The sequence below is a fragment of the Salvelinus sp. IW2-2015 genome, linkage group LG3 (genome assembly GCF_002910315.2).
Source record: "Salvelinus sp. IW2-2015 linkage group LG3, ASM291031v2, whole genome shotgun sequence".
Lineage (NCBI taxonomy): Eukaryota > Metazoa > Chordata > Actinopteri > Salmoniformes > Salmonidae > Salvelinus > Salvelinus sp. IW2-2015.
Window position 1 is genome coordinate 5,815,536 of NC_036840.1, and position 72,089 is coordinate 5,887,624.

The 72,089-nt window shown below is 43.1% G+C and overlaps 3 protein-coding genes and 1 pseudogene across 3 annotated transcripts; 2 read left to right on the forward strand and 2 right to left on the reverse strand.

Annotated features, from left to right (window-relative positions):
* Positions 1-11,620: 11,620 nt before the first annotated feature.
* adm2a (adrenomedullin 2a) lies at positions 11,621-28,965 on the forward strand. The gene is made up of 2 exons (XM_023966829.2): positions 11,621-11,718; positions 24,866-28,965. The coding sequence occupies exons 1-2, from the start codon at positions 11,621-11,623 to the stop codon at positions 25,284-25,286; spliced, it is 519 nt and encodes a 172-aa protein (XP_023822597.1). The 3' UTR covers positions 25,287-28,965.
* A 19,903-nt stretch (positions 28,966-48,868) lies between these two features.
* Positions 48,869-60,345, forward strand: LOC111949557 (transcription termination factor 1). The gene is given in 12 exon segments (XM_070434163.1): positions 48,869-48,927; positions 54,692-55,839; positions 56,416-56,543; positions 56,708-56,893; positions 57,055-57,133; positions 57,360-57,484; positions 57,869-58,064; positions 58,189-58,281; positions 58,493-58,558; positions 58,809-58,894; positions 59,414-59,540; positions 59,542-60,345. Coding segments are annotated over 12 exon segments (2,307 nt in total). The 5' UTR covers positions 48,869-48,900; the 3' UTR covers positions 59,588-60,345.
* A 113-nt stretch (positions 60,346-60,458) lies between these two features.
* LOC111949571 (gelsolin) lies at positions 60,459-67,801 on the reverse strand. The gene is made up of 16 exons (XM_023966858.3): positions 67,676-67,801; positions 66,126-66,319; positions 65,802-65,956; positions 65,264-65,425; positions 64,772-64,921; positions 64,517-64,606; positions 64,276-64,408; positions 63,801-64,105; positions 63,387-63,520; positions 63,055-63,145; positions 62,614-62,784; positions 62,120-62,294; positions 61,845-61,966; positions 61,534-61,611; positions 61,247-61,307; positions 60,459-61,108 (listed from the first exon to the last, which is right to left on the reverse strand). Exons 2-16 carry the CDS (start codon positions 66,316-66,318, stop codon positions 60,939-60,941), a joined length of 2,190 nt encoding a protein of 729 aa, XP_023822626.1. The 5' UTR covers position 66,319; positions 67,676-67,801; the 3' UTR covers positions 60,459-60,938.
* Positions 67,802-71,257: 3,456 nt separating this feature from the next.
* LOC111981058 (tetratricopeptide repeat protein 41-like) overlaps positions 71,258-72,089 on the reverse strand; it is a 10,147-nt pseudogene continuing 9,315 nt past the window's right edge.

Here is a 72,089-nt window from a genome sequence, read left to right on the forward strand (position 1 = left end):
CTTAGCGCTCCGGTACCGCTTGCCGTGCGGTAGCAGAGAGAAGAATCTATGACTAGGGTGGCTGGAGTCTGACAATTTTTAGGGCCTTCCTCTGACAATGCCTGGTATAGAGGTCCTGGATGGCAGGAAGCTTGGCCCAGTGATGTACTGGGCCGTAGGCACTACCCTCTGTTGTGCCTTGCGGTCGGYAGCCGAGCAGTTGCCATACCAGGCAGTGATGTAACCAGTCAGGATGCTCTCGATGGTGCAGCTGTAGAACTTTTTGAGGATCTGAAAGCCCATTCAAAATGGTCCAAATTTTCAATCTCCTGAGGGGAATAGGCTTTGTCGTGCCCTCTTCACGACTGTCTTGGTGTGTTTGGACCATGATAGTTTGTTGTTGATGTGGACATCAAGGAACTTGAAGCTCTCAACCTGCTCCACGTCGATGAGAATGGGGGCGTGCTCGGTCCTCCTTTTCCTGTAATCCAAACTAATGAAGTCGTCCGTTGCAGCTGTTTCATCTCCACATCCAGTTCCAGTTCCCCTCTGAAGACGACCCAGCCCAGCGCTGCTGACATTCTGGTCCTTCTCACCGCTCATGTGTGTCTCCCCTGTTAGGAGCATCCATGCCCTGGGTAGACATAGCACAGATAGCAATATCTCAGATTGGTATACATACACTGTTATTAAGTTGTGTGTTGATAATATTACTAAGCAAAATTATTAAGTTAATATTTTGAGTTACACTTGAAAGCTCCATTAGCATGTGAAAACTGACTTTTAAGCAGAGAGAATTGCCTACAGTATTTGTTCCTGATCTCAGTTCCTACATCGATTACTATTGTCAAACAGAGAAAAAGACAGAGACAGAAACCGCGACAGAGAGGGCCAGCTCCTCCTGTCACTGATTCTCTGTAAGTCATGACACACAGCCCACTCAAAACACAAAGAGAAGAACTGTCAGGCCGGATGAGACGAGTCACCTGACTTCCTGCCAACAAACCAACAGACAGGAAGTGGGTTGAAGGCCTCTTGCAAATCATAGCTCTCGTGAGGCGTCAAGCGTTCAATTGCTCATCCTCTGAGATAAAGCAAGCGTGAAAATGTCCTTAATGAGGACAAGAAGAGTAGCGATCAAAAAGTTTCACTTCCCCAAGTGTCTCAAACTGTACTGTATCTGACAATAGAAGTGAAAAGGGGAACTGTTTTATGATTTGCTGGTAGTCTGGTAAAGGTCAAATCTGGTCTATATATACTGCAGTGCTGCCACTGTGGAAGGAAGAGAGATAGTTCAGGATGTCAATCCAACTGACGTCTATAGTGCTGCAATAATACAGAATGTTTCCTCTCAAGGAGGCAGATACCATCTAAGCATACATAAACACAATAGTAATTGAGTCTATGATGTTTATCTGCCGTGGGAATTTACGCTTTCAGAAAACAAACCAAATGCAAGTGTTGGACAGACTGAGGCCTGTATGAAGAGGTCATTGGACCAGTCTGTGGTTGATAGGAGAGGCCCTGACCCAGGCGGCAAGGCTCAGCCTCCTCACTACTTCCCTGGGGTCAGAGATCCACAGAGTCCCCATGGTACCCAGGTGCCTGGATCACGCACACACCCGCAGGCGATGGGAAATGTAGCAAAGGGCTTTGTGTACAGTAAACTCTATATTCCTGCTCTGTAACTATTAGTGTTTTCACTCATAACATAGAAAAAGCTTCAAGGCTGGTAGAGATGTCAGAGATCTCTCTCCTGAGCTCTCTGGTGCAAGAACTCTTCTGTTCATTTATTTAAAGTGAATTAGAGGTCACATGAATTTACTGTATATAAAAAAATATAAGCAAGTTGTATTTAGAAAATTCCTGTCCATTCAAGGAATTGAAAGAAACTTAACACCTGCCCATGGTCGTTGCCAGGTCTGTAAGTAAATGTATTAATGAACCAAGCATGCCAAGAACCAAGAATGCATGAGGTAGGTTAACTGCAGTAGGTTTAACCTTATTTTATTCTACACTGAGTATACCAAAAATTAGGAACACCTTCCTAATATTGAGTTGCCCTTTTGTCCTCAGAACAGCCTAAATTTGTCTGGGCATGGACTCTACAAGGTGTCGAAAGCATTCCACAGGGATGCTGGCCCATGTTGACTCTAATGCTTCCCACAGTTGTGTCAAATTGGCTGGATGTCCTTTGGGTGGTGGACCATTCTTGATACACACAGGAAACTTGAGTGTGAAAAACCCAGCAGCGTTGCAGTTCTTGACACAAATCGGTGTGCCTAGCACCTACTATCGTAACCCGTTCAAAGGCACTTAATTGTTTTGTCTTGCCCCTTCACCCTCTGAATGGCTGTCACAGCTGTCTTCCTCTTCTTCCTCTGAAGAGGTGTAGCAAGGATCAGACCAATACGCAGCGTGGTAGGTGTCCATGTTTTAATATAGAAAACTGACCATGAACACAAATACAAAAACGTGAACAAACCGAAACAGTCCCGTGTGGCACAAACACTGACACAGGAAACAATCACCCACAAAATACCCAAAGAACATGGCTGCCTAAATATGGTTCCCAATCAGAGACAACGATAAACACCTGCCTCTAATTGAGAACCAATCTAGGCAACCATAGACTTACATAAACACCTATAATGAACACAACCCCATAACTCTACAAAAAAAACCTAGACAGTACAAACACCCTAGACGAGASAAAAACACACAAACCACCCTCGTCACACCCTGACCTAACCAAAATAATAAAGAGAACAAAGATAACTAAGGCCAGGGCGTGACAATGGCAGACACACATAATCCATGTCGCAATTGTCTCAAGGCTTAATAATCTTCTTTAACCTGTSTCCTCCCCTTTATATTTAACAGGTGACATCAATAAGGGATTATAGGTTTCACCTGGATTCACCTGGTCAGTCTATATCATGGAAAGAGCAGGTGTTCTTAATGTTTTGTAAACTCGGTGTACATAGCCATGATACTATCATCAATCTTTTATTTGTTTGGCTATTTGATACTGTGATCTCCTGTTCTCCTGCCGCCAGTTAAAAAGGGCCCCGTCAGGCGCTGTCAGTTCTGGAAGCACCGCTATTGTCTGCCTCCACTGTCCCGTCTAGCAACAAGCACCCCGTCTGTGCTAACATCTTTCACCACACAGAGGAGTGATCCCTCATTTGCCCATGAAATGGGCACACTGAGCAAAACCCTAACTCAATCAGGCCATCTCCTCCAACCCCCGTCACCTTCGGCCCCTCGCTGGTAACAAGAGCCATGCAAACAAACTTGACTGTGAGCTGTCAGAGAGACAACTAGCCACGCAAACAATCTTGGTTGTGCCCCAATCCCCTACAAACTAGCGATGTAAACAAATTTGATTGGGGGAGCCACTGTGCCTGTGAGCACACAGGGGAGACGGAGATGCTCATCCCAATGGGAAAGACCATGTCTCCAAAATGATTTCTCACAGAGGATTTAATGGTGCCTCAGACTTGGGGTTCAAGAGTCTGCTTGACATTACAAAAAGTCCTAATTTGATCATGTTTGTTTTCTTGTGTTTAAAAAAATGCTGACAAATTATGTTTATCTTCTATCTGGGACATAATCTGGTCTGTCCCCAGCKCCATAGGAGGTCAAAGCCTTTGTGTTTGGCAAAGCTCCACTGGGCTCAGCTATGTGTGCCTCTGCAGCTGGCCTCAGTAACTGTCCTCTGCTGTAGAACATTCGACTGATAGGAGGTTCACTAGGGGGCAGCAATTGTAAGATAACCAGACACAGTGAGGTTCCTGGTACTGTGCAGACGCTCACAAACAGTGAACTGCACTGTAACTATTCCTACTTTATTGACTCTGTCAGGGTACTGACACAGAACCCCTCCACAGGTTTCTTGGGCTCAGTGCTAGTAAATAACACTCAACCTGTCTTCATCATAAGGGAGGTTTCTGAGTCAAAGGTGAACAAGGTGATTAGCTCACTAAAGAACTCTAAAGCCAAAGATGTGTTTGGGCTGGACTCTACCTTTCTTAAAAACTACAGAGAGTCACTCATTGGCCCCATTACTAAGGTCACCAACACATCTATTGGTCTTGGGGTGTTTCCAAGGGTATGGAAGTCGGCCATAATAACGACCATCTTTAAATCGGGCGACCCTGCTGAGTGAGTAACTACAGGCCCATTAGTATACTACCTGTGGTGTCAAAGGTTGTTGAAAAGTGTGTAGCAGAACAACTGATTGCCCACCTCAACAACAGCCCCTTCACATTACACTCCATGCAGTTTGGCTTCAGAGAGAAACACTCCACAGAAATGGCCAACTGCTTTCTTCTGGAAAATGTGAAGTCCAATATGGACAAAGGGGGCGTTGTTGGGGCTGTGTTTCTGGACCTAAGGAAGGCTTTTGATACTGTTAACCATGAGATTCTCATCACAAAATTGTCCAAGTTCAACTTTTCCCCCGATGCCTTGAGATGGATGAAATCATACCTTGAAGGCAYAACTCAGTGTGTCAGAGTGAGCAATGAGCTGTCGCCCACTCTTAGCTATGATGTGGGCGTGCCCCAAGGGTCAATACTGGGGSCCCTCCTGTTCAGCCTGTACATTAATGATCTGCCTTCTGTCTGTACTGGGTCTGAAGTTCAAATGTATGCAGATGATACAGTGATATATGTYCATGCAAAGAGCAAACAACAAGCTGCACAAGAACTCACTACTGTAATGGTCSAGGTTAKAAAGTGMCTCAGTGACTCGTGTTTGCATCTCAATGTGAAAAAAACTGTTTCCATGTTCTTCACAAAGAGGGCAACAGATGCTACTGAGCCAGATGTCTATGTGTCAGGGGAGAAGCTCCAGGTGGTATCTGATTTTAAGTACCTTGGCATCATACTTGATTCCAACTTCTTTTTTAAAAAACATGTGAAAAAGGTAATTCAGATAACCAAATTCAACCTAGCTAATTTCCGATTCATAAGAAATTGTTTGACTACAGAGGTATCAAAACTGTACTTCAAATCTATGATACTCCCCCACTTAACATACTGCTTGACTAGTTGGGCCCAAACATTAAAACCTATTCAGTCTGTCTACAAACAGGCTCTCAAAGTGCTTGATAGGAAGGAAGCCCAATAGCCATCATCACTGTTACATCCTCAGAAAGCATGAGCTCCTGAGTTGGGAAAATCTTGTACAATACACCGACGCATGTCTTATATTCAAGATCCTAAATGGCCTGGCTCCCCCTCCACTCAGTATTTTTGTTAAACAGAAAACCCAAACATATGGCAGCAGATCCACAAGGTCTGCCATGAGAGGTGACTGTATAGTTCCCTTAAGGAAAAGCACCTTTAGTAAATCCGCTTTCTCTGTGAGAGCTTCCCATGTCTGGAATACACGCCATCAGACACACATAATTGCACCACATATCACACTTTCACAAAATGCATGAAGACATGGCTAAAGGTCAATCAGATTTGTGAACATAATCCCTAGCTGTGTATTGCCGCTTTCCATGTTGTCTGTTGTCTGTAGCTTGTGAGGTGTGGAAACACTTTGTTGCTTTCATGAATTTTGTCTTGCTGCTTTTTGTTCTATGTTGCTCTGTCTGTATGCTACGTCTTGCTTGTCCTATGTTGCTCTGTCTGTATGCTATGTCTTGCTTGTCCTATGTTGCTCTGCGTGTGCTCACTGCTCAATGATTGTCTATATTGTAATTGTTTTTAATAACCTGCCCAGGGACTGCGGTTGAAAATTAGCCGGCTGGCTAAAACCTGACACGTTGATTAATGTGCACTGTCCCTGTAAAAAATAAAATAAAATAAACTCAAACTCAAACTAAGTGAAACGACAGAAAAAGCAGGAAGTAAATTAATATATGAGTAYATTGATGGATGAATGAATAGATGCACATGGAATATTTGGAAGATGGAATAAAGTAGAAATTAATATTTGAGAAATCATTCTTGAGTTARGATCGTTGCTGTGTAAGGAAGAAAAGCAGGTATTGGGTAAAACACTAATTGAATCAAAGTTGTTTCCTCGTCATTTCAATGAAATTATGTTGACCCAACGTGGAATAGACGTTGAATTGATGTCTGTGCCTAGTGGGTTGGGTTATACTGTAACTGTTTGCAGTACATACGGAAAATGAAGTACTATATCCGTAGAAAATATTTTTAGGGATCTATCAAGAGGTTTTCTCAGAAACAGGGGGGAACTTTTGGACTCTGGGAGACTCCATAAATCTTCCCCCYGCCCACAGGTGTTGTTTGTTTGTGTGCACATCTTCTCCGCCAATTGAATGCACATTACTGGTACTAAAACGATTAAGCTGTTTCGCAACGAAGCCACCTACTTTGAGAGAAATGATCAGAACACTTCAGCTCTGTAATTTGTTTATGTGGTGCTTCCTGTTCAGAAACCATAAGCAGACATATCCCCTGACCCCCCTGTGTACACAACATRAGATAGCACAGATGATTTCTACACAGATTATGGTGTGTAATATGTTCTGTTTTGCCCTGGGGAGCCTCTGTTTATAAGGGCTCCAATGAAATCATAGTAAAACATTTTGCAATTTCAGAACGTTTACACAACCAATCAGCCAGTCTGTGACCCCAAAAATGTCATATCGGCTGAGACAAGAAGAGAGGAGGTTGAGCAGTACCACTCTTGAATGGGTTGAGACCTACTTGTTGGGGAGGGAACAAGTGGTAGAGGGAAATGGTTTTCCCTCCGAGGCTACCCATAAACTGTGGCGTGCCACAGGGGAGCATGCTAGGGCCTCTGTTATTCCTGCTGTACATTAATGATATAAAGGATGCTTACTCATGTAACCTGTTTCTGTATGAAGAGGATTCTGCACTCCTGGTGTCTCACAAAAACCAAACCACACTGCAGAGTATACTGAATGCAGAGCTCACTAACATCAATGCATGGCTCATAGACAACAAGCTATCTCTGCATCTCGMCAAAACAGAKGCAATTCTGTTGGGGTCTAAATTGAAACTTAGCAAGTCCTCAGGCATCAGGGTACAGCTAGCAGGAGAGGTACTCACAGCCAAAACAGTAGGCAATTACTTAGAATGTACACTAGATGGCAACATCGGAGGGGGAGTATGGCCACTAAGGTACGTGGTAAGAAAGGGCTAGCTAATGCACTKATTTTGACTATGCTAGTGTAAAGGGTTAGAACCGTCGACCTATTTTGAACGCACGCTTGTTGGTCTGCCTGCGCCAAGTGTGTGTGATTGTTATTTAAGGGTGTGGCCTTTTGTATAAAACCCTTCCTGTTTGTGTCATTCAGGGGATCCCCTCACTATGTGCTGGTTGGCTAGCCTTGGGAGGGTGGAAGCGGTGATGGTGGTTTTTAATAAAGTATGAGAAATAGGAATTATTGTACATGTAGTGTGTTTAGGCACTGGCGTCCATATTTCACCTAGACTTGCTCTCCTTCTCCCTGGGCACGCCCTCCGTGACCGTGGCAACACATTATTATTGTCTGTTTGAGTATGTGAATGGAATGTATAAACCAAGTGTTATTTGTGTGATATTGAAGTCTGTCTTGTAGTACAGGTGTACGGCGCTCCTGGAGCTGAAGATAGTATATGGACACTACGTAGGCCAGGAGATTGTGCATTTCTTGTGACGATGAAAATAAATTGTTGTTGTCTGATTCCCATGCTCCCCTTTTTGATGCAAAGAACCTGTTATGTTTAGCTTAGTCCCAAGGATCTACCTCGCGTATTAAAAGGTGGCGTAGTACGACTACAGGAATTAAATATTTCTGTGTATTTCCCCCACGTTACAATAGCACTTCATGGTTTGAAGGCTTAACTAATCGACTAAAAAGCAAGCTTCAGATAGCCCAGAACAAGTTGATTAAGCTGGCGTTGAATCTGAGCCCACGTACTCATATTGGTAGGAGCCAGTTTCAGGAGCTCAACTGGCTGCCCGTTGAGTCAAAGGTCACACAGACTAGGCTTAGTCTGGTCCATAGGATCATCCATGGGGCAGCCCCAAGGTATTTGTCTGACTACTTTCCCCATGTTAGAGATTCACACAACCATAACACTAAAGCTAGGATTGTGTGTGTGTGTGTGTGTGTGTGTGTGTGTGTGTGTGTGTGTGCGTGTGTGTGTGTGTGTGTGTGTGTGTGTGTGTGTGTGTGTGTGTGTGTGTGTGTGTGTGTGTGGTGTGCTGCCGTGCGTGCGTGCGTGCGTGCGTGCGTGCGTGCGTGCGTGCGTGCGTGTATAGATTCAGATGCCTGACAGGGAAAAGTACTTTTTTATTTACTAAGGAGCCGCTGAGTGAAATAGTCGGCCTCTGTTAAAACTATTCCCACTCTGTGTAGCTTTTAAAGGAAGGTGAAATCCTGGTTATTGGATAGTGTGCCTCTGTGAGAATTCCCTCCAAGCCCATTGATGATGACTAAATAACGTTCCTTTGTGTATAGTATGGATATGTTGTGTTTTTATGACTAAATAACCAATTTGCCTGCCATTTTAGCTTGTTTTTTATCCTGGTACATGCCAAACTTTCTACATCCTATCATAAAAATGAGGACCACAATGGAAATAAGTTGTAGACTTTTTGGTGTTTAACCTCGATGATTCTTAACCAAGTGCATAATTTTGTATGTGTACCTTGTTTTAAATGATATATATATATATAAAAAGAAAGCAGCGTCGCACAATCACAGATCCATGTCCTTTGATTGCTTGACCACGACATTGTTTCGACAGGACATCATGGCGCTCTGTCGGTCCATTTCAAAGCCAGAGTGAGTAAAAGTTGGAGGATCTTTTCAAGCACAGTGTGTGCTGCATAGAACACTTACTCATGGGCACTAATTGCCACATTATTACACAACCAGTAACGCCAGTGCATGATTGAGAGATCAAACCAGGCGGTAACCCCTCTGTTCATCAGTACACTGAGGGCACTGCTTCACAGGCCTGATGTCACATGATGCCTGCTCATTGTTACATAAATGGGTCAAAATCCTGGTAGAGCTGTCCAGCTTTGATATCCAATACATCCTAACCTCAGTTTGAATCAATCAGTTACCAATTCAGATACCTGTAATGCATTGCGGAATCCTTGCGGTTAATATTCATCTCTTGGTTTTGCAAGGGTGAAGTTATATACTATTGGACTTTTTGTCTCTTAAAAAAAAACTTGATTGGGAACTCACCTTTGGTCAAATTTTAATTGCCGTCTACAGAGTAGGAGAATTACATGTCTCATTCATTAGGGTCAGAACATCACAATGCTCTATGTAGCTATAATGTCATGTTTATAACATGCTTATGGATGGGTAATGTATGATATAATGTAAATTTTTACCAAACACTGTAACAGGCTAGACCTGTCTGATGCCTTTTGAGGTCAAGAAGAAGGTGAGTTGACTTCCTGATTGGTTTACTGTGTCATTGTTATGATCCCCCTGGGAAAATAACACCAAACCAGAGATTATAATAGATTATAGGGAGTGGATCCTTTAATTTCAGCCCAGGCTGGATTAGGCTGCTAGTGGCTATTACCTGTGTGGGCACTGATACTAATGTTATTATAATGATTATGAGAGACTAATGGAGGACTTCAAAGCCTTCAACACTGCTGGAATACACACAGTGACAACAGTGGAGGGTGAGAAACTGGGAAATTGGCAGCAGTCAGACGATTTGGCGAGAAATGAACATTGCTTTAAAACACAATTCATAACAGAGAGAGGGGGGGGGGTTTCAAAATGTGGAAAACTGTCTGACTGATTTAACAGACAAGATGTATGTGATTCTTCAGGGGTGCTCTGTTTCAGACCTATAATCCCTATATTTACTTTCCCCACTCTATAGTTTATATTAACCCAAGCTGAAGCTCAAGGGGCTCTCCTAAACTGGGAAAGACACTCAACATTTGGTCTGTTTTCTCTGAAATGATGGTTGCGTAACTACGTAACTCTCCTCTGTGTTTTGTGTGGATCAGGTATGTACATTATGACTATGCAGCCTAATTAATAAAACATGTCACAAACAGGATAGCGCGCAGGTGTTCATGCTTGCTAAGCTCAGAGACAATACAGACTCGCCCACTTTCCCAACAGACACTGAGTGGAATATGACTCGTGTGAGTCCATTTTAGGATATACGAGTCTAAACACGTGACTGACACATCTACAACACCGTAGTAAGGTTACTAAACACAAATGACAACATCCTCATTGTATACAGGGAGAAAATGTCCTAAACAAATTAGCTGCACGTGATCTGTATAGCACTGGAGGCATCAATCTGTATGATAGCCACTGTAACCACTCATTATCATAGGTCACATGGTACTCTTTGTGAGGTCATATTTCCTTATAGTTCTGGAAAATGTAGAATAAATAAATGTTTGTGGCATAATCAGGAAGCAATCTAATGTATCAATAGCACATTGGGCAGTACTTAGAATGTGTAGCCATGGGTGTGTCTGTCCAAAATTCAGAGGAATCTGAAAGAGAACTATCTATACGTATCCCTCAGGCTCACTTGGTGTTGAAGGCAAAGATAAGAGAGAAGGGAAAGGGAGGGGGTGAAAAACACATGATAGAAGTCTGAGAAAATAAATGTGAGAATATGCCACCATTTGTTTGCATGACATATACTATGGGAAATTGTTAATAAAAGAACGTTTGGATTAATGGTTGGTTAAGGATTAGTATGGATCTTTCTTAAAATCGATCTTAAATATGAATATCTATAACTAAGTTCTTGCAAGGTCTTTGACCAGTCAAGAACCATCATCATTTTGGCATTTCAGTTGGCATTTGCCACCAAAACCAACAACAGCATAGTTGTAAATGGCACACTTCAACATGCACACATCCATATCATTTAGTGAATGAAGAATAAATTATCCGACCAAACCACGGAGCCTATCAGGTACACCGGTGCAGAATGAGTCCCGCCCACTCAATATTTATACGAACAATGTCATCTCGCTCAACTTCAGAAGTTGAATCTGAGAACTTCATCTTGACCAACACTTGTTAGATCCGTGGGAAAGTACTTAGACCTACGAGAATATTCTGAAAATCCTCATATACGTAAGATATTACTAACATTCATAAAATGTACTATTTTATATAGGTTATTATAGCCATATTTTGAAATGCAATATAATTTTTGTGTAAAATATGAAAAATGGGTGTAGCTGGATATATTTTTAAAAACGTTTTCTTTAGTGCTTGAGGTTTCTTTATGCATAGCTTTCAATTGGCCACACATAGAGTGGTTCGTACACTTTTTACACATGATTAGGCTACTGAATAGTGAGTGAATCATGCACTTGCAGGTGTCCCACAGGCACTCTTGAATATTTGTTGCAAAATAACTGTATTTCTCGCATATTTCTATAATATAACCTAATCAATATCCTGATCAAATTATACAATTGTATTTACTTTTCTTAACTTTTTTTATTCTCTGTTTATCACAGGATTATTTGACTGTCTCACGCATTGTTGCCTGGATATCAGTACTAGCCTAAATACCAAAACATTTTGGAATTTATTCTTCCCCGGGAGTTGAACATCGTCCAGGTGGTTTGGGAACACCCTCCTTCCCAAGGGGTGTGTGTGAGAACTCGTCCCGAGATGCGTTCACTTCTGCCGGTTACTGTGTATTGCATCAGCCTACTCTCCCTCCAGCAGCTCCTGGCTCTCCCGGTCGCAGACCGTCTAGAGCGAAACAGGTAAAAAGAAAGACATTACATGACCTTCCTATATTGAACGTGCGTTCCAGTTCCTTCTCTTTCACTTTCTAAGAGTGGTCCTTTCTGGAAGTGATGATTATTGAACAGAAATGTTCTTGTGGAGAGAACATTGGATATATAAAAGCTCGTGCTATTTCAATAGGAAGTCTAATTCAAATATAGGCTACATGTAGTCTTATTTTATTCCAGGATTCGGAAAATACAGTGATGGATGAGATGCATTATTATGAAATTGGTTATTCTCGAATGTCCAACGACTTTGCCGGTGTTTGGTGAATTGACGTACACCTTTTTTTAGCCTACTGTTTTTTTAAATGAAATCACACTGTCCAACCACAAACCGATGAACCACTTAATAAATAATGTCACTGTTAATTGCATAAAGTACTCTGAAGTGTTTGTTCAGTCAGGGTGTTGTGTCGGGGAGATAACGGATAGAGAGTAGTCCTGGCCGGCAAGGTCAGAGCAAGACAGACGTGATACACGGAACGTGCGCTCCCGCTTGGATAACCAGGGGACTCTGTAGTTATGATATGACAATGTGGAAAAGTTTGAGGGGAATCCCTGTTATTAGAATGGATTGAGAGTTCATCCATGCTCGCCTTGCGCAGTCTGGTTTGCACTGCTCTCTCCATTGGGCTAGGTCTGTTATGGGATTTAAACACTTGTGTTGACTTAAAGTGCATGATAGTGTAGGATAACGAGTGCTATCTTATCCATGACCACTATGTTGAAAAATGGGCACCATGACGACATTATGCATTTATTCCATCTGCATAATAAAGCGTACTCTTCAGAATGTGTGTTCTTATATGATGCAACTGAATTTAGTCCAAAAACTCAAAACTTAACTAATGGGACAGAGGACAATACGACCGTCATTGCATCATATTTGTACACACTGCGCTACAAACACAAACTGAAGCGCAGGTTAGGCGCGTTATTACACACTTGTAAGTATTTGATTGATATATTACCCATGTAGATACATGTTACATCAAATATGGCAGTATTCATGAAAGACTTCCGTACAGTTCGTAGTAGGTCCCTAAACGAAAGTGCTAGCTACTTGCGTCAGTGTTCAAAGTCAAGGTTTATTGCGCCAAACTATCTACTTTATCTTATTCACATGTGACTATATTTTGGAATGGAACAGATATATGGTTGTGTGTTTGTCTTACAAATTAGGTTTGGTTTAAGTAGTTTGAGGTCACATGAGGTCACATTCCTAACACAGCAGTATATATGACCTCATGTGGGACATATGATAGCAGAGGTGGAAAAAACAGTCCTCCTCATGTTGGCATTTGCTGACTTCCCCCGAATTTTTTGCCATTGGCTACTGTACTGTAATACTGTAATGAGTGGCACTTGTATTTTCCCACTCTGCTATTCTTCTGTGTGTGACATGATAGTAAAACCCAAGATCACAGGGAATTGGTCAATAACACCCATTTCCTATTTCATTGGGTGGGCAGACGTGCCTGTTCAAAGTGAAGGAGAAGTGCACTAGTGAAGTCTCCAGTCTCTGGTGTTTTAGTGCAGTGAGAGCTATAGCAGAGGGTAGAGCCAGTGTCTGCATGCCCTCTTCTGGTGGGAGACTGACAGGAACCTGGACTCTATCAAGGAGAGAAACCAATTAAAACACATGATTACCTTCACCAAGAGCCATGCCTTTACATAGAAATCTGGGATGTTCAAAGCTAAAAGAGGAACATTTTCACCTGTTAGTCATTTTTTGGGTCAAATGTAGTAAGGCACTTGGTTGTATCTAGATGTTCCTCTAATGTGGGTTAGCGCTGTAGGACACACTGACAGGTTCCAAAAAATGTCCATGAGTTGTGTTGTTGGCCTGGTAACTCAGACATGATCAACCAAGGGATCTGGAGATGATCATTTGTTGAGACTTATTCATATTGTTACTAGGTCAGTGACACCACTGTTATTTTGCTTTATACATTGCCTTCGGAAAGTATTCAGACCCGTTGACCTTTTCCACATTTTGTTAGGTTACAGCCTTATTTTAAAATGTATTAAATAGTTGTTCCCACTCATTAATCTACACACAATACCCCATAATGACAAAGCAAACATTAACATTTTTGCAAATTTATAAAAAATGGAATTATCACATTTACATAAGTATTCAGACCTTTTACTCAGTACTTTGTTGAAGCCCCTTTGGCAGCGATTACAGCCTCGAGTCTTCTTGGGTATGACGCTACAAGCTTGGCACACCTGTATTTGGGGAGTTTCTCCCATTTTTCTATGCAGATCATCTCAAGCTCTGTCAGGTTGGATGGGAAGCATTGCTGCACAGCTATTTTCAGGTCTTTCCAGAGATGTTAGATCGGGTTCAAATCCGGGCTCTGCCTAGGCCACTCAAGAACATTCAGAGACTTGTCCCGAAGCTACTCCTGCATTGTCTTTTCCATTTTTTAAAACCTTTATTTAACTCGGCAAGTCAGTTAAGAACAAATTCTTATTTTCAATGACAGCCTAGGAACAGTGGGTTAACTGCCCTGTTCAGTGGCAGAACGACAGATTTTTACCTTGTCAGCTCTGGGATTTGATCTTTCAACGTTTCGGTTACTAGTCCAACCTTGCGGTTACTAGTCCAACGCTCTAACCACTAGGCTACCTGCCGACCRTTGGCTGTCTCCTTAGGGTCGTTGTCCTGTAGGAAGGTGAAACTTCGCCCCAGTCTGAGATCCTGAGTGCTCTGGAGCAGGTTTTCATCAAGGATCTCTCTGTACTTTGCTCCGTTCATTTTTGCCTCGATCCTGACTTGTCTCCCTGTCCCTGCCGCTGAAAAACATCCCCACAGCATGAAGCTGCCATCACCATGCTTCACCGTAGGGATGGTGCCAGGTTTCCTCCAGACGTGACGCTTGGCATTGAGGCCAAAGAGTTCAATCTTGGTTACATCAAATCAAATGTATTTATATAGCCCTTCGTACATCAGCTGATATCTCAAAGTGCTGTACAGAAACCCAGCCTAAAACCCCAAACAGCAAGCAATGCAGGTGAAGAAGCACGGTGGCTAGGAAAAACTCCCTAGAAAGGCCAAAACCTAGGAAGAAACCTAGAGAGGAACCAGGCTATGAGGGGTGGCCAGTCCTCTTCTGGCTGTGCCGGGTGGAGATTATAACAGAACATGGCCAAGATGTTCAAATGTTCATAAATGACCAGCATGGTCAAATAATAATAATCACAGTAGTTGTCGAGGGTGCAGCAAGTCAGCACCTCAGGAGTAAATGTCAGTTGGCTTTTCATAGCCGATCATTAAAAGTATCTCTACCGTTCTTGCGGTCTCTAGAGAGTTGAAAACAGCAGGTCTGGGACAGGTAGCACATCCGGTGAACAGGTCAGGGTTCCATAGCCGCAGGCAGAACAGTTGAAACTGGAGCAGCAGCACGGCCAGGTGGACTGTCAGGTCGTCCTCAGGCAGGTCCTAGAGCGCTCAGGTCCTCCGAGAGAGAGAAAGAAAGAGAGAAAGAGAGAGCATACTTAAATTCACACAGGACACCGGATAAGACAGGACAAGTACTCCAGATATAACAAACTGACCCTAGCCCCCCGACACATAAACTAATGCAGCATAAATACTGGAGGCTGAGACAGGAGGGGTCAGGAGACACTGTGGCCCCATCCGATGATACCCCCGGACAGGGCCACCAGGAAGGATATAACCCCACCCACTTTGCCAAAGCACAGCCTCCACKCCACTAGAGGGATATCTTCAACCACCAACTTACCATCCTGAGACAAGGCCGAGTATAGCCCACAAAGATCTCCGCCACGGCGCAACCCATCATTACATCAGACCAGAAAATATTGTTTCTCATGGTCTGAGAGTCTTTAATGTGCCTTTTGGCAAACTCCAAGCGGGCTATCATGTGCCTTTTTACTGAGGAGTGGCTTCTGTCTGGCCACTCTACCATAAAGGCCTTATTGGTGGTGCTGCAGAGATGGTTGTCCTTCTGAAAGGTTCTCCCATTTCCATAGAAGAAGTCTAGAGCTCTGTCAGAGTGACCATCAGGTTCTTGGTCACCTCCCTGACCAAGGCCCTTCTCCCCCAATTTCTCAGTTTGGCCAGGCGGCCAGCTCTAGGAAGAGCCTTCAATGCTGCAGACATTTTTTGGTACACTTCCCCAGATCTGTGCTTCGACACATCCTGTCTCGGAGCTCTACGGACAATTCCTTCGACCTCATAGCTTGGTTTTTGCTCTGTCAACTGTGGGACCTTATATAGACAGGTGTGTGCCTTTCAAAATCATGTACAATCAATTTAATTTATCACAGGTGGACTTCATTCAAGAAACATCTCAAGGATGATCAAATAGAAACAGTATGCACCTGAGCACAATTTCGTGTCTCATAGCAAAGGGTCTGAATACTTCTATAAATATGTTTTTAAAAATTATAATATATATTTGCAAAAATCTCTAAAACCCTTTTTTCACTTTGTCATTATGCGGTGTTGTGTGTAGATTGKTGAGGATTATTATTTTTTAAATCCATTTTAGAATAAGGCTGTAACGTAACAAAATGTGGAAAAAGTCAAGGGGTCTGAATACTTTCCGAAGGCACTGTATCTGCACTCAGACTCACCATTTTAGGAGTATCAACATTCAACAGAAAAGTGATAAATGTCACGTTTTGCTGACGTGCATCCATGAATGGACGGCAAGTCTTTATGGCCCGTAATTGAGGTTATTGACTTATGAGGATGTGGAAAAAGAGGGTTGTTTTAACCCTGCATGGACTAGATTGGCAGGGCTGAGATGGATGTGCCAGACAACAGTCTCCTTATAAGGTGACCCTATTCTGACAGGAGGCCCCCAACGCTGGAGGTTCGGACTTAGCTCAACAACCTCTGTCTACAGGTGTGTGTGCGCGTGTGTGTCTGCGCATTGACAAACACCTGCTGCTGAAATCAAATCAACGCAAAGGGAAGCATGACTCAAACACCTCTCTGTTTATGTCAGTCTGAGCTCCCAGCAGGGTTGGGCTATTTCTGCTTCCCAATGGTTGTTAAGATTTAAATCTCTCAGAACTAACTTTCCATTTAAAACAGCAGGGGCAGAATGTGTGGGTAATGGTGGATGTGATTGTGGTTGCATCAGTGCTCTCTATCAGTGTATTTGAGTGAACACAGCAGCTTTTCAAAAACAAACAGTTCATTAAGAGGGAGTCTGTTTGTCTTGTCCAAGCTGTGGCTGTGTGAGGGGTTATCGTTCCTAGAAATCCCCTCGGGATGTTCCCTTGGTGATGGAAGGGTGATTCATAATGTCCTCTCTCTTTTTCCTCACTCTCTCTCCAATTCTGGTTTCTCTCTTCTCTCTCCCTCTTTAATTCTGGTTTCTCTCTCTGCCTTCTTCCCTCCTTTTATCTATTTATTTACTTAGTAAATGTCCCACTTTTTCTTCCCTCCATACCAAACGCTCTGTCCTTCCCATCACACATGATGATCCCATCACAGGCTGATAACAGTAACACAGGCCTCATTGCTCCTCCTCTCTTTCCCCTTTTCAGACTGAGGTGTGATGGGTGTATTTGGTCATTGTTTCTATGTACCGATAAAGTGTTTTATGTTCTGATCATGGACGGCCCGTGGGGCATTTCTTTTAACACCCTTGCTCTAGGCCATTCACAATACAAAGTATACCCTTCATTTTACAAATAGTAACAGCTTGAGAGAAAATAGTTGCAGGCCAGAGCCAAACCAATATGGCTTAAATATGACTTTAGAGACAAAGCAGTTTTACATTGTAGATTCCAGCAGTGGGATGCAGGGCGCCCCAGAGAGAGGCATGTTACTGCAGCTGATTTGCTGTAATGTGCTTGTTGCCATGATGACCCACTACTTCCACACAGTCTGGGACAGAGGTCAATGATATGACATGTCAGACATCCCAGACAGGATGAACACAGTTTGTATATTGAGGGTGTGTGTTAGTGTAAAGTATATTCTCTTTAGAAAGAGGGACTGTGTATGTGTAGACTACTGGTCTGTCTGCATGTATTTGAGTCTGTGTGTAGTTGAGGTTGTGTGTATTTGAGACTGTGTGTATTTGACTCTGTGTATTTGAGTCTGTGTGTATTTGAGTCTGTGTGTATTGTGGGTGTGAATTTGCTCAGGATCCCAACTGGACAGAAAAAAAAACAATGTTTTTCCCGTTTGTCCATCCTCCTCCTAAATCATTAACTCCCTCTGTCACCCCATATGGGGCAAGTGTCAGGGCCAAGCCCCCTGCATGCAATTCAGACGTCAACACCCATCCATTGTCCAAACACAATATTTACCCCAGAAACAGGCACATTGCATCATCATCCACCACCCAGAGGACATACTATTGTCTTCTGAGGAATATATCAGATGCTCTTTGCATCCGTCAGATGGTGATAGATTTTATAACTCTACATACAGTAACTTTATATAGATTTATAGACATGCTTATACAATATCAAAGACATAACATGAACATTACCTTGACTAATATGGCTCATAAATACTTCAACTTTACTCCAGTTATCTATTTTATGTACTTAAATACACTTTGCGTGCCTCACAGTCTGATATAACCRRGGRTGGCCCTGTAGATCGCTCTGRGAGAGGCAGTAWGTATGGRTCTGAGGTRAGACKTCTGCTCTGAGGAKGRWTGGCTGCTCTGATGTGGGCCACACTGTAAACAGAGGTCTGGACTGGCGATGTATAGAGATGTAATGTATCCACCATATAAACACTGCCATGACCCTCCCTCCCTCCCTCTCTCTTTCTCCTTCTCTCTCTCCCTGCTCCGTGGGGGTCAATACGACCAGGCCTAAAGAAGAGAGGGAACCAGTCTCCCACCAGGCAGCTCAGAATTCCACAGTGGATTAGTGGCTAAGACCTAAATTCCACCGTCCACATCCATAAAGAAAATGCTTCCACTCTGCACTGATAGCCTGACCATGGCAAAATGGTGTGTGTGTGTGTGTGTGTGTGTATGGATTAGGGTTGTCACGATACCAGTCTTGAGATACTACGATACCAGATTTTCCATGGCAAAAAAGAAAACACGAATTAGACAAAACTCTATGGTACAATAAAAACCTACTTTACGTGAAATTTTGAGTGCTATAGATTGCAAAATGAGCTAATGTGACTCTAGGTGACAAGACATTAAATCCGCTTCGTGTTTTGTTTCCTTGCCACGATACTTCTGACTATCGCAATACTGGAATCGTGACAACCCTTGTACAGTATATCTGTCTGTCTGTGTGTATACTGTCAGTGTTAAAGAAAGAACACAGGATAAAGGCTGAAGAATGAACACGGATGGAGCTCTGAGGTCTGAGGAGAGAAGGACTAAACTCCTGTTTCATGTTCTATTGGTGGTTGAGAAAAATGTAGGTGCTATTCTAGCTAAGTACAGTCATTTGTWGTGTGGATGGATACCTACAGTAGCGATGGAGATCAGGCCTCAATCAGGAGTCAGCACTGCAGCTGTGAGTGGCCGCCTCAGTACAATTGGAACCACTGTGTGGTTTGAAGTCCGTCTCCCAATTCCCAAACCACTACACACTTAAGTCCACACTTAAGTGGATATGTGGCAGTCGTTCTTTCAAGCCATGGACTTTAGCAACTGTGTACACTTTCACCCAATGCAGTGCATGATGAGGAAAGTGCTAAATCACCCCTCAGCACGTACTTATCATCAACACAAGAGGTTATAAAACCACCAACGCATGGAGAACAAGCGGCAGCAAGGGTTCATTCACAAATAAATCGCCCTTTGCTTATTTCTGTCTCCTTACTGAGAACACAATCTGTCCTCTGTTAGCTGCATGGGGCCTGGCGAGGATTATGTATGAATGTGCCACATTTACTGTTGATTAAGGCACCCCATGGTAGGCCCCAGGCCCCTGGGTATAGGCATGTATGAAGGGCCTGGTGCTGGCCAAGGCTTACCCTTCTCTGAGGGGGCCTTACTGGGGTAGAGGAGGGCATCAGGTTGGGGCTGGTGGGACATCGGCGATTCCACGCCAGCGAAACATATTTTTGGTATCTCATATTGTTTTGGCAATTCTCACATTGAAACTTCATTGGGGAAAGGATGTTTGAAATGCTTTTTACATTTGTACCACAAACAATGTTTGAGAAGATCATTATGAAAGTAGCCATTTTAGGTCCTTTTTAGACCTAAACATGCCTCCTGTAAGACCCTACGATCCGTGAACTGTACATGGAACAGTTAACATCTTGGTGTCATTATACTCCTTATAGTGTGCTCTAAAATGTGGAGTACACTACCGGTCAAAGTTTTAGAACACCTACTCATTCAAGGGTTTTTCTTTATTATTTTACTATTTTCTACARTGTAGAATAATAGTGAAGACATCAAACTATGAAATAACACATATGAAATCATGTAGTAACCAAAATGGTTTGGGATGTGTCGGACCGCAGAGTGAAGGAAAAGCAGCCAACAAGTGCTCAGCATATGTGGGAACTCATTCAAGACTGTTGGAATAGCATTCCAGGTGAAGCTGGTTGAGAGAATGCCAAGAGTGTGCAAAGCTGTCATCAAGTCAAAGGGTGGCTATTTGAAGAATCTCAAATCTCAAATATATTTAGATTTGTTTTACACATTTTTGGTTACTACATGATTCCACATGTGTTACTTCTTAGTTTTGATGTCTTCACTATTATTCTACAATGTAGAAAATAGTAAAAATAAAGAAAAAKCATTGAATGAGTAGGTGTTCTAAAACTTTATACAAGTAGTGTATGTCTAGATTCTGAAATCAAAAAATAATCACATTAATTTATTCAACATTCAAATATTAATATCTCAAAATGACACACACATTTTGATTTAGTTTATTTTAAGACATTGTTTGGAACAATAWATATAAGTACATAAAATTTCCAGTGTGGGCTTTCTGCTAATTGTGAAGGTATGATKKATTTTATGAGCACCACCAACACAGTGAATGGGAAAATGGATTCAAAGGGATCTCCCTCTGCTGGTGATTTGCTGAATGTGCAATCCTACATGAGGCTGTCATTGGTTAATGACCTATCATGTCCATTTATATGTATAAAATGGATCATATCATTAAAAGTACCAGAGAGCCCACTCTGGAAATGTTACGTGTTTGAAGAGAATGTCTAAAAAGGATAGTTTTGAGATGAATATTAATATTTTTAATGTTGAATAAATTAATGTGAAAATGTGTATTTCAGAGAGAACACTATAAGGAGTATAATGACAGATGTTGTCTGTATTATGTACAGTTCACAGATCAGAGGGTCTTATAGGAGGCATGTATACTAAAAAGGGTATAAAATGGCTAATTTCATCATGATTTTTTTTTAAATGGCTTGTGATAGAAATAAAATAAATGTGTTAAACGTCCCTTCCCCAATCAAGTGTCTATGTGAGAATTGTCAGAACAATCTGAGATACCTAATTGCTCTTGTAAGTCGCTCTGGATATGACTAAATGACTCAAATGTAAATACCAAAAATATTTCCCGCTCCCGCTGGCGTGGAATCGCCCTATTGTGGTGGTTCCACTGGTGGGTCTCAGTTGTGATTCCAGACCTCAGTCTAAACTGTGGGAGTAATACGAAAGAATAACACCACACTGCAGCACAAAGGAGTTGGGATCAGCTTACCCTTTTATCGAACCCTCAAAACCCCCCTCCCTCCGCCCGTTCCCCAGGCTGAGTGAATTTTAGCTTAATGCCCTCCAATGAAAATGTGACTTTTACAGAGCAAGTAGGTGGATTTGTTACAATATTTTTTTTTTATAATCGTCCACAGATCAGATGGTGCTGAAAACGAGTGTTGAGTGAGTGAATGTTTCTAAGAATGCGAAGCTCTGATATCTTTGATCCTCTGCCAATCACAAAGACCTCCATTACTGTCCATTTGCAGGATTACTTTCTCAATAGCCAAATTAGACGGGCTGTCAGATCAGATGRGATCCAGTGAGAGAGTTCTCACGTTGGGCCGGGCTACAGTACATGGTGCTGCTGCCTTCTCCTGGCTGTGGGCTAGAACACGGTGGCCAAAAGGCTTATTGTGGGATCAGAACAACATCCCAACGAAACTGGAGAGGAGCATGTGCATTGGACACACTGACTCACAGTCACATCTCCAGTCCAAAGTCTTTGGCCAAAACGCTCGCTTCAGATCCATCCGATCCCTCCAGCACAGATACATACAAATGAGTCCTGGCTGGCCCTAGGGACAAAACAGACAAGTTCACACTTGCTTGTGAAGCCATTATATAAAAGCTATATAAAAGTCTAAGGGCATCAGCGTCAGGTGGAAGTAAAGCGGTCCGGTCAGATGGTGTAACAGAGAGGAGGACAAAAGGACATGCCAAGAACTCCATAGGTGGGAGGTGAACCCCACAGAAACCCAAACACGTTTAACCTCCTTTAAACAGCAGACTCATTCTTTCTTRATTTTTTCTCCTTCTCCGCCTTCATCCAGTTACTAATTCTCCAAGAAAATTGTTTTTTAACGACATCACAGGGTCTTTATGGCTGTCTGCCAGCCCAGAATAGCCTGACTAGCGAAGCAGCCATTGTCTGCTGCGTTGGGTCGGGCTCGGGGCGACATGGTGTGTTATGGGAGATTCCAGCGCTGAGTGAGCCACAAAGTCCACTACTGCTCTACCAGGGGTGTAAATGGGCATTAGAAACACACACACACAAACACACACAAACTACTTGGTCAATGGGGTGGATTGGGACTGACACAATGTCTTAGGGCAGCAGGAAGACTAGCGGTTAGTGTTGGGCCACTAACCGAAAGGTCGCTGGTTCAAATACCTGAGCTGACAAGGTGGAAAGTCTGTTGATGTGCCCTTGCGCAAGGCACTTAATCCTAATTTGCTCCAGGGGCACTGTACTACTATGGCTGACCCTGTAAAACAACACATTTGATTACACCTATCCGGTGTACAATAAAATCTATCAATTATTTTATGGATGTGAAGCTTGGTACAGCACACCCACTGATCACAGACATCAATTCAACATCTATTCCATGTTGGTTGAACGTCATTTCAAACAACATTGATTCAACCAGTGTGTGCTCAGTGGGCATTGTTTGGTACTGGCAGTCTACACACCCCATCAGACCTGTTTTTGTCCAGGGACTCCCAAATGAAGTTGTTCTGGAGCTGTTTTACCTTTGCTTTGTTTATTCACCATCTCTTGTTTTCCGAACGGATTAAGTTTCCTCCTTCCTCATGTGTGAGAAACACATTTTCCACCATGGATTCCAAACACAAAAGAAGAATGAGCCTGTACAGAAGATTGTATTTCAGCCTTTTTGTGTACAGAAAGGTCAAGTTTACTGTAATGAATATAGACTATCCAAATCTCTATAACAACCACATTGCAGTATTTATGCGGTATACTGTATGAATGCAGCTTCTTCCGCGAAGTCAAATACAATTTGTGCCTGTCTGTCAGCATGGTGTTTGGCACAGAAGGCYGGTGTGACTTGGCAATGCCATGGCCACAGGACAGAGCTGAATGACTAGGTGCTCCTGGAAATAGTGCTCCCTCGACATTACCACAGTGGTTACCAGTGACACCCACCATCACCAGGCACCAGGGCCCTGCCCTGTACGGGCAAACAGGCTGGATGACAGGGAGACACAAGTGATTGTGTTTTCTTTGTGTTGGAACTCTGTGTACATGTCAAATATAGCTACCTTGAAACGTTCACTGACTGACCAGTCATGGTGCTGTTGCTGGAATAGCACTATGTGTTTGTGAAGTAGCTAGATTGGCTAGTTACATTGGGCTTCAAGCCCAKTACACACCAGAAATCTCAGTTTGAGGTTAAATTGGTTGAACAAACCCATAAATGCTCAAAGTCATGATTGTGGTCTGCAGAATTCTGACCACGAACAACATGTTTGGCAAGAGCCTGGCCAAGGCACTGAACACATTAACTAAGAGACCGCCTTGAGGAGGCAGAGAAGGGTTTGGAACACTGTTCATTAATATAGCCACTTCTCAATGTGTCTGTACAGAGATTGGTTGGTTACTACTGGCATAGTGGCATTCTACAGCAGGCCTACCTTGTTATTTCTCACAATCCAGTCAGCGTTTCACAAGGAGAACGCTGCTCTTTTTATAATTACGCTGTATGCCAACTAACTGCTTCTCCTAAAGAGCAGTTGGAAGCCGGTCAGAACCTGATGCTGTGGAAATGTTTCTGTGCTCTTTGAAATTGAAAAAGGATACAAAAGGGACGTTTTTTCTTCCTTGTTCTAACTTTAACATGGGAGGACATTTAGCACACAAAAGTCATACTTACTACTTAAAATAATTGAGGCGTGATATACCTACACCCACTGGCGCCATTTTGAGAATGAAATTCCCTGACTCACTGTGGCCAGTGCRTCGTCAATATGACATCTGCCAGGTGCATGAGCCTCTACCTATTTATGGCATCTGTAACAAACTAAGACACAGAGACACAAATTCGAGCCCTCTGAGCAAACACACCCACAACAGTTCAGAGAATAGCATCCCCAGTGCCAAGTTTGAGTTGAGCAGCTAGTGTCATCATCAAGAAGAGAACAGATGGCAGGGCCTCCTCCTCCTCAGCGCTAAAGCCAGAGTCAATCTGAGATGTGTTTGCTAAACAGGCTGTTCCTGAAACTTAGTGATGCCTCCGTCCCGTGGACACTTGAGTGGGTAGTCAGTAAATCTCCAGAGCCACTCTGTCTGTTTGCTTTAGCTAAGGTGAACATGAAGTCTCAATAGTTGTGACGTCCAGTATGTTGATATTACCATAATAAATGGACAGCAGCCAGGTCCCCATGTTGATTTGTTCCTAWGATGAAAGGCCATTAGTCTTCTAAAATGCATTAAGACAGGATGGTGACACATCAACCCTCACCATGCCCATTCCATGTGTGTAACATTTACTGTCAGTGTGTGTCAACATAAATMCTGTTGGAAGTGTGCTTAACATGAGTCTGAGAATAACTAGGCCAGTTCTAAAATGACTTCTCTGATTCAATGGTCAGCATTGAACCAGAGTGGAAAGATACAGACATCAATCTTAACGACGTCTTATTTTTTTCTGTGTTCCTAGGTTGGAGCTGCTTAAGAAGCTTCATGCGCTGAGAGAGGAGGAGATCTTCACTCCAGAAACTGGCACCGAACTCGCCAGCCCAACAGACTCCAGCCACTCCATCAGATCTCCAAAATGGCTGCCTGGCTACCTCCGCAGAGACACACCACCCACTATCATGAACACAGCCCATCCTGAAGCTCTGGTACGGGCGAGGCGTGAGGAGGGCGTGGAGCCACAACGGACGGGGTCAAGAGGTCGTCGCCATGCCCACTCAGGGTCGCTCCGGGGTCACCACCACCCCCAGCTGATGAGAGTGGGGTGTGCCCTGGGAACCTGCCAGGTTCAGAACCTCAGCCACCGGCTCTATCAGCTGATTGGCCAGAGCGGACGGGAAGACTCCTCCCCCATTAACCCCCGGAGTCCGCATAGTTACGGATGAGCGACTGACGGATACTTCTCCCTCTCTTCTCTTAAAACATAAACACCCCAGCAAACTTCAATATATAGACATTTATCTCTATTTTACGTATCACAGATAGCCTTTGCATTAGTATTAGATGTAGTCCACACCTTTTTTAGATCCTGAAATTACAATTTCTGTACTTTTTGAATGACATTTGCCTTACTCCTCTGTACACCTCAAAAACGCATCATGCTGTTTAAGAAGAAGGAATCTGACATGAATGAAAGCCTCATAGTCGACGCTTCCCACCACCAACCACCCCTGGGAACGAATACCTGTCACCCAGAGATCCTCTGAACATTTGGGTCTTGTCAAAGTCTTTGTGTTTCTCCCGGCCTCCTGACTCATCAAAGAGCTGCAAGGGGCTCAGTTTGACTTCCTAATCCTGTTAATGTAAGAATAAATGCTCCCGTCCACCGGTCTTTCTACTTAACACAAGCCAGCGCTACTGGACGTGTCTGTATAAGGCCTGATGACCTCCACAGCAGCAGTTAGCTCTGGCCCCATTGATCAAACACTTAAYCCWCTKATGTGGATTTCTACCAGGGKTAGGATCAGATCCCTGTCAGAGSGAATATATRCCTGAAGACCCGTCAAAACSACCCYATGAACCCTTTTYCCCCACCCTAAACCCTYCCCCCTTAGATCTGCCAGGACAATTTGAGGGACCATGTTTGACATATCTGGGGTAATCCTCTAATTTACAGACCACCAGCAACCATTTGTGGGCAGACACAGACACTGACCTTACAGACACAGACACTGACCTTACAGACAAGAACCTACTGTAAGTCCTCTCTCATCTGCAGCCAATGATGTTCCCGACAGAAGCGGTCTGTGGTTCTGTGAAGTATATGTTTCAACAGACCACAGCCTTGATAGCCGCATTCAGCCATAATAGTCAAGTTCAGCAGTGGATGGATGGAGTTCTGCTTCTGGACTCGTCTAGTAGAGACTGTTTATAGAAAGAGAAAGAAGAGGGTAAACATTTCAATGACTCAGTTCCTATACAAGATGGAGATTTTCAATGTTTTTATTATGAATCATTGCGGATCTATTTCAGAGGTGAGATCTATTGGTTGGCTCTTGAACACAGTGAACAGTCCTGCTGCCCTTATCCCAGGCTCTGAGTGGGAAATATGATCCCCTTCACGTGATTCTTAAGTTCTCCCACTAAGTCTCGACTTTATGTTTACGGCAATTTAACCAATCAGACCTAATCTCTTTAGTTGTACCACCATGGTGGCGAGGCGGTACACATCGTCTGCTGTATTTATAAACAAAAGAAACCTTGACCGTGCCTTGCCCAGGGGACCGTATAACTACTAGCTAAAGCATCACAAGTTGCCAACCCAAACCCAAAATCTGCCACCAATAGTACTGCCTAGGAATATTTAGAGCCTTACTTTGTCATTATCAATAATAATCCGGTCAGTTATGAATACTGAGATCCTAAAAACGCTAGTAGTTTAGTGTGTATACAACAATACTTTACGTTGTATGTTTGTAGTATGTCAAATTAGTCTAAATTAGCACAGAGTCAACAGCAAAGTGCTCTACTGTTACATTGTGGCTTTGTAATGACAGACCACGGATARCAAAAGTAAGGGCGCCAGAGTGCCACATTTTAAATCTGGATACGAAATACCATAAAAAAAGATATGCCCTGAGATTCCCATTTTCCCTTGTTATAACTGTCTCTGAAATGGTGGGTCGGATGCCCTCACTAGAAATAACCAAAAACAACTTCAACTCAGCATGCATGCAAAAAACTAGCCTAACCTTCAAAAGGTGCAGAGTCTGTCGAGCTGAAAAACAAGCCACAACGTCAAAATGACATCTTTAATACCCATAATAACCATGCGGCCTGGCTCTTTGAAACACATTCAAATGTTTCATATTCTCAATGTCAGAGGATTAGAATAGTTGATATAATCCTCAACGTTCAGACTATTTGTTTTCCAATAACTTCGATCCAGACTTGCTGATGTTGCTATTATTGCTGTTAGAAACCAGGTCAGCCGTTAGTCATACATTCATGTATTTATGACTATAGCTATGTAACTATTAGGTTACTGTATCATAATTATAGTCACAGGAGTACCCAAAATCAGCCTAGAGTCTTTTAGGGTCCAAGTTTTAACTGTTTTGTTTTGACCACAGCGTTGCCTCAATGAAATCATTCTATAACTAATTAAGTTAGTTGGGCAAGTGGTTTAAATTCACCAAATATCTGACAATACTTGACAGTCATTTTGTTTTTTTGTGATCTACATACTATAGTGTGGTCTTATATTACTCTATCCATATCCTCCTTTCATTTTGTTTGACTTATTTTTGTCTTTTTGAACTGAATCGTCTTAATCCAAACTGGGGTTTTATTTTATTTTAGAGTTAACTCATTTAATCGTGGAGTGATTCTCTGTCTCACTCTCTCTATCTCACCATCTCTCCCTCTACCACTCTCTCAACTTCTATCTCAGATTATGACCTACGCCAGGTCGCAGGTCATACTCAGTGGTTCATTGGTTCTTTAAGTCTAATCTGTTCAAAGGCTTTGTGAAACACACGTGCCATTGTCTCTGCTGTAACGGAGCTAATCAATGTCTCGTGACAGACCATTAAAAGGCTTTTCAAACGCTAAGAACCTTGGTGAATCTCTCGACTTCTTAACCACCACTGTCACAGGTGTGTGTTTGTGTCTGAGCGGCCACATATAGAATCAGGAACCAATCTTGTGTTTGTTGGATTATTGTTGGAGCCATTTTGTTTTTGCTATACTTTTTCTTTGTGTTGTAATTACACGTCAGTGTTGTGTCACTGGCGGGTCCGTAGCCTTTCCTAGAAGCATAGCTGAGTGTTTTGTCTGTGTAAACTGCGTACCACCAGATTATTTACGACCTTTGACCACTAATACCTCCCCTTGTGTGTTAAGAGAAACACTCTCCATCAGTCTTACATTAAAAGTAACGCTGCCATCGCCTGCCATTGTTAACTTAACCTATGTTGTAAAGAGATGCAGGAGATTGTGTTGTGTGTTCACGTCTGTATGTGACTGTATGTGAGTGTGTATGTGACTGTATGTGAGTGTGTATGTGACTGTATGTGAGTGTGTATGTGACTGTATGTGAGTGTGTATGTGTAGGTACTTACAGTATAGTCGTCCTAGCCAGGGATCTGACACATCACAATCCCAGTCTGTTTTTCCTCGTTCAATATTTAATTATACTTAAGGTCAGAAGCCTCTTTTAGGGTCACAGCAAACTGAGCAAAGCACTTTAATGTTGTTAGTTCCTCACAACTTGAATTTCAAACATTGCAATTCTATTTTTAATGACAGATGAGAGTTATTGTATATGTTGCATTTGATAAAGATCTGTATGAGTATGAGTGGAGTAGAGTGAAGATGATATCATGCGCACTTGTGCATATTATATATTATTAGTGGTACTATGTAAGAAAAGTAATATATTTAAGTTATCTTTGTATGTTTATATATGTATGTCACCAAAGACACTATTTATCTCGTATTTTCCATGCTCCTAAAAGGTGACCTTTTGTTAGGAAAGAAAAATAAATTCAAAATGTAGCTACATGTTCATGTCAGACAAATGTCTTTCATTCTCTGTAAAAATAAAGAACTACACTGTAGTGAGATAAAGTCTAGTGTGTGCCTCTAATTTGTGAAAGTGTGTGTGCGTGCGTGTTTGTGTGTGCGCGTGCGTGTGTATGCATGTTTACCTTCACGTGTGTGTGAGTACAGTATGAGAAACTCTTCACAACAGTTATTGTTAACAACGTCGATGCCATTGTCAAAACGAAAAATAATGAAGTTATAATCAGAATTAAATCTACTCTCCACAGAATTATACAAACATCAGAAAACATGACAGTTGCCAGCCATCTTCGATATTAATACATCTTAAAATAAATATAACTAGAGGTACCAAGATCATACATATTACTCAATATTTCCTTAAAGGAACATACATATCTGGGGGGGAAAAAACCTTCCTGGAATCTGGTAAACCTGGGCAAAGGTGACATCATAGTGGAAAAATAGATGGGTGAAAGTTCTTGACCATGATGCATCAGCGTTGATCCAATGTCCTTCACTCTATTACTCCTAACAGCTAGTTAATCATTATTCGTCCCAATGAATGGAGCAAAATTCATACTCGACATCACATGATTTAGATTCATGTAATACCCGAAAGGTTGTGCCTAACAGGGAGAGTTAATGAGTAACTAGAAGGCACATGCAGTCAGCCACATTCCTGGGCTGTCTGCCCACCTAGAGGCAGCTGGTTGGTAGGAAAGGAGGGTGGGGGGAAAGGGGACGAGGGGGACTAGTCCTACCACTGAACTAGAGAAATCCAAACCTCTACAGAGTGCAGGACACCCGACCATGACCACAGTCTATTCAGAGTATGTGTGACATCCGAGGAGTAGTTTCAGTATGTTACAGCCGTCTTTCCTGATATGAGTTCCCATGWCAGCTAAAACTGTGTCACACACATCAAGAGTCCCCGGGCACGTGGAGATCAAGTCACAGGACTTGTGGAATCTTAACTTCGGAGACGGTGTCTGTTTAAACTTACAAGGGTGTTGCATCATACACAAGTGCCTAAATGGTGACAGAGATCTACTAGCCCTGTATCAGACATATCAAATCTGCAGTACCCCAGTTCAGTCCAGTACATTGTTCTGATAAATCCAATATGTCTTTCTGGGTTTCTAGGTCTTGTGCGAACATTTCTGGGGGCCTCATTGTGTATTCAACTGACTGTTCAGTGTCATTGACTGATACAGTGCAGTACAACGATCCATCCACTAAGACCATGTTTGTAAAACTTCTAGTGACAGAATGTAACTGCAAACATCTCTAACCTACACTGTAAAAACAGAAAATCTCAAACACCATGATTATGTAATGAAACCATGAAAAGTAGTGCCCCTAAGCTGAGATCTGGTGTTTGGAGGGTGTTTGAATGTAAACCCAATGTAAGTGTTTTAATATACAGAATGTGTTTAAAAACAAAAAAATCAAGGACTCTGAAACACCCAAAGTGGTTCTTCAACCTGAATATTGGTGTTCTTAAGAGAGTGTTGTGAAAACACTTTTTGGAGTTTCAGTGCATTTAAAAGGCAGCATCAAAACACAAAAAAAATGTGTTTCTCAGATAATGAATGTCAGGTATGAAGGTAAGACCCAGATGCAGACCATGTCGAATTCACAATGGTTTAATGGTTTAATAGCTGAGACACAAAAACGCTGGTTGACTTGACAAAGAAGACGAACTGGCAACAGACAAACAGAGAACACAGGTATAAATAAACGGGATAATGGGGAAGATGGGTCAACACCTAGAGGGGGGTGGAGACAATCACAAAGACATGTGAAACAAATCAGGGTGTGACAGTACCCCCCCTCTAGGGGAGCCACCTGGCGTCCTACCTGGGCGCATACCTGGTTGACTGGGGTGCCAGCGGTGGAAGTCAGCGATGAGGGCTGGGTCCAGGATGTCTCTAGCAGGGACCCAGCACCTCTCCTCCTGGCCATAACCCTCCCCGTCAACCAGGTACTGGAAACCTCTGCCTAATGGACGAACACTCAGGAGGCGTCTCACCGTGTACGCCAGGTATGGCGACAGCAGCAGATGAACATCTGGGCATAGGGATTGCTGACTTCCTCCTCTTGCTCGGAGAAGAGTGGAGGCAGATATCCCAAGGAACACTCGAAGGGCGAGAGACCCGTGGCAGAGCCAGGAAGGGTGTTGCGAGCGTACTCAACCCATACCAGTTGCTGACTCCAGGTTGTAGGGTTGGCGGAGACTAGGCAGCGAAGAGTCATTTCTAAGTCCTAGTTGGATCTCTCTGACTGGCCATTGGACTGGGGGTGGAATCCGGAGGACAGACTGGCCGAGAACCCAATGAGCGTGCAGAACGCCTTCCAGAATCGGGACGAGAACTGCGGACCCCGGTCAGAGACCATGTCCACCGGGAGTCCGTGGATCTGGAAGACGTGTTGCACCATAAGTCTCCTTGGCCGAGGGTAGTTTGGGGAGAGGAATGAAGTGGGCGGCTTTGGAAAACCGGTCGACCACAGTCAGGATGGCAGTGTTGCCCCCAGACAAGGGGAGACCCGTGACGAAATCCAGGGATATATGGGACCAGGAACGGTGATGGACAGGCAGTAGTTGGAGAAGACCAGCTGGAGCTTACCGAGGAGTCTTGTTCTGTGCGCAGACCGTGCAGGCGGCGACAAACATGGCAACATCCGGAACCATAGTAGGCCACCAAAAGTGTTGTCGCACGAAGGCCAGGGTCCGGCGAGAGCCCGGGTGACAGGCAAGCCTGGAGGAATGGGCCCACTCCAGGACCGGAGAGGACAGCGTCAGGCACAAATATCCGGTTATCTGAGCCCCCCCACCCAGGTTCAGCTGGAACCGCTGCGCCTCAAGGGACCTGTTTCCTTATACCCCAGCTGAGTGCCGTCGCCAGGCACGAGGTGAAAGGCATCCGGCTTGACGTTCTTGGACCCCGGCCGGTAGGAGAGGGAAAAGTTGTACTGGGTAAACAGCAGGGCTCATCTCATTTTGATGGAGTTGAGGTGCTTGGCGGTGCGGAGATACTCCAGGTTTTTGTGGTCGGTCCACACAATGAACGGATATTCCGCCCCTTCTAGCCAGTGCCTCCATTCCTCAATGCCATCTTCACCACGAGAAGCTCCCGATTCCCCACATCATAGTTCCTCTCCGTGGTGTTGAGGTGGTGGGAGAAGAGGGCGCAGGGATGCAGCTTAAGGTCCAGGGCAGAACTTTGGGACAGGACAGCCCCCACTCTGACATCCGAAGCATCAGCCTCCACCATGAACTGATGGGAAGGGTCAGGATGAACCAGGATAGGAGCAGTGGTGAAGCGGTGTTTAAGGTCCCGGAATGCCCGGTCATCGGCAGATGACCACGTGAACGAAACCTTGGTAGAGGTGAGTGCAGACAGGGGGGAGGCCAGGGTGCTGTAACCCTGGATAAAGCGGCGATAAAAGTTGGCGAACCCCAGGAAGCGTTGCAGCTGCACCCTGGACGTAGGCTGAGGCCAATCCACCACCGCTCTCACCTTCTCGGGATCCATATGGACACTCACAGCAAAGATGATGCAGCCCAGAAAGGGAATGGTGGAGCGATGGAACTCACACTTTTCTGCTTTAACAAACAACTGGTTCTCCAGAAGGCGCTGGAGAACCTGTCGGACGTGGAGCACGTATTCTTGGGGGGAGCGGGGGAAGACGAGGATGTCATCCATGTAGACGAAGATGAACCGGTTCAGCATGTCGCGGAGAACATCATTCACCAGAGCCTGGAACACGGTAGGGGTGTTGGTGAGGCCAAAGGGCATGACCAGATATTCGTAGTGGCCGCTGGCCGTGTTGAAGGCAGTCTTCCACTCGTTCCCCTCTTGTATCGGCACCAGGTGGCAGGCGTTTCGTAGATCCAGCTTGGAGAAAACAGTGGCCCCCTGGAGCAGCTCTAAGGCCGAGGAAATTAGTGGTAGTGGATAACGGTTCTTCACAGTAATGTCATTGAGTCCCCGATAGGCAATGCACAGGCGCAGGGTCTTGTCCTTTTTCTCCACGAAGAAGAAACCTGAAACCTGAGAGGAAGAGGGATGGATAAATCCTGTAGCTAGGGAGTCCCCAATGTAGGTCTCCATAGCCTTGGTCTCTGGTCCCGACAGAGAGTACAGACTTCCCCGGGGCAGCGTGGTGCTAGGGAGAAGGTCAATCCCGCTGTCACGATCGTCTTGAGGTGAAAGAGTGGACCAAGGCGCAGCGTGATAATTATACATCTTCTATTTATTAAAACGAAGACGAAACAAATACTTATACAAACTAACAAAACAACAAACTGACGAACGTGAAGCTATACAGACTAAGTGCTAACATGCAACATAGACAATTACCCACAAAAGCCTAATGCCTATGGCTGCCTTAAATATGGCTCCCAATCAGAGACAACAATAAACAGCTGTCTCTGATTGAGAACCAAACCAGGCAACCATAGACTTTCCTAAACACCTACACTGAACACAACCCCATACACTCTACAAAACCCCCTATACAATACCACCACCCAAGACGAGACAAATATACACAAACATCCCCCCTGTCACACCCTGACCTAACCAAAATAATACAGAAAACAAAGATAACTAAGGCCAGGGTGTGACACCCGCAGTCATAGGGGCGGTGCGGCGGAAGGGTAGTGGACTTTCTGAACACCTCCCGGAGGTCCTGGTACTCCGCGGGAATGGCAGAGAGGTCCGGAGCAACTTCCGAGCCCTCAGGAAGACGTCCCGGGGCAGGTTGCGCCGACTTCAGACAACGGGCGTGGCAGAACGGACTCCAGCCCATGATAGCACCCGTAGACCAGTTGATGAGGGGATTGTGTCGCTGGAACCAGGAGAATCCCAAAACCACAGGAATCTGGGGGGACTTGATGAGCAGGAATTGAATGGTCTCGCTGTGATTCCCTGACACACGTAGGTTGATGGGAGTGGTGTTAAGGGTGACCCAATCTATAGAGCGTCCGTCCAGCGCTCTAACATCCATGGGAATGGAGAGGAGCTGAGTGGGGATGTTCTGCTCGGAAGCCAGTGTGGCATCCAAAAATCTCTCATCGGCCCCAGAGTCAATGAGGACGCAGAGAGATTTGGACTGGTTTCCCAACAGCAGAATGACATGAAAAGGGGTGCGAGTAAGGGAAGCAGAAAAGTTCTCTATATGGCCCACCAGAGTACTCGCTCCTACCAGTGAGCCTGGTCTTTTACTGGGCAAGAGAACACAAAATGATCAAAAGTCCCGCAATACAGACAGCTCCTTGTGTTGATCTGTGTTGCCATTCGCTGGCGACAGCCCAGCTCTGCCTAGCTGCATAGGCTCGGGAAATAGTGCCTCGGCCGTCTTCGGTGACTCTCGAYGAAGGTCGGGAAACCTCGGGTGCTCTCGGCAACGGGACCGCCGGGGACTTCCGGGATGACTCGGAGGTGAGGTGAAATCCCTAGACGTGCGAACGAAATCYAATTTCCTCTCCATCCATCATTCCTGCAATCACCCATCAATGCAGATGGTCTAAGCGATGAGGGAGTCAAGATCCATGGGTAACTCCCGAGCAGCAAACTCGTCCTTAACCTCCTCTGAGACACCGTGCAGGAACATGTGGAACAGTGCTTCCTGGTTCCATACACTCTCCGCTGCCAACGTGTGGAAATCCACCGCATAGTCGGCCACTCTGCGGGCGTCCTGCCCGGAGCTGGGTTAGCTTCCAGGCAGCTTCTCTCCCAGAGAACGGGGCATCAAAAACCTTCCTCCTCTCCCACGAACCCTTCCAGACTCACGCACATGGCCGGCTGTTGTTCCCATATGGCGGTAGCCCGGGTGAGAGCCCTCCCAGACATCAGCGTGATGAGGTAGGCTATCTTGGAGCAATCTGAGGGGAAGGAGGAGGGCTGAGGCTCGAAAATGAGGGCACACTGAGCTAAAAATGCCCGACAGGTGCTCGGCTCTCCATTAAAACATTCCGGGGAAGGTTAACAGGGCTCCCGGGAAGGTGAAGTGACCGGTGGGTGGCACTGCTAACTGCCGAGTTCCTGAACGGCGGTGGGGTTACCACTGTGGCAGGCTGCCACCCAGACAACCCGCGGAATTGCTCCAGCAGCATGTCCAACGCCCGGTCATGGCGCTCAGCCAATGTTTGGATCCCCTCCATAAGACCAAGAAGCACTTCCTCGTGCCTACCAATAGAGGATCCTTGGGACGAGATGGCGTTGCTCAGCTGGCCCGGGTCTGCTGGGTCAGTCATGGCCAGTTCGTACTATCATGTATGAAGGTAAGACTCAGATGCAAACAAAGTCGAATTAACAATGGTTTAATAATCCAACAGGCCCAGGCAATAGACAGGTCTAAGCAGGCAGGAGTCAGTAAACCAGAGGTGGGGCAATGGCAGACAGGCTCAGAATAGGCAGAGGTCAATAATCCAGAGGTGGGACAAAAGTACAGGTCGACAGGCAGGCTCAGGGGCAGATAGAGTGGTCAGGCAGGCGGGCTCAGGGTCAGGACAGGCAAGGGTCAAAACCAGGAGGGCGAGAAAAAGAGAGACTGGGAAAAGCATGAGCTGAGACACAAAAACGCTGTCTGACTTGACAAACAAGACAAACTGGCAACAGACAAACAGAGAACACAGATATAAATACACAGGGCATAATGGGGAAGATGGTCGACACCTGGAGGGGGTGGAGACAATCACAAAGACAGGTGAAACAGATCAGGYTGTGACAGAATGGCTTATAAATGCAAATGGCTTATAGCCTAAATATTCATTGTGATAAGAGACATTTCTTTTTTTGTGGAATTCCACCTTAATTTGTGCAGTACTTTATTTAGACAGATTGGAAACAGGAGGGTCAGTAAGATGGTAAATTTCTTTGGAATTGGAACCACAGATAAGGTTTTGTCTCCTTTAAGTTGGTGGCAGCTCAAMTGCCACTAGTTTTGGTGTTACAAAGCACTTCATTTTAACAGTGCAGCGGACTCTGTGATGGGATCAGACAGTGTCAGTGTGTTGATCTTGTTTTTCTTGTCAGTCTATACAGTATAATACATTAACATTTACACGCCACAGTACAGGTCAGTGGGAGAGATGTAAAACTGTACTTAGTGCATAGATTTCATCTTCCTCTCACTACCATGGTATGCATCTCACAAATACAGCTTACTTGGTGTAAATCAGTTATGGGTCGGTGTCAACCACTAACACGAGAGATGTGGAACAAGATAGATGGAGAGAGAGGGAGGGTTTGGAATATCAAAGAGAGGAGGGAATAAGAGATGGAGCTGGGAAGATATAGGAGGACGTGGAAAGATGCACATATGGATAGTATAGACCCCTTTCTTTGTTTGCAAACATTGCCACACGGGGGCGATGAGTGCAAGTGCTCAATGCCAGCAAAACAGTCTCCATTTACAGGTTGCCCATGAGTGTATTTCACTCTATTTTAGGATTATAATTGGATTTTAAGGCTCGTGTGAATGTCCTGCTTAATTTAATGTTTGCGTCATCATTGCAAATCAACTACATTATACTTAAAAAACACATAAAAAACACAACCAGTATAATGGCTCTTTGGCTAACGTTTGCTACAGTGTATGTCAATGAGCTTCAGCATTCTAGCTAGCAACTGTTATTTTGCAAAGATCACAACCAAATTTAATCTTAGCGACTGTTCAAGCAATAACATAAACATCATTGTAAACGTATGAGAACCCCKAAAAATTATTTTGAAGTAATAAAAATGTTGGAGATGGCTTTCTTACTGCCGCCAAAAGTTGTGCACATCTGTGCTTGATGTCAGTGTGTCTTGTAGTGAAAAGGGGTCTATAGGAGATTGTGGGAAAGAGACAAGAAAAAGAGGAGAGAGATAGACAGAAATGGGGAGGAAGGTAGGGATTGAGTGAGACAGATAGAGAGAAATACAGCTACATATCAGAGAGATCTATAGTATGTCAATCGCTGCTGGTCAGGTGATAAACTGACAGAACCCAGAACTCTTCTTTCCTCACACACCTGACCAGAACCCCATGTGTCAGGGTTCACCCTCTTCCCCTGTCATAACATTCACATTCCATCACATAGGAGTTGTGTAGCAACACACACACTCGCACACACTATCAGGCTGAAAAGTGTATAGGTTTGCACATGAAAGATAATTCATGCATTATAATTATTTGCAGGACTCTGTCAGCCACTTTCATTGGGGTTTCTACATGTACATGTGTGTGTGTGTTCTGTCTTCCAATAAAACGCTTGTTGAGCAAAATAAGAAATGCTAAGTAAATCCTCAAATCTGTAGAATCATGCAACCCAGATACAGTGCCTTCAGAAAGTATTTGCAATTTAAAATGTGTTTCATTGAGATTTTGTTTCACTGATCTACACACAATACCTCATAATGTCAAAGTGGAGTTTTGTTTGTTGAACATTTTAGAAATTAATAACAAATCTATAGCTGAAATGTCTTGAGTCAATAAGTATTCAACCCCTTTGGTATGGCAAGCCTAAATAAGCTCAGGAGTAAAAATGTGCTTAACAAATCGCATAATAAGTTGCATAGACTCATTGTTTTCAATAATAATTGTTAACATGATTTTTGAATGACTAACCCATCTCTGTACCCCACACATACAATTATCTGTAAGGTCCCTCAATCGAGTAGTGAATTTCAAGCACAGATTTAACCACAAAGACCAGGCATGCCCTAATCTATGGATTTCACATGACTGGGCAGGGGCGAGACCATGGGTGGGCATGGGAGGGCATAGGCCCACCCACTTGGGTACCAGGCCTACCCACTGAGGAGCCAGGTCCAGCCAATCAGAATGAGTTTTTCCTCACAAAAGAGCCTTATTACAGACAGAAATACTCCTCAGCTTCTTGATATGCCACACCTGTCAGGTGGATGTATTTTCTTGGCAAAGGAGAAATGCTCACTAAGAGTGATGTAAACAAATTTGTGCACAAAATTTGAGAGAAATAAGCTTTTTGTACYTATGGAAAATGTCTGGGATCTTTTATTTAAGCTCATAAAACATGGGARCATAACTTTACATGTTGCATTTATATTTGTGTTCAGTATATACGCACAGGCAAAATCCTAGAGGAAAACCTGGATCAGTCTGCTTTCCAACAGATGCTGGGAGACGAATTCACCATTCAGCAGGACCATAACCTAAAACAGGCCAAATCTACATTGGAGTTGCTTACCAAGATTACGTTGAATGTTCTTGAGTGGTCTAGTTACAGTTTTGACTTAAATCGGCATGAAAATCTATGGCAAGACTTGAAAATGGCTGTCTAGCAATGGTCAACAATCAACTTGACTGAGCTTGAAGAATTTTAAAAGGAATAATGGGCAATATTGTATAATCCAGGTGTGCAAAGCGCTTAGAGACTTACCCCGAAAGACTCACAGCTTTAATCACTGCCAAAGGTGCTTCTACAAAGTATTGACTCGGGTGAGAATATTCATGGAAAGTCACGCCCTGACCTTATAGAGCCTTTTTATGTCTCTATTTGGTTTGTTCAGGGTGTGATTTGGGGTGGGCATTCTATGTTTTTGTTTTCTATGATTTTGTATTTCTATGTTTTGGCCGGGTATGGTTCTCAATCAGGGACAGCTGTCTATCGTTGTCTCTGATTGGGAACCATACTTATGTAGCCCTTTTCCCTCATTTCAGTGTGGGAAGTTGACTTTGTTTGTGGCACATAGCCCTAAAGCTTCACGGTTGTTTTTGTATTGTTTATTGTTTTTGTCGGCGTCATTTTCTTAATAAAATGAATATGTACGCTTACCACGCTGCACTTTGGTCCACTTCATTCGACGGCCGTGACATGGAAATTTCTAAAAACATGTTTTCACTTTGTCATTATGGGGTATTGTGTGTAGATGGGTGATTTTTTATTTTTTTTWATCCATTTTGAATTCAGGCTGTAACACATCAGAATGTGGAATAAGTCAAGGGGTATGAATACTTTCTGAAGACACTGTATAAAACGACAGCCTGAACTCTTTTACTAGTCTCAGTTTGATGTTTTGCTTGTTACCTTGTAAAAGACAAAGCTGCTTGTTTTTGGGGGGCCAGGGTAAAAGCCAGGGTAAAGAATGATTATCCACGGACACTGCAACTTTAGATATAGACTCAAGGTTTAATTAGAGCAACCACACAACTTCAGGGGATAAATAAATGATGAAATCCTTTGAACAGAGAGCTGGAACCTGCAAAGGCATCAAACTCTTAACTCGAGCTAACCCCTGCTCTTTACACCCCAGAGRCCCAGCATCCGGTATCAAAATAAAAGTCCTCCGATTACGGTCCCACACTATCACAGTACTGCTATGGTTTATTACAGCTTGTGTCTATGTCTATGTTCGTGTGTCTGTGCGTGTGAGCACAGACTTCTTCTCACACTGACTTCATTGATATACAGTAGACGTTGTCAATTCTAATCGGTCAGCTGGCAGTAGAGTTTGGTTTCTAATCTAGGTCTGAAGCTCTATTTGAACTCAGGACTACAGATAACCAAGGAACAGAGATTGGTCTCAAGGTTGAAAGTACTGCTTAATTGCCAACCCAATGCAACTTTGTAATGTCAGTGTTTAAACCTTGTGATTCACTCACAGAGGTGTCATGGGTTATTTTCTGGGCAGACTCGGTACCTTGCAAGGATCACGTCGATCTCTGTGGTCAAGAATTCTTTCACAATGATGAGAGACTGGCCATTGTCTGAGAGGGCAGGGAGTTTCAGAATCTGTTAAAGAAAGAGAAAAGAGAGACAGAGAGGGAGAGMTTGAGTGAGATGGTAACTCTGGTCAACTGAGATTAAATGGTTACATACACACGCATACACACACATACAGTAMCTCAGTGTAACTCACTTTATCAGGCTTGAAGATTACTACAGGTTTTGATTTGAAGTGCCACTGACATGCATTCAGCAACTTTGTTGCAGRGGATAGTTGAAGAATGTGTAACAAGTACAGCGCACGCACACATCAAGACTCATCGTGTCAAATCTCGTTTGTCTGAATCTTARTGACAGGAATCAGGCAATGACTATCATAATAAGCACTCATGGGTGGGAGATGGATATACGGCCTGCTTTAAGCCTTAAGTAAACCATCTTTTAACTCCTGTAATCACACATAATCCCTGGARTCTAGTGTGGAAACAAATGTGAGAGACCGAGAGGCTCAAAGGCCCTGGAAAATCAGCAGCTGCGCTTTTCTCACTTGTGGGAAAACTAAAGTATGGTTTAATGTATTGGGGAACTACAGAATCAATAGTGCTGTGAAGTCATTAGGTCTCATGTGATCGGGAAACACCCTTGCATTTCTCTCTGAATGTCTGAAAGCTACAGTTCCATGATGTCACATATCTCGTGTGTCTGGCCATGTTCACTAACTACTGTAACACCCTCTGGGCCATGTTCACTAACTACTGTAACACCCTCTGGGTACCATGCAGTACCACACCCTCTTACACACCAGCCAAGCTTCTGGGAGAGTGCACTGGTTCTCCTTTGATTACCATGGAGGTAACTCACTAGATCATAGTTGCCTCAGATTCCCGCAGGACAGAAAGACGATTGACTGTAATGTGTGGGTGGTGTCAATTTAGACGTCCTGTCTCGGCCGCTTCATTACATTTAAAACGCATGGAGCCGGCCACATTGAAGTTTGCATTACATGGAAGTATGGGGTCATTCGAATCTGGTGTCATAGTTGAACGTAAGTGTTGCCAACTTATGTCTATTACATAACACACAATAGGCCAGGTTGGGAGTAAATGGGTGAGAAGGTTCATGCCAGCAGACCTGGGGAATAATGTTATTGACATGTACTGTGCATGTACTGTAACCAATACACTGTTAAGCTAGACTAGGAGTGACATTCAAAGTAGTCGCCATTTCATTATTAATGGATAACAGGTGTGCTGTGGGTGTGTGGGTGGTGTGTGTGGTGCTTGTGTGTGTGTGTTGTCGTGTGTGTGTGTTCTAGTGTGTGTCGTAGATGTCTGTGTGGCTGTGGTGGGTCGCTCGTGGTGCCGTGTTGCGCCAGCGAACTTCCGCCCTAGCCGTCAAAAACACCACCCGCCCCCCAGACTCCCGCAGTCTCGTCGCCAACACACGCCTCCACGTGTGCTGTGTGCTGTGCGTCTGTGCCGCGTGCTGCTTGTGTGTTCGAGCGGTCGGTGCTGTGTGCGAGCTTTTTAAAAAGCAGCTGTTAGGTATTAATAAGTGGGTCATTTTAGCCTCAGTCTAGAGATGAAATAGAGAGGTATGAGAAGAGCTCAGCGGTCGTCTGGAGTACATTCACTCCACAGGCCATCAGCAGCCACAGAGGAACCGTGACTTCGTACCATGCCTCACATTTTCAGCTCTCTCACACTCTTGCTCTGACACACACACACACACACAACACACACACACACACACACACACACACACACACACACACACACACACACACACACACACACACACACACCACACACACACACCACACACACACACACACACACACACAACACAGAGACACACACACACACACACACACACACACATTTGCACGTGCAGACACACACACCTCGGTCGCTCTGTCTGTGCTTCAGACCTTACCCCAAAGTGACACAGCATTCACTATTCAAAAACCACACTGGCTACTCACACACACACACAGTCAGTTCCTCTACCCTCCCCTGAACTCGCGATCTCCAAACCTGGGTGTAGTAGTATACGTGCCGTCTCACACATAGTATCTCTCCTCAAGCAACCTCTTCACCCACTGAAAATGGAAAAGATGACCTGAATGATTATAGGCAATGCTATTACTACCCTGCCACACGAGATTACAATTTAATACAGATTATAATTTAATACAATCATAATCATTATGTTATTATGCAATGTGTATTTGGATTAGCTAGGTTTGGCCTTGTAAAAAGAGGTTATGCTAAATATCTATCCAGATGTTATTTTATGTCACATGAACCTCTGGCATGACTGATAAAAAATGATTTCCGACCTTTTCTGTTTAAACACTTAAAATGCAAGGAATGTACATGCTTCAACATCATATTTTCAAATGATGGCAGGAAACATTTGTCATGTTGTTGTTGGCATTATACCAAATTGATGTAACGGTTCAACAATCCAACTACAATCCAACTACAAAAACTTACCCAAGGTCATGCAATTCACCATTGACARGTTCAAAGCAGTGGAGGCTCCTCAGAGGAGTAAGGGGAGGACAATCCACCTCAGTGAATTTCTTAAAAGTGAAAATAGTGAAACCTTAAAAAACGTATCCTTTTTAGATAAAACTATACCAAATGAATTCACGTCACCAAATAATTGATTAAAACACACTGTTTCGCAATGAAGGTCTACAGTAGCCTTAGCAGCACTCTGCAGGTTATCACCATGGTGTAGCCGGAGGACAGCTAGCTTCTGTCCTCCTCTGGGTACATTGACTTCAATACAAAACCTAGGAGGCTGTCACGACTTCCGCCGAAGTCGTTTCCTCTCCTTGTTCTTGCGGCGTTCGGTGTTCGACGTCACCGGCTTTCTAGCCATCGCCGATCCACCTTTCATTTTTCCAATTGTCTTGTCTTGTTTTCCTACACACCTGGTTTCAATTCCCTCAGGATTAGACGTGTATATAACCCTCTGTTCCCCCCCCATGTCTGTGTGTGGAATTGTTTGTTGTTTCGTGTATGTGCACGCTAGACTGGTTTGCGCTGGGTTATGTCAACCCATATTGTGTTTAGTGTTCTTAGTGCCGTGTGTTTTGTTCGCCGAAATAAAAGCCTCCTTTGGCTACCCAACTTCTGCTCTCCTGCGCCTGACTCCCTTACAGCCAGTTACGCATACCTAACAGAGGCTAATGGTTATCACCCCCTTCCATAAACTTACACAGTAATTATGACAACTTCCGGACCTATCAGAGCTCTTGCAGCATGAACTGACATGTTGTCCACTCAATCAAAATATAAGAGAATTAATCTAGTACTGAAAGCATAAGCTACAGCTAGAAAGACAATAGTTGAACAGTTTTTAACAAATAKATTTCTTCCAAAATTAAGGAGAAGCAAGAAAGAGAGGGAGAGAGAGAGAGCGTTAGAGAGAAAGAGAGTTATATTTGGTTGTACAGTCTTGAAGGAGTTCCCACATATGCTGAGCACTTGTTGGCTGCTTTTCCTTCACTCTGCGGTCCAACTTATCCCAAACCATCTCAAGTTCGGGTGATTGTGGAGGCCAGGTCATCTGATGCAGCACTCCATCACTCTCCTTCTTGGTCAAATAGCTTACACAGCCTGAATAGCTTACACAGCCTGGAGGTGTGTTGGGTCATTGTCGTGTTGAAAAACAAATGATAGTCCCACTAAGCGCAAACCAGATGGGATGATGTATCGCTACAGAATGCTGTGCTAGCCAAACTGGTTATTAAGTGTGCCTTGAATTCTAAATTACTCACAGACAGTGTCACCAGCAACGCACCCCCACACCTCCTCCTCCATGCTTCAGGGTGGGAACCACACAAGCGGAGATCATCCGTTCACCTAGTTCTCATCTCACATAGACACAGCGATTGGAAACAAAAATCTAAAATTTGAACTAATCAGACCAAAGGAAAAATTTCCAAAGGTCTACTATCCATTGCTCGTGTTTCTTGGCCCAAGCAAGTCTCTTCTTATTATTGGTGTCCTTTAGTAGTGGTTTCTTTGAAGCAATTCGACCATGACGGCCTGATTCATGCAGTCTCCTCTGAACAGTTGATGTTGAGATGTTTCTGTTACTTGAACTCTGTGAAGCATTTATTTGGGCTGAAATTTCTGAGGTTGGTAACTCTAATGAACTTGTCCTCCGCAGCAGAAGCAACTCTGGGTCTTCCTTTCCTGTGGCGGTCCTCATGAGAGCCGGTTTCATCATAGCGCTTGATGGATTTTGCGACTGCACTTGAAGAAACTTTCAAAGTTCTTGACATTTTCCAGATTGACTGACCTTCATGTCTTAAAGTAATGATGGTCTGTCATTTCTCGATGCTTATTTGAGCTGGTCTTGCCATAATATAGACTTGGTCTTTTACAAAATAGGGCTWTCTTCTGTATACCACCCCTACCTTGTCACAACACAACTGATTGGCTGAAACACATTAAAAAGGAAAGAAATTCCACAAATTAACTTTTAACGAGGAACACCTTTTAATTGAAATGCAATATAGGTGACTACCTAATGAAGCTGGTTGAGAGAATGCCAAGAGTGTGCAAAGCTGTCATCAAGACAAAGGGTGGCTACTTTGAAGAATCGCAAATATAAAATATATTTTGATTTGTTTACCACTTTTTTGGTTACTACATGATTCCATATGTGTTATTTCATAGTTTTGATGTCTTCACTATTATTCTACAATGTAGAAAATAGTAAAAAATWGTTGGTGTGTCCAAACTTTTGACTGGTACTGTACATTATACCAAAGTCTTGATCCAACAATACAGAAAACAAACGATTGGTAGGTCTGATCACAGACAATGATGAGACAGCCTATAGGGAGGAGGTCAGAGACCTGGCCGTATGGTGCCAGGACAACAACCTCTCCCTCAACGTGATTAAGACAAAGGAGATGATTGTGGACTACAGGAAAAGGATGACCGAGCACGCCCCCATTTTCATCGACGGGGCTGTAGTGGAGCAGGTTGAGAGCTTCAAGTTCCTTGGTGTCCACATCACCAACAAACTAACATGGTCCAAGCACACCAAGACAGTCGTGAAGAGGGCACAACAAAACCTCCCCCTCAGGAGACTGAAAAGATTTGGCATGGGTCCTCAGATCCTCAAAAGGTTCTACAGCTGCACCATCGAGAGCATCCTGACTGGTTGCATCACTGCCTGGTATGGCAACTACAGAGGGTAGTTCGTACGGCCCAGTACATCACTGGGGCCTGCTATCCAGGACCTCTATACCAGGCGGTGTCAGAAGAAGGCCCTAAAAATTGTCAAAGACTCCAGCCACCCAAGTCATAGACTGTTCTCATTGCTACCGCACGGCAAGCGGTACCGGAGCGCCAAGTCTAGGTCCAAGAGGTTTCTTAAAAGCTTCTACCCCCAAGCTATAAGACTCCTGAACATCTAATCAAATGGCTACCCAAACTATTTGCATTTCCCCCCCCCTCTTTTACGCTGCTGCTACTTTCTGTTTATTATCTATGCATAGTCACTTTAATAACTCTACCTACATATACATATTACCTCAATTACCTCAACTAACCGGTGCCCCCGCACATTGACTTTGTACCGGTACACCCTACACTGTATATTGTTATTTTACTGCTGCTCTTTAATTATTTGTTACTTTTATTTATTTATTTTTTAGATATTTTGAAACCGGCATTGTTGGTTAAGGGCTTGTAAGTAAGCATTTCCCTGTAAGGTCTACACCTCTTGTATTTGTGACAAATAAAATGTTAATTGATTTGATTCGATATCTTGAAATAATCAATTGTCCATATATGGACATTTATCAGAGGAATGTATTTAAACAATAGCAGTTCAAAGAAATTGGGGCGGCAGGTAGCCTAGTGGTTAGCGTGTTGGGCTGTAACCGTAAGGTTGCTGGATTGAATCCCAGAGCTGACAAGGTAAAAATCTGTTGTTCTGCTCCTGAACAAGGCAGTTAACTCACTGTTCCTTGGTAGGCAGTCATTGTAAATAAGAATTTGTTCTTAACTGACTTGCCTAGTTCAATATACATGAAAAACAGTGGTCATGATGAAAGTATGGTCTTCTTCGCTCTGACTCTTTCCCTTGTCTCTAGCGCCACCTGGTGAAATAAGACTCTCTCCTCCCTGTCCCTGGCCTGTCTGTCTCACCAGCGATGTGCTTCTCTGTGTACAGAGGGGATCCAATCTCTCTTTTCAATGTTATGACTGTCCGTTCCTCTAGAACGTACCTGCCTGGTTGGTGGCACCAGCCTGCCCTATGCAGCACCCGGGTCCTATCTATAGAACGAAGCCCCGGTGCTGAAGCAGGTCTGAGTTTGAGTTCTAAGATCAAGTTTCTGYGTCTGTGGCCTGAACACTTTGGTCTGAAAGGCAGGCCAGGGTCTGGGAGAAGAAAGGTGGTTCTGTCAATGGTTCTTGACTGGTTCCTGTTCTGGATCTGTTTCTGGCTGTGTGTGGAGGGTCTTGTTGGATGGGGCTGACAGGGATCTGTTTACGGAGGGGTCCAGAGGGGTGTGTGTGGTGCCCCTGTACCAGGCCAGGTGGGAGTGGAGGGGTGTGGCTGTGTTGGGTCTGGTCCCACTGCTTAGTCTCTTAGTGGAGAGGTGGGAAAGGGGTCTGGACCTGAAGACCCAAGGTGTCAAAGCTCTCCTGGATTCTGTGTTTAAAACCCTCAAAGGACAAAGTTCAACTCTGTTAGTTTAAGATTCTACTTGAGGTCCTGGGACACAACAAGCAACTCCAGTCTAGACCCCATGTTTTGCAGTTTGCTATAGTTTATGTTCAATATGCAGTGTTTATCATTTGGCAAGCGATTGCATCAGTCAGATATTCCCTGACCAACCCAGTTGCTGTTTGAGGTGTGGCTAAACTTTCAATCCTGCACTGGGTCTTACTGTTGTAAGTCTCTGGTCAGTGTGTGATCAGACCCCAGGAAGCAGATGTACAGGCCCAGACCTCTCTGCAGCAGTTCAACAGCCTCTCTACTCTCTGTATTACTTGGGTCCTGACACAGAAGCCTGCCTCKCATGGGAAATTTAAAAAGACACAATCGCAGAACCGCAAGTCCACATGTAACGGCAGCCTTCCTCCTCTTCAAGAGAAGAGAAGGTGTAGCAGGGATCGGACCAACACGCAGCATAGCCAGTGCTCAACACTTACACTTACAACAATACAAAATGTGGCAAACCGATACAGCCCTATCTGGTGCAGAGAAAACACAAAGACAGGAAACAACCACCCACAAAATCCCAACACAAAACAAGCCACCTAAATTTGATTCCCAATCAGAGACAACACAAAACACCTGCTTCTGATTGGGAACCATATTAGGCCAAACATAGAAACAGACAAACTAGACACACAACATAGAATGCCCACCCAGGTCACGTCCTGACCAACACTAAAACAAGCAAAACACACAAGAACTATGGTCAGAACGTGACACCACAGCACAGAGCAAAAAACACACATTCACATGGATCCAAAAACACACAGCAAAGGCAGACACAGATGGACAAACAACCTCATACTGATTTTATCCTGTGGATCAATGCTGAGGAACAAATAACATCTAGAATTAAAGTGTGAATGGGATTGAAGCACCCCTAATTAGAAGCTGAGATAATTACCATGTTTTTCTGTTTCGTCTTTTTAGTACTTTTTCCTTTGAAACACCGTACACCTGGCGACTGTGTCAGTGTGCATGCGCCCGGCCCGCCACAGGAGTCGCTAGAGCACGATGGGACAAAGACATCTGTAGTGATGCCTCAAGCACTGCAGTGCCCTGGACCGCTGCGCCACTCGGGAGGCCATTATTTTGGAAGTCATCTGTATATCACAGGAGGCTGCTGAGGGGAGAACGGCTCATAACAATGGCTGGAATGGAGAGTGAATCGAATGGTATCAAACACCTGGAAACCATGTGTTTGCTGTGTTCGATACCATTCAATTTGTTTCTGTTCCAGCCATTACTATGTTGCATGGATTCACTCTGTGTGAAATAATAGTGTTTAACATGATTTTTGAATGATTACCTCATCTCTGTAACCCACACATGCAATTATCTGTACGCTCCCTCAGTCGAGCAGTGAATTCTAACACACATTCAACCACAAAGACCGGGGGGGGGGGGGGGGGGGTTACCAATGCCTTCGCAAAGAAAGGCACCTATTGGTAGATGGATTGGAAAATAAAGACAATTGAATATCCCATTGAGCATGAGCATATTAATTACACTTTGGATGGTGTATCAATACACCCAGTAACTACAAGATACAGGCGTTTTTCCTCAGTTGCCGGAGAGGAAGGAAACTGCTCATGGATTTCACCACGAGACCAATGGTGACTTTAAAACAGTTTCAACATTGTAGTTACTCTGCATTACTAACCTAATTGACAGAGTGAAAAGAAGGATGCCTGTACAGAAGAAAAAATATTCCAAAACATGCATACTGTTTGCAACAAGACACTAAAGTAATACTGCAAAAAATGTGGCTAAGGAATTCACTTTATGTCTTGAATACAAAGTATTATGTTTGGGGCAAATCCAATACAACATATTACTGAGTACCACTTCATATTTTCAAGCATAGTGGTGGCTGCCTCATGTTATGGGTATACTTGTAATCGTTAAGGACTGGGGTGTTTTTCATGATAAAAAAGAAACGGAATGGAGCTAAGTACAGGCAAAATCCTAGAGGGAAACCTGGTTCAGTCTGCTTTCCACCAGACACTGGGAGATGAGTTCACCTTCCTGCAGGACAATGTCCTAAAACACAAGGCCAAATCTACACTGGAGTTGCTTACCAAGAGGACAGTGAATGTTCCTGAGTCACCGAGTTACAGTTTTGACTTAAATCTACAGTGCCTTGCAAAAGTATTCACCCCCTAGGCGTTTTTCCTATTTTGTTGCATTACAACCTGTAATTTAAATAGATTTTTATTTGGATTTCATGTAATAGACATACACAAAATAGTCCAAATTGGTGAAGTGAAATGAAAAAATTACTTGTTTCAAAAACTTCAAAAAAATAAAAAACAGAAAGTGGTGCATGCATATGTATTCACCCCCTTTGCCATGAAGCCCCTAAATAAGATCTGGTGCAACCAATTGCCTTCAGAAGTCACATAATTAGTTAAATAAAGTCCACCTGTGTGCAATCTAAGTGTCACATGATCTCAGTATATATACACCTGTTCTGAAAGGCCCCAGAGTCTGCAACACTAAGCAAGGGGCACCACCAAGCAAGCGGCACTATGAAGACCAAGGAGCTCTCCAAACAGGTCAGTGACAAAGTTGTGGAGAAGTATAGATCAAGGTTGGGTTATAAAAAAATATCTGAAACTTTGAACATCCCACGGAGCACCATTAAATCCATTATTAAAAAATGGAAAGAATATGGCACCACAACAAACCTGCCAAGAGAGGGCCGCCCACCAAAACTCACCGACCAGGCAAGGAGGGCATTAATCAGAGAGGCAACAAAGAGACCAAAGATAACCCTGAAGGATCTGCAAAGCTCTACAGTGGAGATTGGAGTATCTCTCCATAGGACCACTTTAAGCTGTACACTCCACAGAGCTGGGCTTTACGGTAGAGTAGGGAGAAAATGTTTGGTGTTTGCCTAAAGGCGGGGACTGGGAAACTGGTCAGAATTGAAGGAATGATGGATGGTGTTAAATACAGGGAAATTCTTGAGGGAAACCTGTTTCAYTCTTCCAGAGATTTGAGACTGGGACGAAGGTTCACCTTCCAGTAGGACAATGACCATAAGCATACTAAAGCAACACTCGAGTGGTTTAAGGGGAAACATTTAAATGTCTTGGAATGGCCTAGTCAAAGCCCAGACCTCAATCCAATTGAGAATCTGTGGTATGACTTAAAGATTGCTGTACACAAGCGGAACCCACACAACTTGAAGGAGCTGGAGCAGTTTTGCCTTGAAGAATGGGCAAAAATCCCAGTGGCTAGATGTGCTAAACTTATAGACATACCCCAAGAGACTTGCAGCTGTAATTGGTGCAAAGGGTGGCTCTGCAAAGTATTGACTTTGGGGGGGGTGAATAGTTATGCACTCTAAAATGTTCTGTTTTATTGTCTAATTTCTTGTTTGTTTCACACAAAAAATATTCAGCATCTTCAAAGTGGTAGGCATGTTGTGTAAATCAAATGATACAAACCCCCCAAAAATCAATTTTAATTCAAGGTTGTAAGGCAACAAAATAGGGAAAATGCCAAGGGGMTGAATACTTTCGCAAGCCACTGTACTTGAAAATCTATGGTAAGACCTGAAAATGGTTGTCTAGCAATGATCAACAACCAATTGAACAGAGCATGTGCTAGCTGTAACACCCTCTGGGCCATGTTCACTAACTAGTGTAACATCCTCTGGGCCATGTTCACTAACTACTGTAACACCCTCTGGGCCATGTTCACTAACTACTGTAACACCCTCTGGGCCATGTTCACTAACTACTGTAACACCTCTTGGGCCATGTTTTCACTAACACTACTGTACACCTCTGGGCCATGTTCACCTAACTAGTGTAACATCCTCTGGGCCATGTTCACTAACTACTGTAACACCCTCTGGGCCATGTTCACTAACTACTGTAACACCCTCTGGGCCATGTTCACTAACTACTGTAACACCCTCTGGGCCATGTTCACTAACTACTGTACACCCCTCTGGGCCATGTTCACTAACTACTGTAACACCCTCTGGCCATGTTCACTAACTACTGTAAACCCTCTGGGCCATGTTCACTAACTACTGTAACACCCTCTGGGCCATGTTCACTAACTCCTGTAAACCCTCTGGGCCATGTTCACTAACTACTGTACACCCCTCTGGGCCATGTTCACTAACTACTGTACACCTCTGGGCCCATGTATAACTACTGTAACACCCTCTGGGTAGCCAGGGAGGTTAACTTACTAGACTAGATCATAGTTGCCTCAGATTCCTGCAGGACAAGAAGATGGTTGACTGTAATGTGTGGGTGGTGTCAAATGTACAGTGTCGACCGCACTGAAGTTTTCAATAATTTAAAACACATAGGCTCGTCCACATTGAAGCTGTCACTACATGTACAGTACCAGTCAAAAGTTTGGACCACCTACTCATTCAAGGGTTTTTCTTTGTTTTTTACTATGTTCTACATTGTAGAATAATAGTGAAGACATCAACTATGAAAATAACACCATATGGAACCATGTACAGTAGTTCATGCAGCGGAATGAGTGAGTTTCTGAAACCAAGAGTGTGCAAAGCTGTCATCAAGGCAAAGGGTGGCTACTTTGAAGAATCTCAAATATAAAATATATTTTGATTTTGTTTAATACTTCTTTGGTTACTACATGATTCCACACCCGTCTACCGGTCGTCCCCGCCTAGCACAGCAGGCGGGACTGGGGCGACAGAGTGCACTAGCTAGCTTGATAGTTAGCGACATGTGCTAACTTGAATTAGCTAGCTGGCACACAGTCACAGCGGCGAGGCTAGGCGACCCGGGTACTGGCTAGCTTGTTAGTTATTGACATTGTGTGCTTGCTAATTAGCTAGCTTATCCTCGGCGACACCGGGTACTGGCTAGCTTGTTAGTTATTGACATTGTGTGCTTGTAATTAGCTAGCTATCATCCGGCGACACCGGGTACTGGCTAGCTTGTTAGTTATTGACATTGTGTGCTTGCTAATTAGCTAGCTATCATCCGGTGTCACCTCCCGTCTGCGGTGTAACGGAGTCCTTAGGACTAGCTGGCTCCCTGACAAAAAAAGGTTGCAGTTTTGAAACTGCAGTAAAAGTGCAATAACTGCAATCGACTGGGGTATTTTGGACGCAGTAATTGCAGAATAACTGCAATGTCACTGCAAAATTACTGCAGTACAAAAAAACAGTCTTATTTTGGATGCAGTATTTGCAGCATTCTGCAGTTATACTGCACTATGACTGCAATCTTCTTTTGTAAGGGCAAAGTTAGCACACAGTGTCCTTCGCTCCCGCCTGCCAAACACCTGCCTTCACGGTTGTTAACAGAACTGCGGGAAAACAGTGCCTGGCAGGCGGGTGTGAAGGACACTGTCTACCGGTGTACAGCTAGCTAGCTACCATTGTTGCCCCCGCTCCTTCTTCTGTGGGGTTTATAGGCTGTTGGCATCCAACATTACTGTGCATTAACAGCACCTTCTGTATTGGAGCACCCCCGCCTCCCGCGGGCTGCAATTGCACCCTTCTCACTTGTTGTGGGATAGGAGGAGGATGCAGCGGAAAGGAGTGATAGTAGGCTTTGTAACGTTTCTAAAACATGGAGTCGTTCTTTGCCTATGTGAAGAATAAACTGAATGAAAGAAAGTACAGGGAGGAAAAACTGACAGGCAAATCGTATATATGAGTCTCCCCTGTGAGCAAAACGACCAAAAAAATTGACGTCCATCGGTGTCAGGCGGTGCTCACAGGGTCATTTAAACACATTGGATACTGAGGGGAAAAAGGTTGGTGCTGCTTTTGGCTCGTATTTTTAAGACCTGAGCTATTAATGATTTTTGTCAGCATTAGGCTGAGTGACTCACTCATACACTAGTTTTGTGGCTTTCGTCCAAAATAAATACGCTATACTATAATGCAGAGTTACTGACACATTCTTTGTGATCATCTTTAATAAATACAATTGTTGACCAATTTAAACTGCCCATGTTGTGTGTGAGAGAGGTAGATTGATAGCCTATCTAGGCTAGAGAAAATACTGTATCCTAATGTTGAAAGGCTGCCAATGTATTGACTGTAAGTCATGGTGGATAGGAATAAGAAATGTCAGGACAACTTCTCTCTTCAATTACGAATCTTTAAGTAACTCTCCAGACGGTAGGCTACATTGTAACGATTCTCCTCTTCGTCTGAGGAGGAGTAGGAAAAGTCGTACCAATGTGCAGCGTGGTAAGTGTCCATAATTAGATTTTTAATAAATCAACATGAACACGGAACAAAAAAAACACGAACAAAATAACCAAAACAGTTCTGTATGATGAAACACAGACACGGAAAATAACTACCCACAACCCATAGTGGGGAAACAGGCTACCTAAGTATGATTCTCAATCAGAGACAACGATCGACACTTGCCTCTGATTGAGAACCATACTAGGCCAAACACATAGAAATATAACACACAGAACAAAACATAGAATAACAACATAGAATGCCCACCCCAACTCACGCCCTGACCAAACTAAAATAAAGACATAAAAAAGGAACTAAGGTCAGAACGTGACATACATGTTCTCTAGTATTCAGACCTGACATCAGACCGAGCACTGTGCACCGTGGCATGGATTACTTTTATCAAACCAATCCAAACCAATTTCAGGCTGTGTAGACTAATACTGTAAAGTATATCTACATTTACTTCAGAACAAAAATATAGGCTATTATAATGACTTATACCTGAGTTAAGCCTATAGAAATAGCATACCAAAATCTATTTATATTCGTCAATAACACACAACACATCGCTGGCCATTGCTGACTGTATTTAGCGTCCTAAAATCACCACATAAAAGTTCTCCAATCGCAAAGATTTTAACAACAGAAGCACAATTAACAGATCTCTGAACACTTCAAAATATTATCTGCCTAACTATAGTGGTGTCATAGCAGCAGTGGTGTAAAGTACTTAAGTCAATATACTTTAATGTACTACTTAAGTAGTTTTTTTTTTGGTATCTGTACTTTACTTTAATATTTATATTTTTGACAACTTTAACTATTACTTCACTACATTCCTAAAGAAAATATTTTACTCCATACATTTTCCCTGACAACCAAAAGTACATTTTTAATGCTAAGCAGGACAGAAATGGTCAAATTCATAAGTTTAACAAGAGAACACGTGGTCATCCCTACTGCCTCTGGCCTGGCTGACACACTAAACACAAATGCATCTTTTGTAAATAATGTCTGAGTGTTGGAGTGTGCCCCTGGATATCCGTAAATGTAAAAAAAAATTATAATGAAAAGGAAATTGTGCCATCTGCTTTGCTTAATTGTTTTTTTTCTCCATTGTTTCCTAAATGTGACAGCATGGATAGGCATGAACTTATGCAGTTGTGGGAAAAGTACCCAATTGTCACACTTGAGTAAAAGTATAGATACCTTAATAATAACTTTTGGTTGTCAGGGAAAATGTATAGAGTAAAATATTTTCTTTAGGAATGTAGTGAAGTAATAGTTCAAGTTATAAGGAATTTTAATTGATTTAAAATGTTACTTTTACTTTTGATACTTAAGTATATTTTAGCAATTACATTTACTTTTGATACTTAAGTATATCTAAAACCAAATACTTTTAGACTTTTACTCAAGTAGTATTCTACTGGCTGATTTTCACTTTTACTCGAGTAACTTAATATTAAGGTATCTATAATTTTACTCAAGTGTGACAATTGGGTACTTTTTCCACAACTGCATAGCGGGAATATTAATCTAGACCTACAAATCCTAATTGTTGGAAATGACACGGGAATGCAGATGGGAGACTCATGATCAGAATACCAAGCAGGCAGCCATTGCGAGTGTAGTTTACCAGTCAAATTTCCAGGGTTAGATGTTCCAATATGTTATATTTCTATAGTAGGTCCACCACAGAGTGGCAGTAGCTAGCTTTGGTCACAGTCACACACGCATACATTGCTAGCAGCAAAGAAGAGATTTGCATTTGTGGCTATGTCGCTTTTGTCACCAAAGAAGTTACGGTGTTACTTTCCCCATTTGTTCAACCTGGTGAATTAATTTTTCTTTACGAGTTTTATCATATTTGATTTACACAGCTAGCTAGTCTATTTGGATGTACTATCACTAGTTAGCCCAACATTGATCACACTTGTGCGCGTATGTACGAAAAAAGTGAACTTGTGTTTTAATATGCACGTATTTTGCTAATCGAATTATGGTAGCTAGTTAACGTTACATAGCTGCTTAAGCTCATGCCTATTCATGCTGTCACATTTAGGAAACAATGTTAAAACATTAATGTTGTTTTTCTGTTACAGATCGAGAAAACAGGTAATACTGTAGCCACCATGCTGGGGACTTCAACGTCCACTGAACAGGGGGCTAGTGAGAATCTCATAGTGCTTGAGATATGTCGAATATCCCCTCTTAAATTTGAAGACACTCCTGTATTAATCTCATCAGTGGCCCCTGATACAGTCGAGGAATCCATAAAAGCCAAAAAGAAAAAGACTAAAGCACTATCTGAACAGGGACCAAAAGAACCGGCAATTGAGCATAATCAAAAGGATGGTCACCAGTTGACAGTCGAGAAAAGAGGTAAAGAACCTAAACATAAAGAGCGAACAGTGACCGAGCTGGAAGTGGTGGAGAAAGAGAGGAAGAAACTTAAAAAAGGAAACGAAGAGAAGCAGCAACATGTTATTAAAGATGAAATGGAGGTACCAGATCCTGAGGAACAAACTGGAGAGAATACAAAGAAAAAGTCAAAGAATCTTCAAACACAACAGGGGCGAGCGGATTTAGTGATTGCTGATGAGAATAATATGAATAGCCGGAAGAAAAAGAGAAAACATAATGACATTGAGCCAGAATGGGTGATAGACAGTGTCCTCTCAAAGGCTGCAGTAGATGTTTCAGCTGTAACTGCGCCAGATGAGGCCAGAAAGAGTAAGAAGAAGCACAAGAACAGACAAACAGAACTTGAGGAGGGAGCGGAGAGCTGTTGGACAGTTTCAAGAACAGCAGATGATCCAGAAACCATAGAACTGCACCCTGAAATGGTCAAGAGAGGTAAAAATGTGGTAACTGAGACAGAGGAGAATGTAAAAAAAAGGAAACGAAATAACAAAAAACACAGAGAGTGTGAACTGAACGATTGTCCAGATAAAGCAGACTGTCCAGGTTTAAAAGAACAAACTGAAAGAAAATTGAAGCCAAAGAGGCCAAAAACGTATGGAGAGTCTGCAGCTGTGGAGGGCAGCGGGAGAAAGAAAAACCACAGCAGAGAGTCAGACAAGGGAATGGACAGTGTCCACTCTGCAGAAGGTGTTTTGGATTTAACTGTTCCAAATGACAACAGGACTCATGATGCTGGAACAAACGGTGAGACAGAGGGCGCCCATTCAGTCATGGTTGAGACAGGGACCCAACACAACAAACCCAGCCTAAAGGAAGAAACTCAATGGTGAGTAGAAGGAAACCTGGTTCACTTGTATTGAAGTGTGAATCTAGCATGTTTTGAAAGAGTGATTTCACAAATGAACACAACCATTGACAGTATGGCAAATCCACAATAATTGTAATGTATGCCCAACAAAAACCGATGGTTGCAAAGTTAAACAATCCATACAACTCTAGGCACAACAATGACTTTTAACCATTTCCACTGATTATTTTACAAACATACATTTAAGCTACTTGTAGAACAGTGCAGATGCAAAGGTTGGTTACAGAATGAGTGCACCAGCTGCACAAACCCTCATTCTGTTACCAAACTTTGCATCTGCAATGTTTTTAATTTGTTAAAACTTGTTTGACATACATTTTAAAGTGAGATTTGAGTCCCCGCATCACTCTATTACTGTGGAGTCGCCCAGTAGCATTTGCTGGTGAAAACCAGACATTTTGTGAATGCTGTGTACCAGAATTTCATCTGGAACCGCTTCCTGTGGAGAGAGGAAGACATGTCTCTCCTGCTCTGTCGACTCAGCGGTGTGTTTAGACGTCACGTTAATGATTTTCTCCCCTCACTATGCTACAGTGTGGACGAGTGGCAGGCTCTGAATGATCTCAAAGAGTTCATTCCCAATGTTGAGTCAAAGTCGGTCGACGAGATCCATAAGATGATAAAGTATGATCTTGATCGATTCAAGGAATTCCGAAGACAAGGTAAGCTTATTCTTCAGTCACTCATGGTCACAGCATTATGTAACATTGTAGCAATGATATGTAAGATGTTACTGTGTTGAGAGATGTGACAGATTGTATTATCATATATTTTATCATTTAGACCCAATCAGTTAAGCCCATGTGGAATCTTCTGTTGTTCCCAGGCCTTTCCCTGCGAAGTGGAAGATTCAATACGCAGGAGAACGACCGACTCATGAGTAACGTCTACGACTTCCTGGCTCTCACTGGGATTCAGAGTGGCTCTAAGCTCTTCCATCCACAGCGCTTCAAAGGGGAAGAAGCAAATATCAAGAAGTTGAAGTGTCAGCACAGATTCCATGAAAGAATAGGTGTGTCATCTTGTAGCCAGGTTCATTCGATTAGAAAACTTTATGACAAGTTTTATCCACATTACATTCCTGTTCTTCAGCATTGTCTACCGTGGCCAAAAAAGTATGCTTAGGAATTCCCCAGAAAACTGATCTCACCTCTTCCTTACCTGTTGTTCCAGGTGAAGGAATACCCAGGCCTTGGCATCACGTCTATATACGTGGGAGGAAAATATTTGATGGCAGCAACTACAAGGGCAGGTAAGACGGGGCTCGTTACTATAAGGAAATGACCCTCACTATGACGGCTTACGTTATGTTGCCTCTAAATACAATGTACGAAAGTATAGTAATGTTGAATTTACATTTTCTTGAATTAGTGTTCACAACTGTGCTATTGTTCTGATACGAACCACTTTATGGTTTGCTAATATTTGCAGACATTGAGGCACTTTGAATGCTTATTTCCTTGATTTCCTTACCGAAGGTTCACCGAAGAAGAACTTCACACTTTGAAAAAACTGCAGACGTTGCACGGCAACAAGTGGGCGAAGATCTCGACGTTGACTGGCCGAAGCGAATCGGCCCTAGAGAAACGTTTTGCTCAAATGTGTAAGTCATTGGGAACTGGAATCCGCATAAGGTGACTCATCGCCACTGTTCTCCCCCAGCGCCTTAGTTATTGTTTTTGTCTTGTTGATGAAACGGAAGAGAGGAATGTCCAGCATCATGGTAAAAAATATAATCACAGTACATATTCTGCAGTTCTAGCACGCGTGCAATGATGTCCGAAGGAAAATAACTGATGTTTGAAGTAACTTCTTTGGTGTAATATCCCAAACAAATGTGTCAGTTTCACCAAGTACAGATTACAGCTTTAATATATTGACTCTGACATCCTTGCTGGACATCCTGCTCCACTCATCTTTTGGGGAAATGGTTGTTTGTGTTTGACGTGGGGCAATGTTCCCGCTTTGTTTGGTGTCTATTTCTCAGCCGCAAACAAAGGTGCGTGGACCAAGGAAGAACTGAAAAGACTAATGGAAGCTGTGCGGAAGCACCTGGTGGGACAGGCAGAGCCTGGCAGTGGACCGGCCACCATCAGGAAAGACAAACTGTACAACAACATCCCCTGGACAGATGTGTGCCAGACGGTTGAAACGCGCCACTCGTCCCAGTGTCGAATAAAATGGTGGGCAGGGAGTTTCAGGGGTAGCTGTTACAAAATAAAACCATTCTCATTGAATTGTTTACACAAACATTGATTCAGAACTTTTGTCTGACTTTTGAGGCTGTATTTGATACAACTTTTCCAGGTTGGGTGTTTTGAAGCACATACTGGCATATGGACAACCAGTATTCAGTGGAGGCACGAAATCATTACAGGGCAAAGTGGATTTGATCAAAGCGTAAGTGTGTTGATTTCCATTCAATCTGTGTGATGGTGAATCTGTTTTTTGATTCTTTGTTTAAGATGTATTAGCCCGGTTTAGTGATGTTACTTGGACCTTTCTGCACTGTCCTGATACACGGGACAAAATGTAGACTTTTGGTCCTGATATCAGCATGTGAAACTGTTGCATTGTGAATCTTGATTCATGTCATTTTTGACCTTTTCAGCTTGAATGCAATGCAGGTGGAAGATGTTGCAGGTATCGACTGGGAAGAAATTGCTCAGACAATTGGGTAAGAGGTTATTAAACACAGATTATTTTTTAGACAATGTGTCATGGACTGAGGGAGGTTTGTATATTATGTCAGTTAACTTTTTGGATTGTCAAGTCTTTCAATACAACGCTGAGATGTCATTGAATTAGATCAATGCATGACAAAGCCTTTACAAATGTTTTCCATCTTCTAGGAGTGTGGAATGCAACCGTGCATGTCAGTGTGATGTAATGCATTGCTATGTGCTAACATTTGTATAATTTTTAAGGGATGTTACGCCGCGCTATCTACAGACACAGTACTACAGGCTAAAGGTAGACAACGTTCCGTTGTGGCAGAGCATGTCCTTCTGTGGTAGGTGTAAGCTACTGTCATACAAACACTATCCTCTTATTTTAAAGACTAGGGCAGTCCCACTCCTTTTGTATTTCTTGTTTATTGGACAGGATAGAGAGAGCGCTAGAGGACTGGGTCAGATTCAAACCCATGCTCACAGTGGTAGTACACAGTACCTGTGAGCCTGAGGCAGCGGCTTAGACCACTGTACAACCCCAGGCGACCACCCAATATTGTCAGTCGCTAGGTTTAGCATTTCGTTAGAATAGTTGTGAATCAATAGGATCAGTGATGACATAAAGGGAGAAGAAATGTCACTAGGTCCTCCTTGACCGTACTATTTAAATAGAATGGTGCTTTGGGGAACAGAGCTTTGATCTAGTCCCAAATCACACCTATTCCCTATAAAGTGCATTCCTTTTGACCATGGGCCCCGGTCAAAAATAGCACACTATATAGGGACTAGGATGCCGTTTGGCACGCAACTTGTTTGCTGGAACCGTTTGCAGATTTTATTTCTATGCATTTTCTTTTCAGAGATCATTGACTTCCTCAACAGTAGAGTTCTCCCCAATTTTGAAGAGCGCCTCAAAGTTCTGATAAAATCAGGATATGTGGTGTCCAGAAATGATCCTCAAGAGCTCTTCCTACTCTCTGAGATCTTTTGATAATGAGGACGGCGACTACTACAGCGAGGTTCAGAACAGCTGATGAAAACAAAGCACGTGGACCTGGCTTAAGGCCCCACTGTGAGGGTAGCTGTGTGCCCCTTTATCTCACAATTTAAGGATTCAGCTCGTTCATGGAGGTGGTTAATGATGATCAACTTATGTCACGCCCTGGCCTTAGTTATCTTTGTTTTCTTTATTATTTTAGTTAGGCCAGGGTGTGACATGGGGGATGTATGTGTTATGTATTGTCTAGGTTTTTTTGTATGTTTATGGGGCAGTGTTTAGTCTAGGTGTATGTATGTCTATGGTTGCCTAGATTGGTTCTCAATTAGAGACAGCTGTCTATCGTTGTCTCTGATTGGGAGCCATATTTAGGCAGCCATATTTAGGCAGCCATATTTAGGCACAGCCATAGTCATTAGGTAGTTTGTGGGTGATTGTCTGTGTAAGTTGCCAGTGTCTGCACTTATTGTTTGTATAGCTTCACGTTCGTCTGTTTGTTGTTTTGATTAGTCTGTATAGTGTTCGTTTTCGTCTTCATTAAAGAGAGAATGTATTATCACGCTGCGCCTTGGTCCTCCTCACTTAAATGTTACGACGAACGTGACAACTTATTTGTAATTAAATGTCATTTGGTTTTCTGTAAGATGTTACAATGTCATCACCCCATAATGATTTATGGGGTGATGCATCTGTTGAATACTCAGGTGAGAGTTGTATTATGTTTGTAAAATCTGACAGGTGACATTTTTATAGAATCCCATTTTATTTTTGAGAATAAATGTCTCCTGGCTTCAAGTAGCTCTGCCTTGATTGGCCGGTCTTCATCCATTGCGAGCATGTTTTCATGAAAATCACTAAACCAAAGCCTCTTAGCTATTTACTACAGTTAACAGAGCAGACAACTGGTGTCGGGCATCATACATTTTATTTAGTTATGTGAATGTATTTGACTGCTTCCAGTTGTGCTTTGTTGAAGCTTTTCCATCCACTGTCAGCATGTTTGATAGGCATGACATGTCGTTATGGAAACCCAGTCTGCACAAGATTCTCAAACTGGAATATCTGAACTCTGCCCAACAGGGCATGGTACAGAAGCGAAAAACTCTTGGCCCATTTATTGCAAATGTAGTAATATACTGCTAAAAAAACATGGGCTAACAGTATTAGTGTGTAAGAAAAGGAAATGACTAAACTGTGTAGTGTGGATTACATGAAAACCATAAGATTAAATCAGCACTAGTGTGAAGAGTATATTATCCATCACAAATTGGTATCCATGGGCAGTCTAACAGTTGAAAGGAAAGGGGATACCTAGTTAGTTGCACAAATGAGTCAAGTAGAGGCTTTGGGTGAAGTTGCCACTAGGGGAAACCTCGCCCTGCAGTGGTTCAGACACGGAGTCCAACCATGGCCCGTTCCATGGGATTACTGCTCCAGTACTCATGATCCCAGCCCAAGAACCAGCCAGTGAACGTGGGAGGCTCATGACCTTGCTTTAACTTCACTATGGGCGTACTGCCGTCCCGCTTGGTAGGGTCTGTCTCTATGTAACGAATGGCTGACCACAGAACAGGAAATAGGCAGGAGCAGTGAGGAAAGAAAGAACAGTTAATTTAACGAAACAGCACATTTAAGTTCCCGTTGGCACTTTTATCAGGTAATTATGTGATCTTGTTTTAAAACCACCATTGCTTACCTGAGGCTATACCCTCTGTCTTCTCCTCCTCTTGAGCTTCACCTCCGATCCAAACAAAGATCTGAAGGGTACATGGAAAGTGTTAAGCGAATCAATAGGTGTGCATTATTAGCAAAAAACCTGAGGCACGTTCAGCAGGGTGGAACGTTCAGATCGAAATATGCTATGTAGAACATACATGCCCCTCTGACATAAGGAATTGCGTTTGTTCTATTCATGGCATTTCCACAACGTTCGGCTGCTGAACGTGGCCCTGGTTGCACCTTGACAATCCCTCTACTAGTCACCTGTTCCCAGGTGTCCAAGAGCATGACATCATCTGGGGCCAGGTCTTCTTGTGTCATCTCCCCAGGCACCTCTTCAATCTGTATAAATAGTATTATGGCATTTTGACAACGGGCCAGGTGCACATTCAGGAGGACAGACATGGAAATGTTTTCCCACACTTATGTATAAAATATGGATCAAAGGCTATTTCATTAGCAGAAGAAACTGAATTTGTCCAAATGGATATTCAAATCATGTCAAACATGTAAACAGGAATGCAGCAAAGGAAGTTGGAAAGTGCTATACTACAGTTATAACAGGGCAGACTCACAACGAACTGGCCAGTTTTGTTGGAGCAGGCAAACAGGCGTGGTGGATGAACGTCCATTTTGTTTTTCAGTCTGGCTGAGGTACGGTAGTCCGCTTTACCTCCCAGAGCATCCCAAAAGTCATCTTGACACACAAACACATACATACAATTGTGGATCTGGAAGAAGATGGAGCGGTTGGAAAAGCTTTGTCTTGTATCCTCATAATAAGTAACACTCTGTGGCTATTGGCTAAACATCATTTCCTAGTGAATTTGACTGCTGACAGGGAACGTACCTGATTCTTCACCCTCGGCCAGCTCTGAGGCTGAGACCCCTAGAAGGTCACATAGCTTTTGAGCTCCATGCTTCTCACTGTCACTTGTCCCCTTTCCCACCCACATGAAGGAGGATGCCAGGGTCACCAGCACAAAGACATCGTTGGAGTTCAGATTTGAGGCAGCAACATCAACCTTGAGTGGAGAGAGGAAGCAGTTAAAATAATGTACACTGGAAGTACTAATTACAGTTCTGCAGTAGCAAACGGACTGTAGTCAGCGTCACCAACCATACATCACAATGGCTGGCTACTCCACTATCTACTGTGGTGTATTAGTGTACACTGTAGCAAAGACATTTTGTGATGCCTTTCTTATTGGACATGTTCAGATTAGTCCTTCCCCGTTTCGGCTTGTTTGCGTCCGTTTGGATTCTAGTGAATAGACCCAAAAAAGAACCAAATAGATGTACAAAACATCCTTTATTGAGGTTTTCCCATCTCCTGTTACTCACCTCTATGGCACGTGTGCAGCCAGCAGGGTTGGACCTCACCTGGAACAGCTGTGTGTCTGCAGCCTGGGCCTGGCCACCCTCTCTGGAGGTACCACCCTGGTGCACTACCATCGGCTGCCCCCCGAAAAGACTCATGAGGTGGGCGGGCTCCTTACCCTGGATCACCCGCACCTTCATTACGGTAGAAACAGACAGAAAATCAGATTGAGTCATACCTGGCTTTAAACCTAACCTTCCCTCATTTCCATTTCATTTTACAGACCAATGCTCTGACCCTGTTGATATCCATGACCATGGAAACGTATTCATATAGATCCAGCGTCTGCAGACAAAACAACTGACTAATATTGTTAAATTCTGTAATCCAGTGCATCTTGATTAAAAATGACCTGGACCGTATTATCCGGGGCAGACTGCGATAAATCAAAACGATCCAGTCACCTGTACTGCCCCTCCTCCCAACTCGTCATCCAGCTGAGCAGCCAAGATGGCCGAGGCGCCAATTTCATCCTGGCTAGAATCCACTCCTTGCCTGTGAAAAAGGAGTACTTTTCAAGTGCTATTAACATACATTTATGCTTAGGTTATATCATACAGTATATAGTTGGTTTAGATGTGTCTAATACATTATGTAACAAAAGCCCTGGGGCTCATAAATGATGAAGCCTACTGTAACGATAGAAGGACGCTAGCAGTTTTTGCTGTAAGACTATGTAATAACACATAAAGCTTCCTGCTGTCGCTTCCAGAAGGATAATCTCCATTGTCTTTACCATATGTAGATGACCTGTCCGTTACGCCCTCCATGCTGGTAGTTGTAGAGGATGATGTAGCTGTCTCCCCCATAGAATCGTCCATAAGTGGAGGGCTCCACAGGCACCTTGTCAGCTCCCTCAATACGCCAGATCTACAGAGGTTAACAGGTAAATACAGCTCTTGCTAGTAGTAGTCCATGAATGGAAAAAAGGTAACACCCCTTGCAGCTCTTTTCTCAAAAGCTTGTTTGTGAGATTGTGACACCTTTTTGGTGGGTGTGTAGGCACACAGTTGTAACCCTTAAGGGCTGTATGTATCCCTTTACTGAGGACACATGACTACCCTAAACCTTGAAACACAATATTTAAGGGTAACTACCATCATACTATATGGTGTTTACTGAGAAAACCCCAGAATCCCCGCCAAAAAACCTGCTTCTCTCCATTCCCCTCGTCCACCATCCCATGCTGAGCCGCCATGGCGTTCGAGTGATGGAGAGTGGAGGCATCGAAGGGAACCTTCTTGATCTTGGCGATTTTGTTGGACACGTAGGCGGTTCCCAACCCCACTGTATGGTCCGCGTCACGCCAGATTTTGAAGAACTGCTTGAACAGAGGGGTCTCCCCATTCTCAGGTAGGATCTGGACCTGGGTGTGTTTCGGGTAGCCCATCTTTGTGATAAACTGTTCGGCAGCACTCATCACCGCACTTCTCTCCTCTTTGTTAGCGTCCTTACCTGTTTTCATTCCAAATAAACTCATGATTAAACTGCAAAGGCAGAAGAACTAAGTGACTTCCAGGCGCAACAGTATTCAAAAGTAGTGTCTAATCTAAGGGAAGATTAAAGCTTGGGGTTTTACAGTCAAAAGAAGTCATAGAGACCAGCTGCTGAGAAGAAACCAATACCTTTCCAGACAAAGATCATGCCATTGGGGCCATTGTCCAAGATAAAGCAGTCACTTGACTCCAGGGCATTCTGTGAAAACGGGTTCTCCGATGCTACCATATCCATGCCCATATCCCCACTGGCATTAGACACCTTTTGGAAAAACATTTCAATGTAATATTAGTATTTGAAGGTATGCTCAAAAACTGCTTATTACATAATATTAAAGATTAGATTGTTTAATTCGAAAATGGATCTGACCTTGTATAATTTTGCCAGCTTCCTGTTGGACGCGTCTGTATTTGTGTCATCTGCATTTGCCTCAGGCAACTCGGGTTTGGGTCCAAGAATCTGGAACGAGACCACGAGTCAGGCATCTCACAGCAAATGATCACCATTGTGTTAAAAGGTAACTAACTATAGATGTCTATTGGGAGCATATAAACAATTGCATGATTTGAAGTGTATAGGAATTAACTATTTTTTCCATCCCTTTCTCCTCATTGAAAGACTCACCTCCAGCATCTTCTCACATTCTGCCCCCTCGTCACATATGTACAACTCAGCCCGCCCACATCGTTCATTGTCACGGATATCCTTTGACACCTGAGTGGCCTTCAGCTTCTCAAAGTTATTGGCCTTGGAACCACACCATTGATAAACCTCCTGTAATAGAGACGAGTGAAGATTATCAGTACAGTGGACCAAGTGTACTTCTGTAGCTCTAACTCCTCTGCCTGTTGACTATGTTAAAGCATACCGCAACGTATACGAATTATCTTTTACATTATTCATGACTAAAACAGTATTGGTTTCAAAGTGGATTACTTACAATAACAGCTTACTAACATGAACAATGACAATACAGTTTTAGCCTACATTGTACAAAGACAATTCCACTAAAATCTGCAAATAATTTCACTAAATTAAATCAGTATATGTTTCCTTGATTTGTACATACTGTAGATAGGTTGCTGTAGAAACTCTTATAGATTTCAGTGAACTCACGTTGCCCAGGTCGAGGATAAAAATGTCTCCCTGGTTGAAGCTGTCCCAACTAACTGCTACCTCTGTGGCCCGAACCACACGCCGACCCCTGACCTGGAGCACACGCTGCAGCTTAACCTCATTGGACACCACGTGCTTGAACCCTGAAGCCACACCCCCTTTCTAAGGTAAAGATTGGGAAGATAATCAATAAGATAAGTGGAGGAGTTCTTGAGATAAGCAAATACATTTAACAAACTTATTGAATGTCTCAACATTCCAGTAAAAAGCATGAGGTAGCACACCCCAAAATGATGGTGGAGGTGCTGACTAACGGAATAGTAAACTGTTTAAAAATAAATACATTATCGCATACTCTATACATACAGTGTGCTCCCAACAATTTAACAGGTAAACCAACGTTTTGGTCCACAGTACCTTCTACTCAGTACACAGTTCCTTTTTGCATAGAAGGTGCTGTGAACACTGAAGAAGTGTTGGGAGCATACGCAGACTGTGTGACTTCCTTTGTTTCTTTTAACTCGTTTTGAAACATTACCATGTACTTCAGTCCAGTTTTGAAGTAGCCTGAAAATGTTCTTGACTCGTAACCCTGCACCTCACGGTACTGAATAGGTTTGCCACCCAGGTAGTCATCCATTTGGATGGTAAAAATGGCTGCTGCTCCACTCTCATCTTGTGTACAGTCATCTCCTGCAGGACCAGAGAAATAACGATTGGTCACATTTCAAACATTATTTTCACAAATAATGGAATGGATTTCAATTGTAAAAGTGCATAAGCACATATCAGTGGGCTGAAATGTACAAACACTGTACAGCATTTCAAGAAATACAGTCTATTCGACCAGATCAAGTTTTACCTTGCCAGAAGTGAAGGTCATACTGTAGATGCCCAGAACGTTGCTTGATGGTATTAAGAACAAGGTATGCGTCCCCTGAGTAGAACCCGCCATGCAGACTCTCTGGCACGGCCACCAGGTCCAGACTCTCAACTCTCCACACCTGGAGGCCAGGCTTCTTCCCGGCCCTCTTAAACTCAGGGTGGTGCGTCATGCTATAAAGATATGGGGCAGGAAAAACTTGCCATTAAACTTTGATACCCGTCCCTAGGATAGCCTGGAATCCAGACCTGTTTTGTGATAACGTTCCACTCTGAACTGATAGAGTTAGGGATCATGTGTCAGTTAATAGTTCAAATAAGGTCTGTGGAGAGACACAGCAGTTAAACCAGATGTTCTCTAATGTTGATACCGGTTTTGATCTCACCACTCGCTCACAAATGTTTATATTATTTATTTAACCTTTATTTGCAAATAACTTGTCTGAGCGGAGAAAGAGATGAGGGAGTGCTCTCATATCAGTAGCATTAGTCTCAAATTGCCCAAGGGCTTTCTTCATTGTCCTCCCCCACACGATACACTAGGCTAGTCCCCTCCCAAAAACAAAGAGGGGTGAGTGAGTTCGTTTTGCATGGCCCGGTGCCCTGGGTGGGCGGAGTTTAAACATTTTAGACCATTCCATTGGTCCTTAAGTGAAATCTCCACCCAACCGGGGCACCCTGCCATGCAAAACACTGGCCCATTGTTTAAGCTGGCAAACATTTTTTTCTTGCCTGGCTACCAATCCGCCTGGCTACCAATCCGCCTCACTCTGGCCAAATGCCTCGCCCACTAACATTTCTTCTCCTTGATGACCAATAGAGCAGTCAAATTAAATTCAGTATGAGTCATCGGGCAATTTTTTCCCCCTCCTACAATATAACAACCTTCTGCATGGATGATGTTCTCGTGTCAGCTGATAAAACATTATTTTGCCCTGGTTTAATTAACAGATACTAGTTATAGCCTTCGTGGGTTAACCTACTTTCCCTTTACACTTTTCAGAAAACTAATGGACACAGATTAAGCCTAGTCCTGGACTGAAAAACACTTTAAAATGGAGAATCTCCATTGAAGACCCTTCTTAGTCCAGGACTAAACTTAATATTTGTCCAGGAAACTGGCCCTATATCATGACTAAGGCTTATCTGGCAGTGTATAAACTGCCCAAGAAACCTCTCATGATTATTGTGCAAGGGAGTCATTAATCATGAGATAAGGTAATACTTGAGGGAGTGACTCATGACTACCCAACATCCCATAAATTAACATTTGAGAAGATAAGGAATTCAATTAAGAAATATTTTCTATTCTAGAGAACTGTATACAATTTAAATTGTCACATTAATTCAACATCCTATTAGAACATCTTAATTTTGTTTTAACAAAAATAAAAATCCACAACGACGTATCATTGTTGTTTTTGACTTTCAATGAGGAAGGCAATCAAGAGAATTGGAGAACATAAGCGATTCTAAAGTTGTACACGTTTAATGTCAACGCAAATCTTAATTAAAAACAAAGTAGCCTACCTGGTGTGCAATAATAAATAAACGATTATGCTTGTCGTTAGCGGCTGGTATCAAGAGGTTGCTCAGCGATAAAGTGGCACCGCGCTTCCGTAGATTGTCCTGGATAAAATGACTGTATGGGCGACTCCCTTTTGCACCAGGTACAGGTAACTGCCAAAATAAAGGAAACGTCAACATAAATCGTCTTAATAGATCGTATGGCCACCATGGCTGCGTTTAGACAGCCCAGTTCTGATATTTTCCCCACTAATCGGTATTTAAAACCAATCACAAAATATATTTTTCAGAGCTGATCAGATTGGTCAAAATTAGTGAAATAAAGATCAGATTTGGGCTTTAGGTGTAAATGCAGCCGATGACCCAATAGCTTCAATGCACTTGTTATAGATTCTACAAGTGTCTGGAACTCTATTGGAGGGATGCTACACCATTCTTCCACAATTTGGTGTTTTGTTGATGGTGGAGGAAAACGCTGTATTAGGCGCCGCTCCAGAATCTCCCATAAGTGTTTAATTGGGTTGAGATCTGGTGACTGAGACCGATATCCCTAGTAAAAAAAAATCCTAGTATTCCAATAAAACAATTCTATTAGAATCCAAAAGAAAGATCTATCAGATCGTATCCTATTGGAGTCCAATAGGACTGGTTCCAAAATCTGATAAGATTTACTTTTGGATTAAGGATTTTTTTAAATTGAAATCCTATTGGGGAGCAACCCGTATTATCGGCTATTCAACAGCGTTTCAGAAATATATTACCTTCAACAGTGTTATCTTGTGATCAAGCCATCAATGTTTTGAGATTATTGGGGTCGTAAAAATGTTTGCTAACGGGTTAGCAATTAGCATGTTTGCCATTTCAGTGGAAATACTACTAGGCCTACAATCAACTTTTTGATAAACCGTTTAGCAAAACAATAGGTCCCGTATTATCGGTATACGGTAGCCAGTTATTTGCCACCTTACTATTTTGTTCAATAACAAGATATGTTTAATTTTGATCAAAAAAAGAGACACCAACCTCGTATCCGAAGTGTGTACTAGATAGTTGGCTAGTCTTCCAGTAAAAAAAAGTATTAATTGTAGGTCAACGTTTCATTGCGTAGGCAGGTGTTGTGCCGAAAATCTCCCCCCTGCAAGCAATCTGCAACCCTTCGTGTGAACGCTCACACACTAAATTCTTCATTGCTCTGACTTGCTTGCTAGTTGAGATTTCGCTAGTCATATCTGCAGTTTTCGGTTTGGCTATTTGTTTCAAGTGTATTAGTCTATAAATAAATCTCTTTGCCAAAATTCGTAATCTCTCCCATGTCTTATTCGACTAGTAGTTGTTCAGACATGTCCAGGAATTTGCAGGTGCCTTGGTGGAAGAATGTGGCAACATCTCACAGCAAGAATTGGTTAATCTGGTGTAGTTCATGAGGAGCAGATGCACTGCAGTACTTAATGCAGCTGGTGGCCACACCATATACTGACTGTTACTTTTGATTTTGACCCCCCCTTTGTTCAGGGACAATTTATTCAATTTCTGTTAGTCACATGTCTGTGGAACTTGTTCAGTTTATGTCTCAGTTGTTAAATCTTGTTATGTTCATACAAATATTTACACATGTTAAGTTTGCTGAAAATAAACGCAGTTGACAGTGAGGACGTTTTCTTTTTTTGCTGAGTTTATAAGTCAACATGAGTGCATATCCATAATCAGTTAACTGTTATTTTTTTCTCTATTATAAGAAAAAAATATATAAATGTATAATAATATAAAAAACAAAACTATTACTGAATGTGCCTCCATGAAGAATCTCCTCCCCAATAGGTCCCTTCACCCTCAATAGGACACCCCCAACACCTCCATCCCCATCAACCTCCCCCCACCCCCCACCCACAAAACACAATAATGATAATAATAGAAATTAAAATAAAATATATACACATACATGTACAGTACATATACATAAACTTATTCACAGTACACTGAACTTATCTATTTTCCTCCATCAGATATGGAGGTGACATTTCCACCTGGATGACAGCACATAATCAGCAAGATGGCGATGCTCTTCATCCGAGGGAATTGCCTGCCCGTTCTCAGATATTAGATAATCCTGGGACATTCCAGCCCTCACCTGAACGTTCTGCTTCTTCCGCCACACCACCCAGCGATGCCCCCAAGATGCTAAGTCAGAGCCTTGTCAGCTCCAGATTTGACTACTTCAACTCACACCCTACTAAACTGCCTGCATTCTCAGATTCCCCTCCACTGATTTGCTCCCTGGACGGGCTCCCTATTGCAGCTCACATTATGATCAGGATTCTAATTCTAGTCTACAAGGCCAGAAAATGACCAGCTCCTTAATACCTCCCGGCCTGGATAAAGTGCTGTACTGTTGTTCTTTCTCTGTGACCTACAATTGCGGCATTCTTGAAGTTGTCTTCTCTTTAAGGGTTGAGTGGACAATCACCAAGACTTCGCTGTGTACTGTTGCCTAATTGGTTGAATGAGTTGAGCTGCAGGCATCATAACTGCAAAGTCCCTTGCTGTTTGTGAATGCTGATTCAATAGCCACTTATTCAAAAAGCACTTTGATACTGATTTACTTTTGTACTAGGAATACACTTCTACCTGCTGCTCTGTTTATAATACAAACATATGTTTGTTGTGCTTTGACTCTAGCAGTGAACAGGTTAGGTAGCAGTTTTCTACTTGTCATATGGCATATAATATACTGTATATGTTACATTTTAGAATATGGTAGATTCCATCATGAAATACGACATTTACCATAACATGTATTTATGGTTTCAGCACATATTGTACAAATTGATAACTTAAAAATACATTTGATTTGCTAAAGTTACATTGATTCTCCCTTGTCCTTATTTCTCAATGTATTTAACCTCAAATGATACAGGTTTGGTTTGTCTTTTTAATCATAAGATATGGTATTGTCTTGCCTCACAGATATCATGATATACAATAAAGACAGAATGAACTGATTTATTTTCCATCACTTTGGCTTGTCCAAAATCCAACGTGTACCACATACACACACACTCCTTCTTATGACTATAAGGTGATATGGCTACACTGCTATGAAAAACATACTGTATATTATCAGCGTCACAGTTGTGGATTATAAAGATTGTATTTACATGTTTTTGTGTTATTTTGTGCTGGTATTTGCATATTATCTTTATTTTCTTAAACATTACAAAATGCTTCTAAAATAAATGTTTATTTATACTCGAATTTGGCTTTCTGTGGCACACACTACTGGTCAACATGAGCTACCAAAATTATTATGAAGTGTGCCAGGCCTTGCAGTCCCAAGATAGAAAGGGGGGGGGGGATTTTGGCCGAAATCCTCCCCCCCTTCTAATTTCCTTAATTTTGTCACTACAGTCAAATACTTTCTATGGAACAAACTTCATGTCAGGATAGGCAACCGAAATTAATAATTAATGTATGTGTGTTATATTAAACAGAGGGAGTAAAATGTAGGCAAGCAATAAACATTTCAGAACAACTACTAGTCGAATAAGACATGGGAGAGATGACGAATTTTGGCAAAGAGATTTATTTTTAGACTAATACACTTGAAACAAATAGTCACCCACTTGACTAGAAATACTATAAGTACTGCCTTCTGAGATAAAAGGTCAACGTTGTTGCGCACCAGGATGAGGAGCTTAACCATCTTACAAAACATTTAAACAATATTTAGATGCAACCCTACAGAAAACTAAAAAGGATCGATTCATTTGACAACATGAAGTCAAATAATTTAGTTTCTGTACAAAATAGGGGCCATTTCACCCCAAGTAAACATGCAACAATTATATTTAAATGTATATGGAAAAAAGAAAAACAGCTGATTGGTATCAAAAGTGGTAAAAGAATAAACACAAACAGTTCAGTGGTCACCATGAGAGTAGTCTTCTCTCGATCTTTCTCTTCTCTCTAGTGCCTCCTGGCGGAATAAGACACTCTGTCTCTCCAGCTCTGTTCTCCTCTCTGTCCCTGGCCTGTCTGTCTGACCAGCAGTGTGCATCTCTGTGTGTGCAAAGGGGATCCAATCTCTCTGTTCAAAGCGGTTACTGTCCGTTCCTCCAGCAAGTACCTGCCTGGTAGGTGGCACCAGCCTGCCCTATGCAGCACTTGGGTCCTGTCTATGGAACGAAAGCCCGGTGCTGAAGCAGGACTGGGTTTGAGTTCTGAGATCAGGTTTCTGATGTCACTCTGTGGCCCAAACCCTGTGGGGTCTGGAAGGCAGACCAGGGCCTGGGAGAAGAAGACAGTTGGTTCTGTCTGTTGTTGTAGTTCTGGTACTCCACCAGTTCTGGTTTCAGTTCTGGCTGTGTATTGCGGGACTTGTTGGATGGGGCTGACAGGGATCTGTTTACAGAGGGGTCCA

What these genes read in the sequence shown, in the direction of transcription:
- LOC111949571 (XM_023966858.3), bottom strand. Translation starts at nt 66,318, where the DNA reads ATGACGCACCACCCTGAGTTTAAGAGGGCCGGGAAGAAGCCTGGCCTC. An exon ending in AAACTGGACTGAAGTACATG is followed by an intron (nt 65,426 to 65,801) that starts GTAATGTTTCAA and finishes TCTTTACCTTAG; the next exon opens with AAAGGGGGTGTGGCTTCAGG. An exon ending in GGACAGGTCATCTACATATG is followed by an intron (nt 63,146 to 63,386) that starts GTAAAGACAATG and finishes CCTTTTTCACAG; the next exon opens with GCAAGGAGTGGATTCTAGCC.
- adm2a (XM_023966829.2), top strand. Translation starts at nt 11,621, where the DNA reads ATGCGTTCACTTCTGCCGGTTACTGTGTATTGCATCAGCCTACTCTCC. An exon ending in GACCGTCTAGAGCGAAACAG is followed by an intron (nt 11,719 to 24,865) that starts GTAAAAAGAAAG and finishes CTGTGTTCCTAG; the next exon opens with GTTGGAGCTGCTTAAGAAGC.